The 72,089-nt window shown below is 34.1% G+C and overlaps 1 protein-coding gene and 1 non-coding gene across 7 annotated transcripts; both read right to left on the reverse strand.

Moving 5' to 3' along the window:
• Positions 1-11,916: 11,916 nt before the first annotated feature.
• On the reverse strand, positions 11,917-12,026 carry LOC121215759 (small nucleolar RNA R71). Its single transcript, XR_005911734.1, has one exon. It is a non-coding gene; the product is annotated as a small nucleolar RNA R71 (small nucleolar RNA).
• Positions 12,027-13,995: 1,969 nt separating this feature from the next.
• LOC107949527 (uncharacterized) lies at positions 13,996-19,447 on the reverse strand. Of its 6 annotated transcripts, none has more exons than XR_005911237.1 (7): positions 19,229-19,425; positions 17,633-17,662; positions 15,973-16,466; positions 15,694-15,834; positions 15,362-15,606; positions 15,129-15,280; positions 13,996-14,999 (listed from the first exon to the last, which is right to left on the reverse strand). XR_005911237.1 is itself a non-coding variant. In XM_041089843.1 (6 exons), the coding sequence occupies exons 3-5, from the start codon at positions 15,827-15,829 to the stop codon at positions 15,152-15,154; spliced, it is 510 nt and encodes a 169-aa protein (XP_040945777.1). In that variant the 5' UTR covers positions 15,830-15,834; positions 17,633-17,662; positions 19,229-19,447; the 3' UTR covers positions 13,996-14,999; positions 15,129-15,151. The 6 variants fall into 6 exon arrangements, 4 of the variants coding, with proteins under 4 accessions (XP_040945777.1, XP_016739684.1, XP_040945778.1 ...); XR_005911238.1 differs by having other exon boundaries at positions 17,633-17,659; positions 19,229-19,404; XM_041089843.1 differs by lacking the exon at positions 15,973-16,466 and having other exon boundaries at positions 19,229-19,447.
• Between the last annotated feature and the right edge of the window lie 52,642 nt (positions 19,448-72,089).

Genomic DNA, 72,089 nt, shown 5'->3' on the forward strand with positions numbered 1-72,089 from the left:
AAATCTATATCTTTAGTTGTGGTATTCACACCTTGGACGTTGATACGTCCGGAGGTGGTCAAGTTGTTGGTGCCATTGTTGGGGATTGCGACGGTGATAATTGTTATTTAATCGATTACCAGTAAATAATATTAGTCAAAAGAAGAATGAGCTAGATAGTGTGCTAATTTTTATATTCATTAATTGTGTTATTTGTATTCTCAAAATTTTTTCATTTACCTTGTTGACTAAACAATTTAATTTTGGAAAATTTTGATTTTAGGTGGTTTAATGATGAAAGGACCTCTTGGGATGATGAATGGAACTACATAATAGGTTGGTCAAACGGAGCCACGACGAACCAATGGAGCGATGATAACGGGTGATAGGATAATGAGTACTCACACGAACCACTTTATGAGTCATATAACAAATACAATGATAACCTAAACACTCAAATAAATCTCTTTGTGATCTACATAAGATCACTTCAAGTGAAACTGTTGAGCCATCCAATTCCAATGATTATCAAACTTGTCAGACATGATTGAATAGATGAGGAAAATGCTCCAACAGATATTTGAGGTGCTCCTTCTCAGGGAAGAGGTTGTGCATGATGTTCCCAAACTTGATCCTGAGGATCCCTGTATTATCGTTGATCACCTTGAATTAGACAATAACAATCAAAAAGAGTTTGGAATCGAAGATCATGGTGATGAATCGAATAAGACCGAAGTGGTCTCTGATCCAATTGCCATAGAATCAGATATAATACTAGATGTAGCCGCTGACGTAAAAGTAGAAGTAACCACTAACATGGAACTTAAACTGATTCTAAATGGAGGTGTAGAAGAGCCAATACACCTTCTAGCCATAGAGTTTGACTCATTCTCATCTGACAAGGGCAATAGAGCTTGAGTGAGCAAAACTTCACGCGACATGGAGATAAGGAAACTTGAGGCAATAATACCCCAAAAAATGATTTGGGGTTGGCTCGAATTTGATACTAAGTGGCTCGTAATGGGGATGTCGCATCGATCGAATATAAGGCAACATCATTAGAAGCGACCAAAGGTATATCAACAATAGAATAAACGTTGAATCAAAGTGTCGAGAACCAACTGGAAGTTTTGACACAAATTGTCCTGGTTTTTAAATAACTTTTATTTCCTATTTTAAGTTTTGTTTCATTTTCATTTTTATTTTTATTCGTTTATTCGTTTATTTTCTTAATCTTTGTTGTGTTTAGTTTTCCTAGAGCAGGTGTAGATACCATGGAGTGACAGAACTGAAAAACAAATTGAATAAGCCTGAAACTGGGCTCGATGTCATGACATCACACCCCAATGTCGTGACATCCTAGACAGAACGCACTTTGCAACATTTAATGCCCAAATTCATCTAAATAGTTTTAAATGTTTTGTCTTCCATTATCGACACTTCTCATTCTTATTTTTATTTTATGTATATCATATTTCTTGTGATAGTCTATTTTTAGGTACTCTTTTTGTCCGTCTGGAGCACAAGGATCCAACCTACTTAGGGAAGTTTTCTTGTTTGCACTTTCTTATTTTTTGTTAGGGGCAATGTATGTTCTAAAGTGTGGGAGGAAGAACATAAGAGTAATTTGTGTGTTTTTATTTTGTTTTTGTTAATTATTTATTTACTTTATAAAATTATTGTTGTTGTATGGTGGTTGGATTATATTAATACTATGAATAGCGGTTGAAGATAATAAAGCATGTAATGGTTCTAGTCAAGATGAAAGTTTTGATTGATATAAGATAATTTGATTATTTTTTAGGGAAATTGATTAGGTTACTTAGTCAAATTGCATAATAGAGTTGAAGTACCTAAGTAAGAATGTTTGATGATGCCATATAAGATAATTTGATTATTTTTTAGGGAAATTGATTAGGTTACTTTTAGATAGTCATAGAGACATGAATGCTTGAATCGATTATTATTCATTCGGTTTGATTCGAAATATGAAAGAAATTATGTACAGTGGGATGCTAAGGGATAACCTAAGGCATTATTTTAATAGCCAGTTCTCAAATGATTATACCTTAATGCTATGAATCCTTAGTCTCCTTATTTGAGCCTGATAACTCCTTGTAGATGAACCTACAAAAAATTAAAACCCAAAGACCACACATAAATTGAAAACATGAACTCTTCCCTATCCTTGGTCCTTTGATACATTATGAAATAGACGTCATTGCATAAATATTAAGGGCTTAGGTAGATACATTACGGTGGTTTCAAAAAAAAAGAGCGAAAAAGGAAGAAACAATGTGATATAGTGATTATAGGTTGGGCAAAAATACGCAGAAAAAAATTCTAGAAAAAGTCAAAAGTGAGAGAAAACTCAATTATTAATGCACCAAAACTCGTTAAGTCGACCATAGTTTCTAGTATTAGATTGTATCTTCCTACATGGAGAAATACGGTAGGTGAGAGAGGGAGACAAAAGGCGATGAGCTTGGATGGAACAATAAGGGGGAAGAGAGGGAGCAATGTCATATACCTAACTATTTCTAGTGTTTGAATCGTTTTGAGCCATATTTTTCTTTGAACTCATACTGTTCTAAACCTCAGAACATTACAAGCCTAGAAGACCAATGTGACTTAAGCATTCTATATGCATAATCTTCCAGAATTGTTTTATTTAATGAATGTTTTTTATTCACATGATTGTGTCTGCTGCATATTTGCTTAATTTATGTTAATGGTGATATTGTTAAACATTTGGTCATGAGAATTATTCCTAATTTGTTAGTAATGTAACTTTGTAAACTAATCCTAATATACTTTAAAAATTTTCAAGGCATTAAACTATCAAGATTAAGTTACATGTACGATAAGAATTGTTATACCTTTAGTATTTGACAATCATGTTTTTAGTAGTAATAAAATCCAAGGGATGTCTTCGTATTGCATGCTATGTGTCTAGACTTGGTTTGCTTGAGGACAAGCAAACAAGTTAAGTGTGGGAGAGTTTAGGTGTGAAGTTCTTAGTTATATCCATCTTCACTAGCTTTCTCTTGTTTAAAGAAAGAAATTAAGTCATTTTGGTTTTTATTTTTTTTATTTTTTTAGTTTTTCAATATATGTGCTTTGGTTGCTTGAGGACAAGCAACAAGTTATGTGTAGAGGAGTGATCTTCCATGAAATACTCAATTATTTACATACTTTTTACACATAACTTTAGCTTGTTTAATAGTTAAATTAAAACATCTTAGTATATATTTAGGTTTTCATACTTAAAGTAGTAATTTATGCTTTCTAGTAGTTTTTATTACATTTTATATATCTAAATAAGGTTACATGAGCTTGTAGGTCAAGTCGAGAGCTAAAGATGCTTATTCGGGCCAAAATTGATGCTTATGTCCTGACACTAGGGTACTAATGTCTCAACGTCTAAGACAAGCTAAAAGCAAGTTCTGGAGTAAAATTGCCCTCGATGTCGCGACACGACCCTCTTATGTCGTGACATACCCCTTGTGGTTGGTTGTAACATCGCAGGCCTGTGTTGCAACCAAGCCCTTGCGCAACCCCAAAATTTTTACATGTTCTAATCAAAAGATCCTATTCCGAAGTGAGACTCTCATGAGTGGAGATTGTTTCGAAGCCAGGCTTTCATCGATAAATCCATGAGCATCTCTTTTCTGTTATTCTATTTTTTATATCTCTTTCTTTAACATTGTTTAATTGAAGGTTTGTGTAAATATTATAACCAATTTATGCTTCATACTTACCTCGCATGGTTTTGACTATTCTAATATTATTAATTGATTGAAGGATAGAGTTTCTTAGTGGATCAACTATTTGGGAGATGAAGAACTTAAACCCTAGGCTTGACGACCATAGGAAGTTATTTAGGTGAGAATTAACCCAAAATTAGTATGGTCAATCCGTGAACATCTTAACCCTGAACCGGTCTAGATTGTGAGGTCAAAAGATAAGTAGTCCTTGCTGACCTTTTATTTTAGCGGAAGATCAGAAGATCCTACTAGGGTATCGACTAGTTAATTGATTAGAACCTTACATCAATAATTAATTAGGTAAAACAAATGGATCTAGGCTAAAGCAACTCATGTAGTCAAAACAAGGGATACAAGAAGCTGAAACATGAACTTAGGAGTAGGTTTAGATTTAATTCAATTTATTTAGTTTATTATTATAATCTTGCTTCTTGATTAACACTACTAATTCGTGACTCATGTAGATAGGTAATTATTTTTTGTAATTGGCTTAATATCAGTTTTCCCTAAATTGTAATCCCTTGGGTACGATTATTGGGTACAAGTATGTCCATGTGGTACAGACCCATGACATTATATGATAAGTAAAACATTCATGGTGACGCCTCTAGTGAAATGAAGACTGGACTGGTAGATCACGACATGAAGATATGAATAAGTCTATGAGGGAGAAACCCAAGATCCCTTCTGTGGTAGTCCGCTGAGACAGTAAACACGTGGTTCTGTGTGTTGCCTGTGTGGTGTGATCTGGTAAGCCTTAATGGTGTATTCTGTGTGCCTTTGTGGAAAATTATGAAATGCCTATATGGCATATTCGAGGATGCCTACGTGGTAGAATCTGGTTATCTGCCTTTATGACAAGATCTGGGTAAGTTATGATATTTCTTCGAAGGATAAATCTATGATATTGATTTGATACGCTTTTAGTGAACTTGGTTTGGTTAGTCTTGTGAGGAAATGCAATGAGTCATAAGGGATGGTTCTTGAAAGAAACAATGTATCTGTATTTCCAAATAAGGAATTCAACGTAGTAGTATATTAGTATAGGATATGGGTGTATCCCTAGTGATGAAAGGTTTAAGTGGTCATTGGTTTGAGTTTGTCTATGCTGTGTAGGGTTGAAGTCTGAGTTATCTGGAAACCGCCATATATGAGTAGTATCATGTCTCATTCTGAGGTTATTTGGAATCTGAATTATTTGTCAATCTAGGTGTTCTTGTGTTAGGTAACATGGACATATCAAATTCTTCTGAATTATCTGAAATGTTTCATCATTAGTATGAGGTGGTTATGGGTTTGATTGAGAATACAATATGATTGGTGGTCTAACAACTATTAAGACTAGTATGAGAGTTTGTCAAATGTAAGTTCAGTTAGTAACTATCCGCTAAAGAATAGTATCTATGGATAACCATTCTTGAAGAATGTGAAGCTTTTGTTTGAAGAGGAAATTTGTTGAACGTGGGTTCGGTACAAATATTCCTCTAAGAAGTATCTTGTGCTCTAAGAAGGATTAAGATCTATATCGATTGGTTTGATCTGGTTGGTCAATAAGTGAAGTGAAAGTGATACATTAAGTATAAAAGTTGGCGTATAGGCATATATTCATTATTTTGGAAGAGTCCACCAAAGATAGAGTGATAATCCAAACTTTTAAGATGAGGAATTCAACTAGAAAAACTCTAAGATATTCTGTATTAAAACTCACTAAGTTCGCAGGAACTTATAAATTATTTGGTCATGTTTCAAGACTTGTTGTGTGAATGAGCACGCCAGGAGGGACTAAGCCAGGAATGCACTAGAGAAAATCGGTAAGTTGGAATATTATGCATACAAAGGGCCTATTAGAAGTATGTCTATAGTTCTTTACACCAAAAAGAGTCTGTCTTTATCGAACTTATGTGTTGTAATACCTTATATTATTTTTTAAGAGTTTGCTAAATACTTGGATTTTTTCCTTATTTCTTTGTTCAGAAACATTTAAATAAATAATAAGGAATATGTTGAAAAGGATTACCTGCAGATTGTTTAAAAATTATACTAGGTGTTTGTATGTTGTAACATCTAATACCCAAACTCAGTGATTTGAGTCGGGTAGAGGGTGTTATAGCCCAATTTAGGTCAAATACAAGCCTTAATCACACTAAAAATGAGACGTGTGGATGAAAACACCCTTAACGAATTTTTACCCTCCATTAGACCTGTGTTGCAACACGTAACTTCGAATGTTAATTATGGAATTGGCTCGGTTGTGTTGCAACCTCGAAAGCTTGTGTTCCAACTCGGCTATCATTCTTGATGCTTTTGGGCCTAAAAATAGGTGTCCTGAACACCCAATGAAGCTCATTAAAACCACTTTAAGGTCGGTATTGGCCCAATGGGTCAACTAACTTGAAATATTGCGTAAAACACTTATTTTGCAATAATTTAACTCCCAGTTAAAAAACTAAATATGCAATAAAAAAATACTAAATTGCTAGAAAAAAAGCTCTTTAATTGCCGAAAAGTACCTAAACTGCCACTATAATTTGTGGTAAGTAAGGATGTCATGACGAGGAGGCTGATGTCGCGACATTCAGGTCATGAAGTGTAAAGTTTACCAGTACATGTTTACCCCGAACAGTTACACAACTAAGGTTATCACTCGGGAGGGTGATCATTTGGAAGTTTGCGAATTTTTTATCCTTTAGTGAAGTGTAAAGTTTGTAAACTATTTCGTCAACTACCTATTCGTTTAGGGTAGAGAAAAATTTACGCCAATGGTGGAAATCCACCAACTCCCTAATGGCGTCACAATCAATTAATGAGGGATTGAACCCTTGTTCTTGAATGAATGTTTGCCCACTCATTTGCAAGTAAAATCATTCGACTTTTAGGTTGTCAAAATAGTTGGCATTAAAATTCACTGACGCCTCTTGGGTACGTCTTGCTGTGTGAGGTGCCATGTAACCAAATTTAATCAAGAAAAGATGAAAGAAAAATGATCAAACACATAACAAAGAATGAGATTGGAACATCTAACCTTGATTTATGAAGTTGTTCGCATTGGGTTGTTTTCTGATGTGTTGTACTTGCCAAAAAAAATACAAAACAAAGTAAACAAACTGAAAAGTAAGGGGAAGAGAAGTGACCAAGAAAGAATAGAGACGTGGATGCAAAAACTCGAAGTACGATGATAGTAGGAGAGGTGCAGTGACTCTAGGGTTGTTGGGTGCTCTTTTGGATATTTCGTAAGTTATTGTTTAGGGTTGAAATCATCTGGTATATAAAGGAAATTTGACGGGCCGCACATAGAGGCGGGCCAGAAATTGCAAAAAATCAATGTTGTGTCATAACACAAGGGTGTGTGTGTCGCGACATGCAACCCTAATATCCCAGATTTTTTGTTCAAAGTTACGTGTTGCCACATAGGGGACCCTTTGTCGTAACACAACCTGGAATTTTCTTATTACAGGGTTTTGAAGTTCCTTGCACGACACATGGAGTCTTGTGTCACGAAACGTACAGGAGTTATAAAAAAATAGTCTTGAATTTTTGTGTCGCGACGTACTGGCCAGTGCAAAATCAGTATTTTTGGATGTGTCGAACTCATTTAGTCGTGCCTAATCACTTCGAAACAGTCCTATGGTCACCTTAGCTCTCAACTAACCTAATTCCTACCTTAGTTAAAATTAAATATCCACAATTACAATACTAAAAATCCAAAATACAGAAAGATACAATGTTTGTAGGAATAATGAATTTCGACGATAAAAATCTAAGCATGGGGACTAAACTCGTCTGGTAATTTGTTACTATCCATCATCCGTTTTCTTATTCTCTATCTATCATCGTAATTCGTCCAATAGGGGTCTATTAATTCCAGATCTTTCCACTTGTCTCGTTCTTTTGAACCATGGTTTCTGTACACATCAAACTAAAAAAAATACCTTCGATCAAGGATGTTAAGGGTTGTGTAGAATAATGCAAAAAATTCACTCCTTAATTGCTTTTCTAATCCCTCATATTGGGAATCATGACCTCATTTGAATACTTCTATTTCACCATCAATTTTCATGGTTAACTCATTTCTTTCAAGGTCGATGGTTGATCTAGACGTGACAAAAAATGACTTACTCAACAGTATGGGATCTCTTGACCTTCCTCGAAGTCAAGCACAACAAAATCAACCGGGACTATGAAAATCCTCATTTTAACTAACACGTCCTTAAGTACACCCTTTGGGCGTACCAAGAACCTATCGGCTAATGGTAGTGTTATCGACGTGTTTTTCAACTCCCCTAATCCGATTTTCACATAGATCGATAGGGGCATTAAATTGATGTTGGCCCCTAAATCACAAAGGGCCTTGCTAAACTATCTATCCCTTATCTCTAACATTTTACTAAGTTCACATGGGAAAAAATTTTACACATATTCATTACAATACTTGTAATCAATCTTATTTGCATATTCATACCCTATGTTAGGTCACATATGCATTTTCATACCCCGTACAGTACTCTATTGCATAACAATCATTTATCACATTTCATTTTGCAATTTAGTAAATGTATTATTTCTCGATCATATTCACAATCACAATCCCATTTCATCATCAAACACTTATATTTCATATTATATGAAATATTTCATTTCAATTTACATACCACATATCATAATTTAAGTTTTCATGTTATTTTCCATTTTATTCATTTTAGTCCTTTATCCCGATAATCCATACCAAAACTCAATCAAAAAAATTCATATTATCACCATATACTCACCTTAATGATCAATAATTCAATAAACATGCAAATACAAATAAATATTACTATCCCAAACCATAAAAGTACAAACTAGGATTCCCGAATTACTTGTCGATAACTTTCGCTTTTGCTTTCCCTCTTGTCAATTCCGCGTCGACTTTAGCTATGTACAACCACAAAACATATATCACTATCAGTTTCCAACCGATTCACAATCAATTACTAAATCATGCATATTTTGTAATTTATCCAATTTAATCTTTAAACCTGAGACAAACATAACTTTCAATTTAAAGCTTTGGATTAAAATCTGATTTCACATTTATTAATTAGGGGGCTTATATTTCCTATTCCTACCACAATTTCATAATAGGTTTAAATTTTATTCAATTTGGTCTCTAATATAACAAAGCTGACATTCAAGGTTACTAACCTTTACAATTTAGTCCTTTTTATAAGCTAAGCTTAGTTTCTATCAATTTCACACCTAATTCATTCAATTACCAACAATAGGAACTTATCAAAGTCTAATCAGTTGAATAAATTGGTACATGAGCTAGCTTAATCAAGCTCCCATGATTTAAAATCTATAAAAATCAAAGAAAAATAGCTAGGTACTTAATTGAAAATAATGGTTGATTTCTTTAAGCTTCAAAAATAGAGTTTTGGCTTCTCAACTTGGACAAACAATCGATAAGATGATGAAATTCATCCTTTTATCCACTAAAATCAGCTTATATGATAAGTAGTTTAATTTAATATAAGTTTAACTTAATTTAATCATCAATTAATTAAATCTAATGACGCCTTACATCAACGTCCACTGTCTATAACGATCTGATTTTCAATAGTGTCAAAAAATACGGTTTTGGAATCTTGTTTCCTAAACCGAGCCCATAAATATTAAATAGGGATATTTATGGAGTTACTATATTAATATATTAAAATCTATTAAGTAATTTAACCGAAAATATGATTAATTAAGGCCTAGGGACTAAATTGTAAAAGTTTAATCACTATAGAGTTTTAATTAGGAAAAGGCTTGGGGACTTAGGTAACAATTATCAAAAGGACTAAAATAGAAATAAAACAAATTAAAATATATGTTAGTCGGATTTGAAGGTGGATGTCATTAGCTGAAGTTAATTAAAGATTAATGTAAATCGAACATGATTAATGTGATTAATTAAGCTTAATTAAGGATTAATCTAGCTATATAAGTTAAATGTTAGTTTGAATGGATGACAGACGTCATCATATTCATCCTTCTTACCATCTACTATAGTCAAGTGGGCTGTCGTCAAATGTAGTAGTTAATTTGGTCTATTTTTGTACTTAAGGAGCTTGTTTTCTAGGCAATTTAATATTTTATATTATGTTTTTGGTATTTAGAATAGGATTAAATATTAGTAAAATAAGTGCTTTTAACACATTTTATCAGTGTTGTGACCCATTAGGCTGACATGGGCCTTAGGTTGTGCTAATATTTGTAACTGAGTGTGTAGGATGCAGGGTTATAGGTCCAATTGACGTGGAAGCAATGAATGAGTGAAGTACAAGCTTCCTAAGACGTCAAAGCACAAAAAGAATGACACAAGAACGAATTTGCATGTCGTGTCTTGCCATATGAGGGCTATGGCGTAACACAGGTCGATATGTTGCCCAAGGATGCCCGGGTTATTTTTGTCTGCACAATTAATCTTCCACGAAGACCTAGGACGTGTCGGAGACCTAATTTGGGCTTCCAACACTTCTATAAATAAGACATTAAAGGTTTGATGTAAATAAGTCGTCCTATATGCACTCAAAAGCCTTAGTAGTTTAAGAGTAGGATTAGATTAGTTTTCTTTTGGCTTTTCGTAACTTATTTATTTTTCATCTTGGAATCGGCTTCGATTTAAGAGCTACTTTATATTATTAAAGTATTTCACTTTATTTTCTCTTTACATTCAATCTATTTCTTTATTCCAATTAATCCATTTGCTACTCTTTTTCCATTCAATATCAAATCCACGATTATTCAAATCTCGTTTCTCTTCCGATTCAATTGTATTATTCACATGATTTACTCAATTGGAGTTGAGATTATAAATAACATGAGTGACTAAATCCCTTAGGGGAGATTAACGAGTGGATAGGGATGTGATTAACGGAGGATTTAAGGTTTTCCCGAGAGAGTTAGTTGGTATAGATTATGTGTTCTTAAACCCTAGGCTTGACAACCCTAGGAAGTTATCATAGGTTAGACGAGGTCGAGAGATAAGTCAAACCGAGTAAATCGTAATTTATTTTGGTTGAGAAAGTGAGTTCAGGAGATAAGTGAGTATTTACCAATTGATTTGTTAGTTAGAGGTTGGGAGGTAATAATTGGTTAATCGATAGCTAATCCATCCTAAACCCTAATTTAAAGTTAATTATAAACCTTGAAGTGAGTTAACCTTCCTGATTGGTTTATTGATTTAAGTCATTTGTTTATTTTTCTTATTTATTTATTTAGTCATTTAAATTCCCTTATTAATCTATTTTATGGTTTGTCGTAATATAAGAATTAATTAGTACTATTTAGACTTATTATGTAAAAAAGTTTTCATAGATCTATTCCATCCTCCCTTGGGTACGATCCTTAGAATACTTTCAAGTGTTTCGTTGTACTAACTATTTTATAATTTGACCTGTGCACTTGCAGACACATTTGTTCTAAATTCTTATATATTTTTGGTGTTATATTTTAGTATAAGCGATAACTCATTTATAGGCGGTCAAGTTCTTGGCACTATTTTCGGGGAGGTTTCAACAATAAATCTTGAAAATATTTTTTTAATAATAAGATAAGTAGGAAAGTTAAAACCTATAGATACAATATTTAATTTTTGTTTATTTATTATTATTTATTATTTTCATTTTTTTCAAGTCGTTTATGACCCGAAGCTTTAACACTCCAACCGAATTGTACCCAGATCTGGTGTAGTTACTTAGGCACAATTGTCAAGAGATGAATACTAATCCACACGTGGTAATTAACTTACCCTGGGGAAATATTTTATCTGAGGATCCAAAAGAGCAACAAGGAAATAATTGGGAAGAAATCCCAATGGCTCAGTAGATGTTGTGTGAGTACGCCGGCGATTAACACCAATAATTTTGAGATAAAGGCAGCCACGATTCAAATTATCCAAAACATGCTGCAATTCAAGGGAAACATGGTAGAAGACCCGAACTAGCACCTGAAGTGGTTCTTGCAATTATGCGACACCTTAAAAAATAACAGAGTATTCGATGATGTCGTCCATCTTCAGTTATTCTCGTTCTTATTATGTGATAATGTGGTTGATTGGTTAGACTTGTTAGAACATGGTTCCATGAAAACATAGAATGATCTAGAAGAAAAAATTCTCTATAAAATTCTCCCAATTAGTTTAACCATTCAGATAAGGTGAGAAATTTCCAATTTTAAAAAATACGAAGGTGAATCCTTGTACGAGGCGTGAGAGCATTTCAAGAAAATGCTAAGGAAGTGCCCACACCATGGACTATAGGTGTGGCTCTAGATCCAATTATTTTATAATGGTGTTGATAAACATATTAAATCTAGCTTAGAGAAAGAATCCAATGGATCTATCATGTTCCATACGTACGAACGAACCTTCAAAATCATAAAAGACATGGTCATGAACTCGTACATGGGGCCCACTGAGAGATTTATGTACAAACCTAAGCCTCCAACAATGAAAGCAATAAACGAAGAAAATGACGATGATAGATTTCAATGAATTTTATAGAAGCTTAATCATTTGGAGACCCCAGTCAAGCCAAAAAGAGTAAAGGCACATTATGAGAACCAACTAGAGGATGCAAGTTACATAAATAATAGGGGTTGAGATGCCTATTCAAATACTTACAATCTCAGTTGGAGAGATCATCCGAACTTCAAGTGGGGAGGTAACCAAGGAGGTGCAAATCAAGCCTAAACCCGAAAAAACCCTCATTACCAACCTCCACCATTGTAACAACGGTTCGCGGTGAATGACCATGTTGTATGTGGTCAAAAATTTGACCGATCAGAGGGGGAGATGCAAACTATGAAGACGGACATTCAACAAGTCCAAGCTATATGTGGATGACTCAAATCTCGAATGGATAGCCTCTGCGACCAAATGAACCAGTTAATGACTATGTTTCAAAAGTAAAATGGCCAGAGCCTCCCTAGTAACACGGAGAAAAATCGTTGGAGAGATGGAAAAGAGCACGTAAAGGTGATTGCATCGTGATTAGGCATGGAATTGAAGTCGCCAAGCCAAACAATCCATGAAGAGGAGGAAATTCTAGAAAATGTCGATGAACCCATGGAGGAGGAGGAAGAAACTATGCACCATGAGCTGATTAAGGAAGTAGTTGAATCGATGCCTGATCTGGTAATCTCAATTCTGAGCACAATGAACGTACCGTTCTTGACACGATTAGAGGACAAGAAAAAGAGGGACGAGGTAGATTTTATAAATTTTCTTAATTTATTTAAATCCCTCAATGTCAATTTGTCACTATTAGAATAATTTTACATACTGATTCTTGGCATTCTCTTGGAATATAAAAATATTTCCCACAAATAAAATGATCAAAAAAGTGATAAAAATAGAGAAATACGAAGAAGAAGGAAAAAATTAAAAAAATATATATTATTTGGGATGAATTTTGTGCCAAAACTTTCCAGATCAAATATAGTATATTTGAGGAGGTTCTAGTAGAAATTTCACGATTTTTAGAAATCAGAAACACCTCGAACCAAGTTGTCAAATTGTTTCGCATTTTTAAGGTTTTTGGGTTTCGACGATTTTTATTGACTCTTAGCTTTAGGTTGTCATATGTTTTTTTTTTTATTATTCTATTACATATTCTAACACTTTCTTGTTTCTTGTGTTAGTATGTTAAAGCATGTTGCACATACCTTTCTTCAGGCAACATAATTTTTTGGTGTCTAGCCGATTTTGGACTCCTAGTGCCCCTGGTTTTGCTTTGTTCAGTACAGCAGAACAGGCTTTTAGCGGCATTTTTTTAGGCCTATAGCGGCATTTTTAGCAACGCTTTTAACCCAAACGCCGCTATAGACCATGCCTCTATTTTTTGTGGCATTTTTCTCGCATAAACGCCGCTAAAGATCATGACCTTTAGCGGCGCCTTTATAAGATACACCGCTAAGGGTCATGTTGTTTAGCAGCGCTTTTATAGCAAACGTCACTAAAAGTCATGTTCTTTAGCGGCGTTTCTATAGCAAACGCTGCTAAAGGTCATGTTCATTAGTGGCACTTCTATAGCAAACCCCGCTAAAGGTCATGTTCATTAGCGACTCTTTTTATTAAAAATGCCGCTAAAAGTACCGTTCTTTAGCGGCGTTTTACAGTAAACGCCACTAACTTTGGTAGATTTCCAGCATCCAATTTTCATCCATATGCAACCCTTCTTGTAATATGGAAACCAACCAAAAACAACAAATTTGATACTTCAAATTCAACAAATGATATATGATATAAATTGATAAATGAAGTATAATTCGAATTATTCTTACAATAATGTTAAAACTTAAAATGTTAAAAATATTCATACAATAGTTTAAGATGGCGGATTTTGCGACTGTTGAAACATATTCATCATATTCTGAAGTTGTAGTTGAAGTGCGTCGTGCTTTCTGCTCTGCTTCCCTCGCTGCTGCCTTTGCTTCTCTCGCTATTGCCTCTACTTCCCTCGCTACTGCATCTGCTTTAAGTTGTAGCTGGAGATCTTCATATTTTCTTCGAACCTCAGCTTCTCTCGATACTACCTCCGCTTTAAGTTGAGTAATTTGCTCAACTGTGCTCACTTGCATCTGAGCTATCTGGTCTCTTAACCTCTGAACTTCAACTTGAGTCTGACTCCCCGAAGGCATGTATTGATACGAGCTGGATCCAAAATATTGGGTTGGATTAACAAAAGATCCTTGAAATCGAACCTGACCATGCCTTTCAGAACCCAAAACTTCAGTAATAATCCGATTATCAATGTCGTCAACATTAACAGAACTATCACTCGAAGCAATTGCTTCATAACTCTGCCTTTTTATCCTTTAGTTTCTCCTAAAGGAAATATATAATAATAACAAATGCAACATAACTTAACATTATTTGCATTACAAACGATGAATTAAAACATTACAATTAAACACTATAAATATTTAAAATAATTCAAATTTAATTAACTAAATATACCATAATTTCTACAGCTTCAGAAGTCATAGGAGATCCATCTTTCTTCCTATGTGTAATGTCAAAAAGCTGAAGGCGTCTAACTTTTTGACCAGACGACAGTTCCTACAATATAGTAGTAAAAATATTACTTAATGGAAAGTAATAAATATTTGACACTATTAATAAATTCAAAATACCTAAGCCTCAGCTACACAAGCAAAACTTTTCGACCCAGCTGTGTGAGTGAATTTCTATTTTTGCCTACTGCTTGTTCCAACTCGTTCACGATCCTACATTATGAAATTATTATTACGTATATAGTAAATACTATAAACCGAAATAATTATAAGATTTTGGAAGTACGTAATAACTCTCCTTTCTTTAAATTCTAAAATCTAATCGCATCTTCCCATTGGTACCTTAGCATTCCCGACGGGACATTTCACAATTTCTCTTCGAGGGTTGTTTTTGTCTTAAAATATTCGTTCTTTAAAGTACTTTTATGGTCTCTCCACCTTTTTCCCAATGCCTTCTTGACATAATTATCCGATACCTCCAAAGCAAACCTCGCCTACAAAAAACACAAGTTTAGAAAATAAATATAAATGAAACTTAAACCAAAGTATTATAAATCACATTAAGGTTTTCTTACCTTAATATTATTGAGAGCTTGATTTTTGTTACTATTAGACATTTGATGCCATGAATCGTAGTTGATAGGAAACATATTGGCATTTCGTGCTATAATGCCCAAAAATCCTGCTAAAAGTCGAGCTTCTGATCCAACAGGCTGACCAAAACTCTTTCTACATACTTTGACACGCTCGATAGGATCTAACTCGTATAAATCTTTAAGTAGCGCACGTCCTCGACCTCTGTGCGTCCCACCACTTTCAGCTGAAAAATGATATATTATAATATAAGAATTTGAAAAAGAAATCAATAATAAAAGTCAACACGCATGTAAATTAAATTTAAACATACTTTGAAATTCTACAGGTTCGTCAGGTGTATTCGGAACATTCGAAGATCCAATAGCAGTCTGTTGTTCACTATTTGTTTCTTCCGAGTTTGGAGTAATTTGAACAATACTTAGATCTCGCAATCTTCTTCTAGGCATTTTATCTGTAATACACATAAAATAGTTAAAATTTTAGTAACTAATTACAACAATAACAGCACATATAAAATAGTTAAAATATTTAATAAGACCAAGATTTGAATTATGATATTACATATAATTAAAAAATCATAAAATCTTACTACATCATATTTCGTAAATATCTTCATCAACATCCTGGCGAACCCATTGAAATTGTGTACTAGTACTAGGGATATTTTCATTTAAGTTTTGTTCTGGAAAAGGAAAAGTTTCTGATCTGTCGTCGATGTCATCTCTACTTCCATTGCCCATGTCAAACAAGTCTCTAGGGATGTTACGGAGTACAACGTACCAACCCTCATCAACACGAGGATAAGATACATCTATCGTTGAAGATGAAGTACTAGGTGTGCATTCTCCATGGAAAATCCATTTTTTATAACCGCGAATAAACCCATCAACAATTAGATGCTCGTAGACAACTTCACGATAATGCCAATTGATGTTGCCACACTTCTTACACGGGCAAAGAATCATATTCTCTTGGCTTGCATATTGAAATGCAAAATTTACAAAAGTTTTACTCCATTTTGATAGTCGTTGCTTACCCTTGACAAATTCATCCAATATCGGTCCATTTCGTAGTTCTTGAAGTCTAAAGTTAACAATAAATTACACGGGTTTAGGGTTTTGGGATAAGTATAATTAAGTTATGTAAGTTATGTAAGTTATGTGACTTACGTAAGTTATGATATGATATATATAAGTAATTTAAGATTTTTAAGTATGTATGTGAGTTATGTAAGTTATGATATGATATATATTTATGTATTATGTAAGCTATGTATTTGTTTTGTAAGTTATGGTATGATATATATAAGTTATTAAGTTATGTATGTGAGTTATGTAAATTATATATTCATTTAAAATAGAAGTTTTAATTTCCGAATAATTCAAAGATCATTTTGTAGCTTTTATTAATAATCTTGTGAAAAATATATTTTATCTTATTTTATATGATTGAGTAAACTCAATTTTGCTTTCCTTGTATTAGTCGGGGAAGAAATTGAAATATAATTAATTTGTCTATATTTATCAAAATAAGTAAAATATATATATAAAAAAAAAGACTTTGAGTTAGCATTACAAGATACAATAATTTGTCTATATTTATCAAAATAAGTTAAATTAAAAAAAAAAAGACTTGGAGTTGGCATTACAAAATAAATATATTTGGCAAAATAATACATATTTAATAGCCTATATATGATAAATCGATCATTTATTTGTATGTAAAAGATTCTTAATCATTAATATTTGATTAATTCAATCAATTAATCAAATATAAAATCGATAATTTATTAAATTACATAAAAAATTGATCATTTCTTGACATAAAATCAAATAAACTAATCAAACATAATTTATTCAATTTAATCGAAAATCGATAATTTATTCACATTAAACCGAATAAAGTAATCAAACATAATTTTTTTTCAATTAATCAAATATATAAATTAATTTAAGAATTTGAATACCAAATTTAATAATTTGTGCATTTATTTTTGCTTGGGTAAATAATACGTGGAAATTTATGTGCAAATTGAGCTAGAAACATATCAAGCTAAAATGATAATTAAAATATAAAGCTGAAGTTTTATGCCAAGATGATGTATAAAGCTAAAATGATAATTGAAACTCCCTTTTAAAACTCAAAAATAATAACTAAAATATAAAGCTAAAATATAACCATACAAAAATTTAAACAATTGGAGATGTTTTTTTTAAGAAAACTAGTTAGGGAAACATTGGAATAAATACCTTAAAGTTGCTCTAATTCGAAGCAAACTTCTGGAAAAAAAAACATAAGTAAATTAATACCGAAAATGAACAAAAGATAAAAATATAAAATCATGTTAAACATAGTTTCACTGTTAACAAACTTCTGGAAAAAAAACAGAAGTAAATTATGGTTCAAACCATCAAAGTGAAGAGAAAATGAAAATGCAATTAAAGTTCTCTAAAAAAAAACAGAAGTAAATAATGGTTCAAACCTCCATATTATTGTTCAACAAATAAAAGTTCTTTACAAGGGTTATATGGTTTAGTTATCAAATCATATCAGACAGTTGAACACAAATTCCTTGTTAATGGACAAATTGCTTCAATTTTAATACATGTACTAACACACAATTAATGATTACAAGAAAAACCCAAAAAACAAAAGGATTTTAAAGGCAAAATCTCCAAACCAGAACAAAATATATTGCTTTTGTTAACAACTCAAATCTATGCAGCACAGATTATCAAGAAAGAAAGAACAAAACTGATTGAAAAAAATCTGAATCAAGTTATCATGTCAAATGATTTCCTGAAGCTGTTCTAATGTATCAAATTGAACAAAATAATATTTTTCAAATGATTTCCTGAAGATTGGGCAAGATTCAAATAGCTCTAGCAAATTCAGCAAATATTTTTCAGATCGAAAACATGAAGATATATTCACAAACAGAAATACTCAGTGAACCATCCACATCCCATGAACTTGATAACATCAGTTACCATTTGATACAAAAATTGGCATAATATAAAATAATTGTATGTTTTTCCATTCAGTCAAATTATTCTTGTATTAATATCAACAACAATATCCATTAGGCTCACAAACCTTTTTCTTTATAGATTAAAACAAATAAGTATGAAGCATTAGTATTATAAGGTCTTAATACCAAACCAGAACAAAATATATTGCTTTTAATTACATTTTGAGATAAAGAACAATTCCTTCTAATAATTCTAAATTTGTTAAACTCTAGTTTCCATCCTAATTGTGAAGTACAAATAATTGATTAGACTGCTAACACTATTGATGAAGTAAGCTTAGCAAGCTTTTTCTCTAAAAGGGAAGTCATCCTACAATGCATTTCAGAATTCAAACTACAGAAACCTTAGTGATAAAATAATGTTTAACGTTTCTTTTGTTCCAGTTGACTCAAGCAATTAAATTTCATTAAGTTTTTGATACCTTCTAGAACAAAGGCGGATAATGCAAATAACATTGTAACAAAACAAATGTCTATGAACTTTCATAGAACTTTATTAATAGTATTCAGAAATTTCTGCCAGTTATAAGCATTTTCTATCATTATTATTATTCCTTGCCAAATTATATTTTTAAAACTCAAGGAATTTGTAAAACTGAATGAAAATCCTAGCTTTCTGTTAAATCAAATGCTAAAAAAGTATAGAAAATTACAGTTGCAGAGTGAAAAAAAAAACAACAAAGAAACTTATATAAAAAATCAAAGGAAATATGTGAAAAAAATGAAAATAATCACGAATCAAACTCTACAAAAGCCTTTCCAATTCGTTTTACTAGAAACTAAAAACCCTAGATTTCAAGCCACGAGAACAAACCTCTAAGATGGCGATTTCAAGGCTGTCGATTTGGGGAAAGGAGTTGGGTTGCTGATTTCGGGTGGAACTTAGGGATTTCGGGGGGAACTTTCTAAAAATCTAAAAGGTTTGGGAACTTAGGGCTGCTGGGGAAATAAATGACGAGCCTCTGTTAGGGAAAAAAGGGGAAAATAGATGAGAGCAAAACAACGACGTTTTGCCTAAAAGAAATCAACCTTTGCGGCGTTTATTAAAGAGCGCCGCTAAATCCGTACATATTGCGGCGTTTAACTAAAAATGCCACTAAAAAACCTACAGTGACGTTTTGATTAAAACAAAATAACATTTTGCGACGTTTTTCACCTAGCGCTGCTAAAGCCTGACCTTTTGTGGCATTTTACCAAAAACGCCAATAAAGAAGCAAATAAAAAGACACCGTTTTGATAAAAATAGAATAAATTTTTGTGGCATTTTTAGTATAGCACCGCTATAGCCCAACAAATTGCGGCATTTCGCCAAAAATGCCACTAACAAATCCTATAAAATGGTGTTGTTTTTATTAAAACAAAACTCCTTTAAATTAAATTTGTTTCTATATTTGAAAGGTTTAATTATTTCTTAAATTCCTTTAAATTAAGTTTGTTTTGTTCCACATTATATATTTAATTTGTAAAATTTTATAATTGTGTATGAAAATAATTTTAAATAATATGAAAACTCGAGCTGGATATGTCTTCCTGATGAAGAATACGTAGTTTTTCGTATTAAAGAAGACAAAGCTTATGATGTTACGATAGGATCTCTCAAATTAGAAGGATCAAAACAATCCAAAAGAAGTTCATGATTGGTTAATAAAAAGGATAATTCTAATCCTTTGACTCTTGATTTTACTTTACGTATTCGTGTCTGAAACTTATTTCAAACATGAGCACGAACATATGACATTCTAAGAACCCTACAAGTAAGGGTGAAAAAGGCTTGATTAAAAAACACTAATTAATCTAAACCCTAAACCCCTAATTCTCTAAACCCTAAACTCCTAACCCTTAACCCCTAAACCTTAAACCCCAACACCTAAACCTTAAACCCTAAACCGTAAACCAGAATCCCTAAACCCATAATCCATAAACCTTAAATAGTAACTCATAAACCTTAAACCATAAACCATAAACCATAATCCCTAAACCCTAAATCTTAAAACATAAACCATATACCCTAAACCATAAACCCTAAACTATAATGATAATTAATTAAATATTTTAAAATTAATACTATCTCTTTTACGATTATATAAGACATTATTTAATATATAAATTAAAAAACAACCAGTCGTGTACCTAAAAAACTTTAAAATTTAATATTTAAATAATAGTCTCTTAATTTTTTTTCATTTTTAACAAATATTTTTTTATGTTTTTACTTTCAAATTTTTTCTACGTGTCATTATTTTTTACTGAAGAATTTAAATATTCAATTAAAAATAAATTGTATTTTAATTAAAATAATTTATTTGCGGCGTTTTTTAAAAAGTGCCGCTAATGTCGACCTATAAAAAGCGCCGCTAATGCCACTAAAAGCTCAACATAAAACGACGGTGTTGTGGCTAATTTTTTGCGATATTTTTCAATGAGCGCCGCTAATGTTCGACCTATAGTGGCGTTTTTCAAAAAGCGCCGCTAATTCCACTAAAGCTCAACATAAAACAACGGAGTTGTGCTTAATTTTTTGCGCCGCTTTTCAAAGAGCGCCGATAATGCTTGAGCTATAGCGACGCTTTTCGAAAAGCGCCGCTAATGCTCAACCTATAGAGGCACTTTTCAACAAGCGCCGCTAATGCCACTAAAGCTCAACATAAAACGACAGCATTGTGCTTAATTTTTTGCTGCGCTTTTCAAAGAGCGCCGCTAATGCTCGACCTATAGCGGCGTTTTTCAACAAGCGCCACTAATGCCCGAGCTATAGCGGCATTTTTTGTCAAAACTCCGCTAAAAGTGCTGCTATAAAAGCCTGTTTTTTGTAGTGGTTAGATCGGTTCTAATACATTCTAATTAATTGATACTAAACACTTTTAAAAGACTCATAGGATTAATTTTTACCTCATTGAGAATTTGATTTTATTTCCGAGTGTATAACAGTGATGTTTGCTTAATGTTTTCTTTTTAAGTGTTGTATAGTTTTCAAGCTTTCGCAATGACTCGTGATACTCATAGTAGCAAAGGGAGTGATAATCCAAGTCAAAAGCCACTGGTTACCATGGAAAACCTTACTGGTTTTACGACGAAGCTGCAACAAGATCTCTTCAAGGTCAATAATACGTTCGAGAACATGATTGGCAAGTTGATGCACGAGAGAGGCAACAAAATACTATACTTCAAAAGATGAGCAATACTTTGGATCGTTTGAGTGCCCAAATCGAACACGATGGAGATAATGTTGAGGGTGAATAAATTTGCGATCCTGTTTCGTATGCGTTGTTATCATAACATTAATTAAATATTGATTATAGACTCATAATCAAACCTAAAACCATACATTATCGAGAAGAATGGTTTTAGTAATGGTCAAATCAACTTACTATCAAATGTATATAATTATATTCTAGACAAAAGGAATGCTTCAGAAAAGTATGGTAATTAATATATAATCCTCACTTGATATTTTTAAAAATAAAAATTACAACAGCCGTAGATGAGAAACAAAAATACTGAAGAAAAAGAATAGAATAGGCATGACGTGTTATCCAACACAATGGTGAAGTGAAGTAAAGTTTTTGTTTGTTGAAATAATTTTCTTGTTTTCCTACTCATTAAAACTAACTCCATTATTTTATTATGACTAAAATAATGGAAACTTTAATATCTGGTCCAAGGACAAATTACTAGTTTTCTTCATTTATCCTATTTTTTATTTGGAAAGTCTCATTTATTTTATTTTAAAAAGTAAATAATGACTTTTCGAATCTTTAACTTTGTGTGGCTAAACATGATATGATTGATAATGATAGCTTAGCTACTTTTATGGTTTTCTTGAAAGGGTCATCATCTTTACTAGAGCTTTGTTAATCTCCCTCAATTTCTTATCATATAATATAATTGAGTTACTTAAAAATGCTAATTATATTGTATCTGGAGAGTGTAATTTTTTAAGGCTTAAATGAAAAAAAAACTCGGGTAAATATTTTATTATTAAAATTAGTACCTAAACTTCTAATCTATTAATATTTTGAAAAGAATTTCTATCGGCCAATTAAGTTGTGACGTGTGGTAAAAATTTAGACTATTTTATCAATAGAGGTCCATTTCTAATTTTATTTATAGAAATGGGCCAATTTTTACATTATTTACAGGAAATGGTCGGAATCTACAAAACGCGTCTATGTAGGAGCGTTTTAGGGGGATATTTCAACAAATCGCGTCCCTGAGGGAGTGATTTTGCCATGTTAGCATAAAACGCACTGACGTGGATGTGCTTTGCTGACGTGGCAAAATCGCTCCATCAGGGACGCGATTTGCTCCGTGTTTTTCTAGGATTAGGGCTATTTGCATGTTTAGTCCTTAGGGTTTAGGATTTAGGGTTTTAAGGTTATAGTGCTAGGGTTTTGTTAAAATAATTTAGGGTTTTTATTTATTTAGGGTTTAAGAATTTTAAAAATAAATAAGAGTTTAGAGTTTTCTTTAAAAAATTAATTAAATTAAGTTTTAGGGGCTTTAAATAAATAAATTAAATTAGGGTTACGGTTAAGGCTATTTGCATGTTTAGCCCCTAGGGTTTGTGGGTTTAGGGTTTTAGGGTTGTGGTGCTAGAGTTTTGTTAAAATATTTTAGGGTTTAAGAATTTTAAAAAATAAATAAGGGTTTAAAGTTTTTAAGAAAATTAATTAAATTAGGGTTTAGTTTTTTTAAATAATTTTGTGTTTAGGTTAAGTGTTTAGAAAAAAATTATATTGACAATAAGAGTTTACTATTAAAATATTCAAAACAACTTTTATTTTATTAAATGAAACAATATAAAAATAGTTTGTACAAATATATTAAAAAAATGAATGTATGTGCCGGTCGGAATTAGTGTCACATAGGAGCGATCGACGGTTACGCGCTAGATTCCTCCTTGGTTCAGCTTCCAACGGGGGTTGTGGTTGCTCCGGCGGGGGTTGTGGCTGTTTTGGTTGTGGGTGTTGGGAGGATGAACCACCTTAATAGAATAAAGAATGCGAAGGTGTTTGCATCACCCACGGCGAAGGTGTTTGAATCCCATAAGGCGATAGGGATTGGTAATGAGATGAGCTCCTTGACAGTGCCTCGTGCGATCCCTTCTACGACGATGGCCTATATACCATCGATTGAGTCAGAGTCATCGAGAAAGGAGATGCATCGGGCCATGCATTCCAACGTGGCATAGGATTGGGAAAAGGAAACATATAAAGGTTAGGATACATATAAGGGCTAGGATATGCACCTGGCATAATCTGAAGGGGCTGTGGTGTAGGTGTCGTCGCTTGAGGCGTTGGGCCTGGTGATTGTGTGGGCGCTGTTGATGGGCCCGTGCCGTCATCCCTTCTTCTTTGATTTAAAGGGCCCTGTCATTTCCTTTTGACACGGAGTTGCTGACGCCTTTGCTCTTCTGATATCAAATATAGCTTGCCATGGATCCTAAACCATGACATGTAATCCGGCGCATATGCTAACTTTGGAACAATGATCGGTTCGCGAGTAGGTATATGATCATACTGATTTTCCCAAATTTTGATATATTCTGAGAAGAATACTGGCCAATTTGTATTCGATTGTCGTAAGTCGATTTTGTGCTCATCATCGAGCACATCAAGTGTCACAGGAATCGGTTGTCGAAATCCAAATTGCAGCAACAATCTATTCATTTGGTGCATCTCGATAGTAGCATAGTTGACCAATGGGACTCTAAGATGCCAAATGTTCAGATTTTGAAAGAATTCATTCGGAATTACAGCCCAAATTCTCGAATCCTTGTATGGTGTCCATTGAAACAATATGAACGTGATAAAATAATTAGTTATATACATAATACTAAATACTAAATATGAAATGACTATGTTCTCTATATATATTTTATTTAATACTTACATGCGCTTCTGACCGTTGGTCTAATAAAAGTCGTATATTTTGAAGAGCAGTAGGTATTTCAGCATAACTCGTCGAATGGTTCCACCTAATTAAATAAATTTTTAGCATAAAATTATATTTTAAATCTATGTAATAATTGTAAAATCTAATATAAATTTTACCTTGTTATGAGTGAGAATGTATATGGGTGGTTCACTCGAGGACGTAAAAATGAAAAGGAAAACCGAGCCCATGATTGTTGTAGTGATAGGCAACCTTCGATTTTTGCTTTATTTGGTGGCGTCACCCCGCACATTTCCCGGTACAATGTTGCCAACATGGTAAACCCCTAACTAAGTTCGTCAACTGCTCTAAAATCAATGAGTTTCAGCAGCCACCTCAGATGTACGAGGTTTCATGACAAGTTCGACATCAGATAACCTCTAATAATGTCAAGGATGTATGCCCGAGCATATCTTATTCTTTCTATTTCAGTCGAATCATTCCCCAGCTTCGGAAATGTGTCTAGTAACTAGCCCATCTCGATTCGACCTCCATAAATATTATCCGGAATTGCACCAAAAAGATCGTAGCATATGGCTCCCCAATCAGCAAATTGAACGGACCCGATGAGTGGGGACCTATCCACTGGAAATCCCAATTGTAACTGCATGTCCTCCAAAGTGATGATACACTCTCCGCATGAAAGATGGAATGTGTGAATCCCAAGTCTCCACCTCTTTATTAACGCGCTGATGAGTTTCAAGTCCTACTTGCACCCCGACCTATTTGGCCACGTGCCAAAAACCCGCTTCCCTCAAGTAATTTTCTATCAACGGTGATAGAGGACCAGACATATTACAAATATAACATTGTAACACCTGATCTATAGACTGTTATAAAAAATTATAAAACAAAAATTAATTAAAATTACATAAATGAAAAAAATATTAAATAATATTCAAAAATTAAAATTAACCCTTACCATTTTCATTTGTTCGACGGAGATATGTTTATAATCGAGACGAATTAATTCCTCGGCCATTGCTAAGACGATCAAATATTTTTGAAATTATAAAAAAATAATACTAATTTAAAAAATAATTAAAGGAAATAATTTAATTAAAGAGAGTTTTGAGAAATTTAGGGAAAAATTTGAGAGATTTTTTGAGAAATTTGGAAGAAATGTTGTGTGAAGAAAATAGGAGGGGGTTTTATAGTTTCTTTTTTGATCGTTGGACCCCCAATGGTCAAATTTTTAAATAACCATTGGGAAAAAAACACAGAGCAAATTGCATCCACGTCAACGCATTTTATGCTGACATGGCAAAATCGCTCCCTCAGGGATGCAATTTGCTGAAATATCCTCCTAAAACGCTCCTACGTAGACGTGTTTTACAGATTTCGGCCATTTCCGATAAATAATGTAAAAATTAACCCGTTTCTGTAAATAAAGTTGGAAATAAGCCTTTATTGGTAAAATGGTCAAAAATTTAATTAGAATTGCTTTTATTTCCTATTCTTCCGTCTCTCCTCTCCCTATCTCTTCTTCTTCTAAAAAGAAGAAAAATCAAGGAGCAGTTGAAAAGATTCCATGAAATTTTGTTACCAGATCATCAATCAAATTAAGTAGGGAATGAAAAGAAATAAAGAGAGACAAAAATGAACCCCACACCATTAACAACAGCCTACACTTTTAGCTACTTTCAAGTTTTATACATTTTTTTTCTCATTTTGATTATTTCTTGTAATGCGGGAACAAGGTTATTCCTAACTAGCAAGAGTTACCTAATGCCATACACGTTAATTAAATAACATTTTAGTTGTAACTATGTTTTTATGAGTTTATATATCTTGATACAAAGTAATTGAAAATAATAAAATGGTTATCTTTCATTTTACTGTGAAGATAAAATCGACCTTTTGCTTGAGCTAATCAAGACACTGAAAGCTTTACCTTAAAGACACTAAAAGCTTGTAATACCTAAATTTTGCCCGGCCTTTTAAATAATAGAAAATAATGTCCAGCATTTTTACAGTCCAAATTACAATGAGCTTATGTGGCCCAAAACCCAAAATGAACAGAGGCCCAAAAGCAAGGGCCCAACATGAAATCAGAAACCCTAGGGTTTCTGGGATGAGTCTCACGCCGCAACCATGCCTCCGGATCTCCGTGATCTTCACCTGCAAGGAAAAAAAACAACAAGGAAAGAAATAATCAGCAAAGATAGGAAAGAAAATCAAGGATTCCGAAATCAAATCAAACAGATCCAGCAGATTTATTTCTTTTTTATTTTTATTATTTCGGCTATAAAATAGCCATTGAAATACTGTAATCGGGGATGAAAAATCAATAAAAAGAGAGGACTATTATTTTCACAGCAAAGTCAAATATTCAAAATAGAGAGTAAAACTGATCAAAAGGTTGAGATTTACAGCTTTTTTTTATTTTTTATTTTTTACAAACAAATAATATAAGAGAGAAAAACGGAAAGAACGAGGGTAAAAAAGAGGTTTACCTTGCGACGCCTCCAGATCTGCGCGAAGAAAGCCAACAAGCCTCTTTGAGGTGCGGCTCCAACCACCATTCGCGGTGGTTTCGCGACAACGGCGCAAAGGCACAGAAGCTAGGGCCGAAACCCTAGCAGAGAAAGCAAAGAGATTTTTTTTCTGGTTACAAATGATCTTTTCATTTTTTTAAAGAATTTTTAGTTTAAATAAAAACATCGAAATGACACCGTATCGTTAAGGCAGGATCCGCGCGTTGACCCAACCCGCAGGTAGGATCCGCGCGTTCCTGCCCTAAAGGGGTAATTTGCGCATTTGGTCCTCCCTTCTTGCTATATTGTTTAATTAAGTTTTTCTCTTCTTTTAAAATTGGGCCCAGAAATTTTACCGTTAGGGCATTTTAGCCCACATTGCTGCACACCGTTTAGGGGAAATGGATTATTTCCATTTAGGACCCTCATATAATGCGCGTATCGCAATTCGGCCCTCCATTTTGTTTTAATTACGTTTTCTTTGCAATTCATTTGTTTTTTTTAAAGAAAATTGTTATTTATTATCATTATTATTATTTTTATTATTATTTTTATTTTTATATTCATGCGCATGCATCGTTTTTTATGTAATATATTATTTTATATATGGATGCTTATATATATTTTATACATATGTTTTTGTTTTTTTATTTTATTTTCTAACTTTTATATACATATATATACTTTTATATTTAGTTTCAATTTTTTTTTGTAAATATATATGTACATATATATATTTATAATTTTAGTACATCTTTTGTGACTTATATATATTTTTATATTTTTCTTATGTTCATAAGTGTATTTTTTTATATTCATATTAATGTATATATTATGTGCCTTTTATTCTTTATATTTTGTTTATTTTCTTCATTTGATTATTAATTCATGTTTTCGTTTATATGTTAAAAAAGAATGTTTTTTTATTTGTTTGATATTTTGCATGTGATTATTTTTATTATGTATATTAATTTCGGTTATTGATTTATTTATATTAGTGATATGTCATTGATGTATTTATTATTGTTGTATTTATTATTATAGCATTTGTACATATAATATAACGTTACATCATTTTTTTACTCAAATTTAAAAATATAAAATTTTTTAAAATTGAGATAATGTTCGTATTTAGGATTTTCAAGGAAATTGAGCCATAACGTATTGGGTTCTGATTTTCTTCATTAAATCTAACAATCGAGCATTTCTCTTTAATAAAAAAAATAAAAACTCATTATTGGGAATTCAACATGTTGTGTCCTAACGTATTGGATGTGACGCATTGATTTCTCGAAATGAAGATTTTTTAAAAATAATAAAGGAAATATTCCGAGTTTGGGATTCTAAAGGAATCGTGCCCTAACGTATTGGGTGTGATTTCCTAAATCTTGGATAAGTGGATGTTCTTTTAAAGTAAAGGAAATATTCCGAGTTTGGGATTCTAAAGGAATCGTGCCCTAACGTATTGGGTGTGATTTCTTAAATCTTGGATAAGTGGATGTTCTTTTAAAGTTTTATTGTACAAGTATTTTGGCCCAATTCATTTTTGGGGGAAAATTAGAATGCTGTGCCCTAACACATTGGGTGTAGTATCTTCTTTCTCTGAAATAATAAGGGTCTTAATACGTAGCCTTTTAAGTTTTGCTAAGGATTACGTTTTTCCAAATTCTCGACCTTAAGACACTAATTAATTAACTAGGTACCAATTTTTGGCGTTACGAGGGTGCTAATCCTTCCTCGTACGTAACTGACTCCCGGATCCGTTTTTCTAAAACTCGTAGACCAAAGCCGTTTTTTAGGTGATCCAATCACACCTCAATAAAAGATTGGTGGCGACTCCCAAATTTTCATTTTTTAGGTCGACAACCCAAAATTTTTTATTTTTCAAAAAGATGGTTTCGACAGCTTGGCGACTCCGCTGGGGACTTTTGAGAGTCGAGCCACAAAGTTGATTAACTCTTGTCCTATAGTCGAGAAAATATTTTTTATATAAAAAAAAACTCATGACATCCTTCATTATCTTCTTGTTTAAATATTGTTTGCATTATACATTTCATTAGCTGAACAATTTTACCCTTTTAAGTGGGAGTGAGAAGCTATGCCTTCGTGAGGTTTTTACCTCCGTGTAGGGTAGTGGATTGCTTCCGGGATACATCCGTACCTACGTCTTCGTGAGATTTTCATCTTCGTGCAGCCATAGGGAAATGTATTCCCCTGAACCGAACTCGATCCATATGAGCCTATAATGGGTGAGGGTTGAGGAATATGCTGGTTTGGGTACCTTTACTTTAGAACCGAACCGCATATAATAAGCCTTAGAAGCTTGTCTCAGGTAGAACTGCACTAAACCCTAGTAGATGTCCTAATAGACGTTTTATTCTTCCTTGATTATATGCTTGTATTGGATACTGACTTTTGTGTTTTATTTTGATTGCATAACATGGCATTTCATTTCATCATTAAAAAAGAGGTGTTGATTCACGTTCATTTGCTAAGTAGAGAGCTGGTCATAAGAAAATGGGTTTCTTGATAAAGTAGATGACATTATGGTTGTCCGAATATGGTCCAAGAACACATGATAAGAGAAGGAGGATGATTTAATGGAGGACTACACGACTATGGCTCCGTTGCCCAAGGATTCAAGATGACAAAGATTATTTGAGAGTTGCTGAACCTTCTTAAAGAGAAGCCAATGAGCATCACGAGGATGAACGAACAACATGTTACGGCTCGGATCAAGCAGAAAGGAGATAGAAGAGACGTCCTTTTTGAAAAACTCAGGAGATTTATCTTAACGCTCGAATGAAGAAAAGGATCGAGTGTCTTCGCCTATGAGGGCAAGGCCGTATAAATATTCATTTTATGTAAAGAGATTTGTTTTCTAGTAAAGTTCTCTAAATGGAATTGAATCAGAATCAACATCTCTTTATGCATTCATCACATGTATTCGCATTGCATGACATCATAAACATTAAAGTCTACTAAAGAGCCTAATCGATTAAAATCATTCCTAAGTTAATCTGGAAGCCAACCAGCCTACTAAACACTGCTGCGGTACTCGATCAAAAACTAAGTACATGGATCAAAGGATGGAAAGGCTAGAACAGTTCCAAAAGGAAATGCAGGAGCAACTTCAACAGCAAATGAATGAGCAGCAAAAAATGATAAACAAAATGATGGAATCTCAAGGGAATATGATGGCTCAGTTAACTCAATGGTTGAACAAGGGAATTGATAAAGGAAAAAGCTCTGTGCTCAATGTTGAAGAAGGAGACAATGAGGGACCTGTCTCTGCTTCGGACTCTACCCCTCAGCATGTTGTGGTATATCCATGCAAATCTTCTGTCACCATCAAGCCTCAACAGTTTCAGGCCGATGCTTCAATACCAATGAATTTTCAAGTTGGATCTGGCTCCAACCCTGAAGACAACCTTATTCATCATACTGTCCCTGACTTTAATGAAATGGCCGGAAGAGAGAAAATGAAGGATGAGTCGTCAAAACAGCTAGAAGCGAAGTATAAGTGGCTAGAAGAGAAATTTAGAGCAATGGAATTTGTTGATAGCTACTATGGGATTGATGCTAAAGAATTGAGCTTGGTTCCAGATTTAGTACTCCTTTATAAATTGAAAATGCCTGAGTTTGAGAAGTACAATGGAACTAGTAGCCCCGAAGCTCATGTTACTATGTTCTGCAGACGGATGACTGGGTATGTTAATAATGATCAACTACTGATACATTGTTTCCAGGATAGCCTCGCAGGGGCAACATCTAAGTGGTACAATCAATTGAGTCGTACCGAGATCAATTCATGGAGAGATCTAGCACAGGCGTTCTTAAAACAGTATAACCATGTGACTGACATGGTACCTGATAGGATCACTCTTCAGAATATGGAGAATAAGCCTGGTGAAAGTTTTAGGCAATATGCGCAGAGATGGAGGGAGGTTGCTGTCCAAGTTCAGCCATCTCTTCTAGAAAGAGAGATGACGATGCTTTTCATTAATACATTGAAGGCCCCATTCATCACACATATGTTAGGGAGTGCCACAAAAAGCTTTTCTGACATAATCATGAATGCTGAAATGATTGAAAGTGCCATAAGGAGCGGAAAGATTGATGCTGGAGGAAATAACAGAATGCAAGCCTCAAAAGAAAAGGGAAATGAGGTGAACAGTGTGAATACGTACGGCGAATTGATTGCTAACCAACAGGGTTCATCAAGACAAGAATTAGGTGTGAAGCCAGGTACTGAAAAGCTCCAGTTCACGCCAATTCCAATGTCGTACAAGGAGCTGTATCAAAGCTTATTCAATGCGCATGTTGTTGCTCCTTTACATGTGAAGCCTCCACAGCCCCCGTATCCCAAATGGTATGATGCAAGTGCACAATGTGATTATCATGCAGGAATTACAGGGCATTCTATAGAAAATTGCATTACCTTCAAAAAACTAGTTGAAAAATTCATCAACATGGGTATTGTCAAGATAGATGGTTCATCTAGTACCCAGTCATGATTGAATATGAAGGGATGTCGAGAAGTGTTCACGATGAAACAACTGAAGAAGAGACCTTATCAGATTTTTGCCCTTATAAACTTGGGAGTGTTTTAAATAATTAGACTGTAGAAGAAGCCCCTGTAGTATTTAGAGATTACTCAGAGTAATGTTCAAAACACACTTGTTGCCTTCAGCCTAGAGGCAATAAGAATTCCTTTATGAAATAGGCTCATGTCTGAATGTCGTTATTCTAATAAAATACATCTTTGCATTCATTTTTTTAAAGCCAATATTCTTTCATTCTTTTCGAATAATTATACTATCATTCTTTCGGATCTTCTTACATATTATTCTATTCATTCATAATTGTACAAATGATTATTCATACATTCTTTTGTATATTCTTTGGTATTTACTGTGGGTCCCCAGATATCAATGACATGAGTGATGCTGTTACGGACTCAGAAGTTCCTTTTAAGTGGGATTTGTGTTTAGAGGGATCTCATGACTTTAAAGATGACATAGATTGTAGCATATTTTCAGACTTGTTGAGGATGGTAGAACAGAAATGAAATCTTACTTCATGAGGGGACAATAGAGATTGTGACCTTAAGATAGCGTGCATAACCGAAGAAATGAAGCATGACCTTGTTGAGTTACTTCCAAGAGTTCAAAGATGTCTTCATATGGTCATATCAGGATATGCTTGAGTAAGCACCGACATTGTAATCGGAACAACAATACGATATCAAGTATGTTCAAGATTAACATCATGAATGATGCATTTAGAATTCTTTGTCAGGGCAATGCCTTCTCCTTTGGCTCATCATGGTTTAACCTGTCGAAGTCAAGTTGCCATTTCTCCATTGTTGGATTTCATCCTAATTGAAGAGGAAGATCCAAAGTTTTCGTCATAGTTAAATTTTTCCCCAAAAGGCTCTATGAAAGAAATCTGATCACAAAGAAGATCTTACATTGGTTCTGATCGAAAGGGATAACGAGGACTTGTCTAATCCTATGAGTTCAGATTCAAAAAAAAGAAACAAAAAATGAAAGTGAAAGAAAAAAGGAAAAAAATGGAGAGGCCAAAGTGAAAACCCGCAAAGGGCACTTTGAGACTAAAGGGGATTTGAGTTGAAAACCCGAAAAGGGCGGCTCAAATATTGATGGGGCACGAGGTGACTCAAATTTTAACCAGATTGGGGCATGTGGTGATCTTGTTTTACCTGAATTATCAGGAAAAGGTAGGCAACATCTTGGGGCATTGGTAGAGTACTGTGGATCTCCTAAACACATGTCAAATTCAGAAGGATCTCCAGAAAGTTTGTACAGAGAAGCTCAAGCTGCGATATCTGGGGCATCCAATTTTTTTTTGAATTTGTTATTTTTTGGAATACCTCATTCTTTTCCAAGATATACATTCCCAATCAATTTTTTATTTTTTGGAATACCTCATTCTTTTCCAAGATATACATTCCCAATCAATTTCTTTGTTATCCTTCTTTATTATTTTTGATAATTTATTTCTTTCGAGCTATGCTCAGAACTAACTTTATTCTTCTCCATTGTTATGGCCTTTTTTGCAAGCATGTTGCATTAGAAGAATGATTAATGGACTAATAAAACTTTCACAATGGAAGTTTTGCATATTACTCTGGAAGTTTCTAGATAATACAGGAACCTGAAACAGGACTATTGTTTAGAACGCACCATCTTTAAGGGTTGAAAATCTGAAAAAGTCTAAATTAGGACTTTCTCTTTGGATTTTGTTGTCAAAAACATTGAACAAAATGACAAGATGTCGTGTGGATAAATAAGCAAATAATGATCACCAGACAATAGGAAAATGTTTCCTCGAGGAAGAAAGCCTTCATTTGTGCATGAGCCTTTGGTACGATACCCTGAGAATGGTGTAAGAGACCAGAGAGATTTAGATCTTATATCCTTGAACTGTGATAGGAAAGAATTGAGGAAAAGCCATATATTTCTACCCTTGGGTTACATTGGGAGAAAATGTTATGAATTTTGGCGTCCCAGTGGATTGAACTTTAAGGTTCACAGTGGGGGGCAGCCTGGCTAAATGTTTCTTCAGAAAAGCCAGTCAAGCAAGAAGGCGTTGTAGCACGTCAGTCACAAAATCTTAATAAACTTCGAGTAATGACAACTTAAGCGAGATCGTTCTCGGAAAAATAAATTTTGCATTCATGCAAACACCATTCACACATGTCTAGTTAGGAGCATTTGATGCATTTTGATCTTGCCATACTAATCATTAGGCATAATTAGGTTCATTATACAGGTCATGTTCCCCAGAGAACAGATTAGTGAAAATAGCAGATCTTGTCTTCCTGCATCGAGCGGAGCAAATCGAAGATGGCAAATCTTATCTCCCTAAAGTTGCAGTGGAGCAAATTAAAGCCGATAATCCTATCCCCCTGAAGTTGCAGTGGAGCAGATCACAACATTGGATCTTATCTCTTTGAAGTTGCAGAGAGCAGATCCCATCCTCCTGAAGTTGTAGTGGGGCAGACTGAAGATAGCAAGTCTTATCCTCCTGAAGTTGCAGTGGGGCAGACTGAAGATGGCAAGTCTTATCTCCCTGAAGTTGCAGTGGAGCAGATTAAAGCCGATAATCCTATCTCCCTGAAGTTCCAGTGGAGCGGATTAAAACCTCAAATCTTATCTCTCAGAAGTTGCAGAGAGCAGATCGCATCTAGTCTTATCTCCCTGAAGTTGCAGTAGAGTAGACTAAGTAAGCAAGTCTTATCCTCCTGAAGTTGTAGTGGGGCAGACTGAAGATGGCAAGTCTTATCTCCCTGAAGTTGCAGTGGAGCAGATTAAAGCCGATAATCCTATCTCCCTGAAGTTGCAGTGGAGCGGATTAAAACCTCAGATCTTATCTCTCTGAAGTTGCAGAGAGAAGATCGCATCTAGTCTTATCTCCCTGAAGTTGCAGTGGAGCAGACTAAGTAAGCAAGTCTTATCCTCCTGAAGTTGCAGTGAGGCAGACTGAAGATTTCAGATCTTATCTCCCTAAGCAGTAGTGGAGCAGATCGAAGATGGTGGATTTTACCTCCCTGTAGTTATAGTGGAGTACATTGAAGCCAGTAATTCTACTTCCCTGGCCAACAGTGGAATAGATTGAAGATTGTAAGTCTTATCTCCCTACAGTTGCAGTGGAATGGATTGAAGCACCAAAGCTCATACCTCTAAAGACGCAGAAGGTCAGAATGAGGTTGAAGAAGAAGAGCGCCAAGGTTCAGCATGACCGGGCAAAATTGGGCATTTTTTAAAGTCTTTGCTCTGTTCTTATTACACGATAACGAGCAAAGAGGGGCAGCTGTAATACCTAAATTTTGCCCGGCCTTTTAAATAATAAAAAATAATGTCCAGCATTTTTACAGTCCAAATTACAATGGGCTTATGTGGCCCAAAACCCAAAATGAACAGAGGCCCAAAAGCAAGGGCCCAACATGAAATCAGAAACCCTAGGATTTCTGAGATGAGTCTCACGCCGCAACCATGCCTCCGGATCTCCGTGATCTTCACCTGCAAGGAAACAAAACAACAAGGAAAGAAATAATCAGCAAAGATAGGAAAGAAAATCAAGGATTTCGAAATCAAATCAAACAGATCCAGCAGATTTATTTCTTTTTTATTTTTATTATTTCGGCTATAAAATAGCCATTGAAATACTGTAATCGGGGATGAAAAATCAATAAAAAGAGAGGACTATTATTTTCACAGCAAAGTCGAATATTCAAAATAGAGAGTAAAACTGATCAAAAGGTTGAGATTTACAGCTTTTTTTTATTTTTTATTTTTTACAAACAAATAATATAAGAGAGAAAAACGAAAAGAACGAGGGTAAAAAAGAGGTTTACCTTGCGACGCCTCCAGATCTGCGCGAAGAAAGCCAACAAGCCTCTTTGGGGTGCGGCTCGAACCACCATTCGCGGTGGTTTCGCGACGACGGCGCAAAGGTACAGAAGCTAGGGCCTAAACCCTAGCAGAGAAAGCAAAGAGATTTTTTTTCTGGTTACAAATGATCTTTTTATTTTTTTAAAAATTTTTAGTTTAAATAAAAACACCGAAACGACACCGTATCGTTAAGGCAGTATCCGCGCGTTGACCCGACCCACAAGTAGGATCCGCGCGTTCCTGCCCTAAAGGGGTAATTTGCGCAGTTGATCCTCCCTTCTTGCTATATTGTTTAATTAAGTTTTTCTCTTCTTTTAAAATTGGGCCCAGAAATTTTACCGTTAGGGCATTTTAGCCCACATTGCTGCACACCGTTTAGGGGAAATGGATTATTTCCATTTCAGACCCTCATATAATGTGCGCATCGTAAATCGGCCCTCCATTTTGTTTTAATTACGTTTTCTTTGCAATTCATTTGTTTTTTTAAGAAAATTGTTATTATTATCATTATTATTATTTTTATTATTATTATTATTTTTATATTCATGCGCATGCATCATTTTTTTATGTAATATATTATTTTATATATGGATGCTTATATATATTTTATACATATGTTTTTGTTTTTTATTTTATTTTCTAACTTTTATATATATATATACTTTTATATTTAGTTTCAAAATTTTTTTTTGTAGATATATATGTACATATATATATTTATAATTTTAGTACATCTTTTGTGACTTATATATATTTTTATATTTTTCTTATGTTCATAAGTGTATTATTTTTTTTATATTCATATTAATGTATATATTATGTGCCTTTTATTCTTTATATTTTGTTTATTTTCTTCATTTGATTATTAATTCATGTTTTCGTTTATATGTTAAAAAAGAATGTTTTTTATTTGTTTGATATTTTGCATGTGATTATTTTTATTATGTATACTAATTTCGCTTATTGATTTATTTATATTAGTGATATGTCATTGATGTATTCATTATTGTTGTATTTATTATTATAGCATTTGTACATATAATAGAACGTTACATCATTTTTTTTACTCAAATTTAAAAATATAAAATTTTTAAAATTGAGATAATGTTCGTATTTAGGATTTTCAAGGAAATTGAGCCCTAATGTATTGGGTTCCGATTTTCTTCGTTAAATCTAACAATTGAGCATTTCTCTTTAATCAAAAAAATAAAAACTCATTATTGGGAATTCAACACGTTGTGTCCTAACGTATTGGATGTGACGCATTGATTTCTCGAAATGAAGATTTTTTAAAAATAATAAAGGAAATATTCCGAGTTTGGGATTCTAAAGGAATCGTGCCCTAACGTATTGGGTGTGATTTCTTAAATCTTGGATAAGTGGATGTTCTTTTAAAGTAAAGGAAATATTCCGAGTTTGGGATTCTAAAGGAATCGTGCCCTAACGTATTGGGTGTGATTTCTTAAATCTTGGATAAGTGGATGTTCTTTTAAAGTTATATTGTACAAGTATTTTGGCCCAATTCATTTTTGGGGGAAAATTAGAATGCTGTGCCCTAACGCATTGGGTGTTGTATCTTCTTTCTCTAAAATAATAAGGGTCTTAATATGTAGCCTTTTAAGTTTTGCTAAGGATTACGTTTTTCCAAATTCTCGACCTTAAGACACTAATTAATTAACTAGGTACCAATTTTGGGCGTTACGAGGGTGCTAATCCTTCCTCGTACGTAACTGACTCCCGGATCCGTTTTTCTAAAACTCGTAGACCAAAGCCGTTTTTTAGGTGATCCAATCACACCTCAATAAAGATTGGTGGCGACTCCCAAATTTTCATTTTTTAGGTCGACAACCCAAAATTTTTTATTTTTCAAAAAAGATGGTTTCGACAAAGCTGATATTACAACAGTTGGTAGGCAAGAAACAATGTTTTGTTTATTACCAGAGAGGAAGACTCGAATAGTAGCAGTGATGAGCATCAACAACAACTGCAGTTTTGCATTAATCCAATAAAAAAAGCATTGAAAACGACTACAAAGAAGACTTCCATGGACGAATCTGCTTCAAGGAATGTGAAGAGATAGAACCAACATAAGCATTCTTGAACATAGCTCTCTTTAACCTACAAAAGGGCTTGAATGCGTATTTTTTTTAAATTTACCAGCATTCATGTTGAGGGGTGTTCTCTTCTTTTCTTTTCTGAGAGTGTTCTTGAATTTGTATATTTCTGTCGATGGACAAAATATATAATGATGGTGTGGTTGGTTTGTATTGAAGTAGGTGATTAAATGAGAGGAGGAAAAAGAAGATGAAAGGAAAAACGAGGGAAGAGAGGGGAGATGGAAGAAAAAGAAAATTAATTTTTGTTAATTTGTTCCACCTATCCTAATTTAATTGGCTGGCAGAAATTCTTTTAACCAAAGTAGACGGTTGGATTAAAACTTTTGAAAAATAAATTAATATTTAAATAAAGAAATATTATAATTCAAGGGCTAATTTTTCGTTTAAGCTTTTTTTAATATTGCAAACAAGAATACTTATTTTCTTTTACATTATATAAATATAATTCAAACATATATTTGTGAAACAGTCGAAGAAACTTCTGAACCACATGTAACCTAGAAAAAGAAAACCAGTAGCTCACCATAATGGAAGGTAAACCACAAGTGATTTCTAAGAACAAAACTATGGTGGTACCTAAACCTGAGAAGAAAACGACAGCAGTAATAACTACTGATGGTGGTCCATCCAAGAGCAGATCAGGATATACTGAAGATATTAGAGTAATAGGAGAAGAACAAGGCAGCGGTAGTAACTACTGATGGTGGTCCATCCAAGAGAAGATCAGGATATAATGAAGATATTGGAGTAATAGGAGATGGGTCGAGGCCTAAGTGAGTTATCCAACCCTCAGATAGGGGCAAATGATTCGTTCTTGGAATGTTAGGGGTCTAAATCACCCTCGCAGACAATTAGATATTGAAGTTGTCTCTATGTGTTTGAGGAAGTTTTCACTTTTTCCCCATAGTGACAATACAACAGTTTGCTATATTTGGAATATTGGAAATTTATTGAAATATGTTTTGGGGCTTAATTGAGATTTTGGATTATATTAAGCCAATCAATGAAAATAAAATCTATTCTAGAAACTTATTTAGAAAATCGGATCGGATCGAACCAGATCAAATTTATCAAATCACTTTGATCAAGAAAGTTGGTGTTGGAAAAATCCAATTTAAAAAACGGTTTTTAGTCACAATGTAAATTAAAATTTTGAAAACTGAGTTGGTTTGTGATATTTATAGAAATAAACTTTTTCTTGAAGAATTATTATTCTTTTTGCGAGACATGTAACACCCCTTATCCAATCCAGTCACCGAACCTGAATAAAAGGATGCTACATGCAACAATCACAGTCATATAAGAAATTTATACAATATAATTCAAACACATTGTAACAAAATATATTGAAGTATACAAGGACTTAATGGTCAAATTCAAGTAATATGTAAGATTGATTTGCAAAATTTTCAAAGTTTTAAAGTTTAAAATTTTGTATCAATATTTAATTGATGGTATCGATACCATGTCTACATAGCAATACCAAAATTCAGTTTTGGTTATTAGGCAAAATAAGGGTATCGATATTTATTACATAGTGTAGATATTTTAAGAAAAGTATCGATACTCTCATAAAAAATCGATATCATTTTAGCATTTTGATTATTTTAAAAACTGTTCATATGATCAAGTATCAATACCAAATGTAAAAATATCGATACTTAAGTTTAGAAATGGTAAAATTCCATCTTTAAAATGTCTAATTCATGCCCAAACCATCTAAAACTCGAATGATACTCTTTAGAAACAAATAAGGACCTGAAATCATCATTCATAAACATACATACTAATAATCAAGATTTCATGTATTCAACTATTTGTCATTAAAGCATACTCAACTAATATACCAAAGTTTATCACATTCAACTATACCAACATGCCCTCAATGGCACCTTAAAGAATCAATAAAAAATGCATTCATTCAACCAATCAAACAATCTCCCAATAGACCTCATATCATCCATATAACTTATGCACTAAACCTGACCAAGATCAGACATTTAAACAGCTCAAAACACATCAAACATTTGCATATATAACACAAGTTCCTAGTTCTAGCCAATATGCCATAAGGCATCATCACATCCAATCTAATTCAACAATTCATATCATCAACTAAAGCATAAACCAAACATTACATTCCAATTTTAGACACATTACAATTCCAACTAGAACATCAAATTCATAAACTCAAAATGCCATATATACATGCCACAAAACTGAAATAACGAGTCAAAATCTACCGAGACAGAAGTTTGGTAGTGTAAGCTTTGAAGTTGATTCGTTCGACTAGTTCCGCGAAACGTTAACTACATAAAATAGAAAAATAAACAAAGTAAGCTTATATAACTTAGTAAGTCCATAGCTAAACTAAATCAACTTACCTCAATCAAGTAATTGAATTTAATAACTTAACTTAAAGCAACCTGACATTCAATTCCCAAAATAAGTGAGATTTGTATAAGATCAAATCATCATATTAATTATATTCACTGTAAATTCAATTAGTACCATGCCATTTATCTATTCTTATTTACATTTTGTCAAGATATATCATGTTTACACAATCAGGAAATCATTTATATATATATTAATTTAGTTCCATTCATCTTTTTTATATTTAATCTCATTTCTATCTAGCCCGATGAACAATAGTAACATAACTCGGATACTCGGGTAACTACACCACACTAGAGAGCATTGTAAAGCTATTCAGAGGCACCGTAGTGCAAATAGAGGCATCGAAGTGCAATACTATACAAGTGCGCATTCTAACCCTATTGACATGCCAATCGTATCCTAATCATTTACTACGTTCAAAAGGGTATGTAATAGATTTCATAACATTTATAATTCAAAGGCACTTCCAGAATGTCCATACATGTGCTGAAAATCAATTAGGTTCTTTTTGAAAACACAACTCATGTTTTGTATATATTCATTACTTTACGAATAAGTCTTACTCTCCTTTTACCTAATTGGAACAAATAATAATCTCAAGTCGATATTAACATTTCAACCACAATTCAATTAACAAAATCATGACAGTACCAAATATAAGTATATATATATCTATACTATGAACTTACCTATTAATTCGGCTAACGGTTGACCTGTAAAGACTAATATGCAATTTTCCCTTTCTCTCAATTATTTACTATACGGTTCAATTCTCGATCTATATAATATTTAAATTCAATTTATCAATTCCAAATACATTAATATGCTCATTTTTATGCATATGACCTATTATTTTCATTTTAAAAAATTTCCCTTAGCTTTTACACTTTGTTCAATTTAGTCCCTAAAATCGAAACTATTGTAATTTTCATATTTTAACCCCAATATACAAAACCAATTATAACCTCATCCAAAATCAGCCTTTTAATACTAAAAAATTATAGAATTTTCATGCTAAACTTGACATATTTTCATATTAGCCCCTAAAAACTAACTAATTTTTTTTACAAAATAGTCCCATTTAGCAATCAAGTTCATAGATTCATCAAATAACCCCATGAACTACTAAGATTCATTAATTTTAAGTTTCATAATCGACAAAATTTTCACGAAATAGTCTCTGAGTTTGCTAGATTAAGCTAAAACAATATCAAAAACATAAAATTTACGAGAAATGGACAAAGAAATCACTTACATGCAAATGCTTTTGTTTAGCCAAACTTCAAAACTCTTCAATGGTGTTTTTAAGTTTTATTTTTCGATGGAAACAAATAAAGAAGATGATAACTTAATTATTTTTTTACGTTTTACTTTATTATATTTTTTTTAACTTTAAATTAATGTATAAAATGCATAAAGTACATTTACTAATCATCCAACTTAACAAAAATAGTATATTTTCCTTTTAAAACCTCCCACATTTACTAAAAAATTCATTGAACCAATAAAATTTAATAGTGATTAAATTTTATATCTTTTACGATTTAGTTCTTTTTCTTTAATTAACTATTCAATTGCTAAAATTATCATACCGAAATTTAATTTAACTCTATATTAGACTCATAAATATTATAAATTTATAATATTTATTGACTTGATTATCGAAATTGGGGTTCCGAAACCACCGTTTCTGGTACCACTGAAAAGCGAGATGTTACAACTCTTCTATCCTTAAAAATTTCGTCCTCGAATTTCTTACCTGAAAATAGGTTCGAGTATTGTGATCTCATAGACTCTTCCATTTCCCATGTAGCTTCCCCAGCTCCGTGTCGATGCCACAATATTTTAACCAACTGTACACGTTTATTCCGTAATTCTTATACTTCTTGAGCCAAAATTGTAATTGGTTCTTCACTGTAGATCAGATCAGGCGGTAGCTTAATTTCATTTGAAGATAATACATGTGAAGGATTAGAACGATAGCGACGAAGAATCGAAACGTAAAAACCATTGTGAATTCTATCAAGTTCTGGAGGTAATGCTAAACAATACCTTTACAGTTTAGATCGGCATAAGATTTCTGATGATTGGATGCAACTTTTAGATTATCCCGACAATTCTAACTTTATCTTTAGTTTCTCAAACCAGATCAACACCAGCTAACTTTCTTTCACTTAATTCAGACCACTATAACAGACTTCTAAATTTATGCCTGTATGAAGCCTCATACGATGCCATTTTTATACTTGACTAATAGCTGTTATTGTAAGCAACAAATAATTTTCCAAACTACCTTCAAACTCAATAACATAACACCGTAACATATCTTTCAAAATCTGAATCACTCATTCATAATGGCCATTTGTTTGTGAATGAAAAGTGGTACTAAAAGTAAATTTGGAGCCCAAGGCCTCATGCAACATACCCCAAAATCTAGAGGTAAACCTCGGATCATGATCAAAGACAATCGACAGAGGCACATCGTGTAGTCCAACAATTTCTGAATCAAACAATTTAGCTAATTTCTCAAGTGAATAATCAGCTTTAACAGGTATAAAATAAGCAAATTTCATCAATTTGTCTACTATAAAGTAGATCGAGTCTTTTCTTTTCGGTGTCATCAGCAACCCTGAAACAAAATCAATGGTGACACACTCCCATTTCCACTCAGGAATCGTCACAGGTTGTAACAAACTTGATGGAACTTGATGTTCGACTTCCACTTGCTGGCATATCAAGCATCTAGATACGAACTCTGATATTTCACGTTTCATTCTTGGTCACAGTAACGTTGTTTCAGATTGTTATACATGTTATTGCTTCCAGGATGAATCGAATGAAAACTATTGTAAGCTTTATTTAACAATTCTCGTTTCATCCCTGAATCATTCGACACACACAATTGATCTTGGAAGTACAGAAAATCATTGATTCCGTTATAGAAATTAGTCGTCTGATCACTTTTCCCTAGATCCCGCTTCGCCAATAATTCTGGATCATTTTTTTGAAGTTCCTGAATTTTCGATAAGAACACCAACTTCACTTTCAACTCAGCTAGAATAGAACCATCAATTTCTATCATCAAGTTAGCATTCATAGCTATCAAAGAAAACATAGATTTATGACTCAAAGCATCGACTACCACATTAGCTTTCCTGCGATGGTAACCAAACACTAAGTCATCATCTTTTAGTAATTCAAGCCATTTACGCTGTCGCAAGTTCAAATCTTTCTGAGTCATCAGATATTTCAGGTTTTTGTGGTTAGTGAAACATGACATTTCTCACCGTATAAATAGTGTCGCCATATTTTCAAAGTAAGAACAACCGTGACCAACTCTAAACTATGTGTTAGGTAGTTTCTCTTATGAGACTTTAACTATCGTAAGACATAGGCAATTACTTTCCCATTCTGCATCAGAACACAATCCAGACCATAAAGCAACATATAACTAAAAATAATAAACTCTTTCCCCATTTTAGGTTGAGTTAGAACTGGAGCTTCAATTAACATGTTCTTCAATTGTTCGAAGCTTTTCAACACTTATCGGAGCAAACGAAGCTAACAACTTTCTGCAACAACTTCGTCATGAGAGATGCTATGATTAAAAAGTTTTTAATAAATCACCAGTAATACTTGGCTAAGCCCAGAAAGCTACATAACACAGAAACATTCTTTAGAACTTTCCAATCAACAATTGTCGATATTTTATTCATGTCCACTCAGATGCCATCAGCTGAAATTACATGACCCAGAAATCCAACTTTTCGAAGCCAGAACTCACATTTGCTAAATTTAGCATATAATTATTTTTTGCGCAAAGTATGCAATACAATTCTGAAATGCTCGACATGATCTGACTCGTTTAACGAGTATATCAAAATATCGTTTATAAACGCCACAACAAATTGATCCAAAAAAGGCTGAGATACCTGATTCATTAAATCCATAAATGCAATAGGGGCATTAGTCAAACCAAATGACATTACTAAAAAAATCATAATGGTCGTAACGAGTTCTAAATGCAGTTTTCAGTACGTCTAACTCTTTACCTCGCAATTGATAATAACCGGATCTTAGATCAATTTTTGAAAACACAGTACCTCCTTTCAACTGATTAAATCAATTGTCGATCTGAGGTAATGGGTATTTTTTATTTATCATAACTTAGTTTAATTACCGGTATTCTATACACAATCTAATCGACCCATCTTCTTTTTCACAAATAACACTAGTGCACCCCAAGGCGACAGACTCGGTTGAATAAAACCGTAATCTAACAATTCCTATAACTAAGCTTTCAACTCTTTTACTCAGTAGGATTCATTCTATATGGAGCTATCGTTATTTCAGATACAAGTTCTATTATGAATTCAACTTCTTTGACTGGCGTTAACCCTAGTAATTCTTTAACACATCAATAAATTCTTTAACTAATGGTACCTGATTGATTTTTTATTCTAACACCCATGGATCAAGAATGTATGCTAGATACGCTTCACAACCTCTTCTAATCAATTTCTGAGTTGACAACACTGAAATTATATTCGTTGCACAATCTGGTACACAAGTTTCAACACAAACAAGTTCACTACTCTGACATTTTAGGGTAATCTATTTCTGTCAATAGTTTATTATCGCATCATGCTCGATCAACCAATCCATACCTTGAATGAGATCAACTTCATAAAATGGTAATAGCATCAAATGAATAGGAAAATCATAACCCTAGACTTTTAATGGACACATGCTACAAATCTAATTAATTAAGACACATTGACCCAACAGATTTGTTACCCTGACAGTGTAATCGGTTGACTCAACAAGTATATTCTTTTTGTTGACTAATGTAGTGCATATATAGGAATTAGTTGACCCAGGGTCAATCAATGCATATACTTCAATATAAAAAGAGAGAATGTACTAGTACTAACATCTGGAACAAAAGCTTCCTCACGAGCTCTAATAGCGTAGGCATTGGCAGGTCTTATCGCCTTTGACAGTTCGGTCGTATCAATAGCTTTTCCTCGACTAGTTGTAACACTTGTACTATTTCTTAGCTTTCAACCTCTCTATGATGTAGTATCAAGTTTAAACATTTGATTCTCAAAGTCGTTGTATCGCTTCAGACAGTTTCTGAGGAAATGATTAGTGGAACTGCATTTGAAACAAGTTCCATTTTGAATCGGCTTTCACCAAAATGGTTTTTACCAAAATTCTAAAAAATGAGTTTCTCCACATTTTTTATACTACCCATACTAGCAGCTGGTGAATTTATAGATCTTAGATTGCTCAGTCTTGGTCTATCTCTACCAGTGAATCCTGAAGGAGAGATGAATCGACTAGCATCATTTCTAAATTTCTTTGCTAGAGAAGTCAGAATCGGTCTAGTTGGTCCTTGTTTACTGAAAAATCAAGATCTCATATTTGATTGCCTTTTATCTTTACAAATTTTTTTAATTTTCTGTGCACGCTTAAACAATTCCACAAACTCCCACAATTTTGAAGCTCCGACTAACATTTGAATTTCATCATTTTACCCATCTTCAAATTGAATACACATTTCTCTTTCAGTTGAAACAATATTTCAAGCATATTTACTTAAACAAACAAATTCCTGTTCGTACTCTGCTAGTGACCGGTTTCCTTCTTTCAACTTAAGAAACTCTTTCATTTTCTTCTCTAAATATAAGCGACTAACATATTTCTTCCTGAATTCTGTTTGACAGAAATCTCAATTAATTTGATCATTCGAAACCATAGCTATCAACGTCCACCACCACGAGTATGGTTCGTCTTTCAGTAACAGAATCACACATTTTAGACTATATTCAAGTGAACACACTAATTCTGCAAAAAAACTCTTTGTGTATTCTCAAGCCAGTATTCGGTTCTAAAAGGGTCGTCGTCAATTTTACCTTTAAATTCTTCAACCCTATATTTATGAATTATATCAACAAAAGGGAGATAAACTATTGTAGATACAGGGTTCTGAGGACACAAAGGTACCAATCGGAGGAGGCACAATCGTGGGTGGAAGTTGCGGAGCCGTAGAGTTGGCTCTCATAAAATCACTAAACCATTGATTCATCATTCTGTAGAAAAGATCTTTTATTTCACTATCAAATGATTGCATAACTAACATACTTTGACTTGTTTCCTGGTTAGAAGCTTGAGCATTACTTTCAGCTTCATTCACTATGACACGATTTGATTTGGCCAACATCTTGTATCTATAAGAAAAACAGAATCAGAACAGATCAAATGCATCACACTATCACAAGTATATGCATCATTTATATTCTAGACTCAATATATGCTATGTTACTCCTAAAATCGATTAAACTAAAGCTCTGATAATACTAAATGTAACACCCTTAACCCATCTCTGTCACCAAATTAGGGTTATGGAGTATTACAACACATATTAAATCAAATAACAACATAAAACCATTAAATTATTAAATTAAATACCACATATTCAAAACTAATCATCATTCACAACAAATATGTGGCTAAATGCTTTATACCGAGCTTACAAAACATAAAAGTCAATTTAGGAACAATTAGGAACTTATTTAAAACAAAATAGAAAAATGTAGAAAAACTTGAAAATAGCTATCACACGGTATGGCTCAAAGACATGGCCATGTGGCCAAATTGTGTACAGTTTAAAAATAAGGTCACACGGCCATGTCGCCAAACCTTGTGTCATTCAAAATAAGGTCACATGGTTGTGTCTCCAGGCTGTGTAACAACCTGAGTTCGTGTGGGACAAATTTGCACCACAATTAAATAGTCCACAAGGCTATGTGGTGTGCCCGTGTGTGGCACATAACTGTGTGATAGTTCGTTTCCCAGGCCATATGCACCTAAAATGACCCCCAAAACAAGGCAAAACAATACCAATTCTTTAGGTGCCAAGCCAAACCAAAAGCAACCATTAACATGCCTTAAGAACACATCCAAACAAGCTTAAAACATACGAAAACATTCAACTTAAGTGCCTAGCCAATATGCCCTTATTGGCACCACAATTTGTATGTATAAACAACAAGAAATTTAACTAAAAATGCAATCATCATATGAATCTTAATCTATCATAAAAAAGGTTTTAAATATCAATTACTAAAATCATTCGATTATGCTACTTAAAGGACAAATATATACAATTCTAAAACTATAAGATACCAATGTTGAATTAACTATCTCCATATATAATCACAAGTAAGATACCAAAACCAAAATATGCCTACCATTTGAATGGCGCAACATAATTTCATACCAAACAAGACCAACATGATAATTCAACTATTTACTCCACATCCATCACAAGATCAACAAGAAACATAAACTTAACATCATATACCAATATTCATTTAATTAAAAATTCAACTATAACTTTAAGTTTAACAAATTCTAAACCCTATATACATGCCACAAACCAAAATAACCAAATCAAAAACTACTGAACAATGCTAGATAGTGTGAGCTCTGAAGTTGACACAGTTGTGAGAGGTAGACCGCCGCGTAATCCCAAAATGTGAGTGGTAGTTATGGTGTAACAAAAGACTTTGCTGTGAGATCTAAAGCACGAGCTCCTGCTAGGGCTTAAGCTATTTGTACATGAGAGGATGCTATAATCGGTACTTTATCTATTTTTGATACTGATGTTACTGCTTTGATTGACCCGAGATCAACCTATTCTTATGTATGCACGAGTTTAGCATCTAGCAATATTTTACCTGTTGAGTCCACTGAATTCGTGGTTAAAGTATCAAACCCCCTATGTCAGTATGTGTTAGTTCATAAAGTTTGCAAGAATTGTCCTTTGATGACTCAGGGTTATAGTTTTCTGGCTGATTTGATGTTATTATCGTTTGATGAATTTGACGTGATTTTGGGTATGAATTTTCTAACTCTACATGACACTACAATAAATTTTAGATGAAAGCTTATTTTAGTAAGATGACAAAATGGTGAGACGTTTCAGATTGAATAAGATAGTTCGAGTGGGTTGCCTATTGTTATATCAGCTATGTTGGCGCAGAAATATGTGAGAAAAGGTTGCAATGCTTACCTTGCATATGTACTGGATTCTAAAGTATCTAAATTAAAGCTTGAATCAGTGCATGTAGTTTGTGAGTATCCTGATGTATTTCTAGAGGAGTTACCTAGATTACCGTCGATCAGAGAGGTTGAATTTGCTATTGAACTAGTACCAGGGACATCATTGATATCAATAGCACCTTACGTAATGGCTCCTACCAAGTTGAAAGAGTTGAAAGCACAACTGCAAGAATTGACAAATAGGGGTTTTGCTCGACCTAGTTTTTCACCTTGGGGTGCACCGGTTCTGTTTGTTAAGAACAAGGACAGATCAATGAGCTTATGTATTGATTACCGTCAACTTAACAAGGTTACAATCAATAATAAATATCCACTGCCTCGAATTGACGATCTATTCGATTAGTTGAAAGGTGCCATAGTTTTTTCAATGATTGATCTTCGTTCTGGATATTATCAACTACGAGTGAAAGATTCAGATGTGCCGAAAATTGCATTTAGAACCAGGTAGGGACACTATGAATTTCTTATGATGCCGTTTGGTTTAACTAATGCACCTACAATATTAATGGATTTGATGAACAGAATCCTTAGACCATACTTAAACAGATTTGTTGTAGTATTTATTAACAACATTCTGATATATTCACGAGACAAGTTCGATCATGTTGAACATTTGAGAATTGTGTTGCAAACCCTATAAGATAAACAACTTTTTGCCAAATTTAGCAAATATGAGTTTTGGCTCCGAGAAGTCGATTTTCTGAGACATATAGTATCGGCTGAAGGCATCATAGTAGATCCAAGTAAAATTTCAACAGTTCTTGACTAGAAACCACCAAGAAACGTATCCGAAGTTAGAGGTTTTTTGGGATTAGCTAGTTATTACCAAAGATTCATCAAAGGGTTCTCGATGATAGCTACACCGATGATGCGATTATTACAGAAAGATGTGAAATTTGAATGGTCTGAGAAATGTCAGCAAAGTTTCAATCTATTGAAAGCACTGTTGTGTAACACCTCTTACCCGAGACCATTGCCTGAGTCGAGCACGAGGCGTTAATTGACTTAACTTATTAATCCGAAGAGTAAAAATTTTCTTTTAAAATTAATTCGCAGCACGTTCAATCAATATGTCCCTAAAAAGGACCCTCAAGACCCTAAAACATGCAACAAAAATGGTTCAGGTTCAAACCGGGAACATTAAAAATTTTTCGAATACTTAAAGTAAATCAAAATAATTTATTCCACTGTTCACAATAAAACTGTCTACTTGCACGATAGTCACTAATTTAATTATAAATTCAGTTACAAAACTTGAAATTTAGATCCGTAAAGTTTCCCCAAAACTAGACTCATATATCTTCTTACTAGAAAATTTTTAGAATTTTTGGTTTAGCCAAATAGTACAGTTTATTCATTAAAGTCTCCCCTATTTCACTGCTCGATAGTTTTGATCCCTCTTCACTAAAAATTAATTATATCATTGTACAGAATCTATACATATAAATTATGACTCATAATTATTTCTGTACAATTTTTAATGATTTTCTAAAGTCAGAACAGGGGACTTCAAAGACCACTCTGACCCTATCTCACTAAAATGAAAATATCTCATAATATAAAATTCTTTTGTCTATGCCATTTTTTCATATGAAAATAGACTCGATAATCTTTAATTCTATATCTCATTCACTCTCTAATTCAATTTCTACTATCCTTGGTGATTTTTCAAAATCATGTCAATGTTGCTTTCCAAAAGCTATTCCACTGCAAATTTTTACTCTTTTATAACTTCTTTGTGTTAACTATCATTTAGGCATACATAACACCAAAACATGTTCTTAAATAGTCATTTCAATTGCTAATCATTATCGAGCATTTACATGCTATTCATTAGCCATATCATAAGGACACACACAAAATGATTAAGTCCCTATACATGCCTTAACTTAAAACGTTTCAAATCTCAAAATACCGAGATAGTCTGTTGATAGTGTGAAACGATCTCCGACGTCCTTACGATCCCCAAACTATACTATAAAAAAAGAAGGAAAATAAAGGGGGTAAGCATAAACCTTAGTAAGTTTATAGGCAAATAAATAACAACATTTATCATAAATAATTATACTCATAATTATCATCAAGTATGATGATCTTTACTTTCTTCTTTACTTCCTCCCTTACTTGTTTACTTACTTACTTACTTGAATAACTCATGATTATAAGTTACTCATTCCTTGCTAAAATTATTTTTCTCAACTGATAACTGAGATATTCATAACCCTTATAACTCACCTGAATCTATTACCTGAACTTTCATGTAACATAGTCTGTTTACTAACTCATTGAACCACTTGGAATACTAAGGATACTCGGTCTCCTGTCTGATAATAACATGCCAAAGTCATATCCCAGACATGGTCTTACATGGAATGTTTCTTGTACATACTGCCAATGTCATATCGCAGATATGGTCATACATGGGAGTTCTCATATCGGTGCCCATGCCATGTCCCAGACATGGTCTTACAGGGGACCTCTCATCTAGGTGCCAACGCCATGTCCTAGACATGGTCTTATGTGAGACCTCTCATAACCTCAATAATGCCAATGCCATGTCCCAGACATGGTCTTACATGGGATCTCATTCCTTAATGTCATGACATTTGTGTCTAATACATTATTAATGTTTCAACAGGACTTTTTAACACGGATTCTTTATCATCTCATACTTGAGTCAACATTAAATAATTTCATGAAATAAGTACACAATTGTTGGAAAATAACAAAATTAATATTAATTATTGAAATATTTCATTTACTTACCGTAAACTTACCTCGGTACAAAATACAATCAAATCTAGCAACTTAATTCTCAACCTTTTTCTCCCCGGTCTAACTCCAGATTTCATTCCTCTTGATCTATATAACAAATTTAGCTTATTTAATACTCACATTCATCAAAACATTCCTTGACTCAAACTTTGGAAAAATTATGATTTTGCCCTTAAACTTTTGCATATTTACACTTTAACCCCAAACCTCTGACATTAAACTTCATCTCTTATTCTTAGGTTTTATGATATGCTGAAAATCTTTCCCTTCTATGGAAACTTCAAATTCCCACTCTAACATTTACCTATGAACATTAGGTATTTTTACCGATTATGTCGTTTTATTCGTTTTCACTTAAAATCGTCTAGAAAAAGTTTTTTAACATAATTTCAAGTTTTATATTCTACCATAAAACATCAAAATAAACACATTTCACCTATGGGTATTTTTCCAAATATGAAGCCTAACATGAATTAATGGTAGAATAAGCTAAACCAAGCTACGAGGACTTCAAAAACATAAAAAAACATTAAAAACGGGGCTTGGATGCACTTACTATGAGGCTTGGAAGCTTAAAAAACCCTAGCCATGGGTTCCCCTTGTAAAATTAAGCCATATCTTGAAGATGAGCACATTTTGCCATCTTTTTACCTTTTAATTCTTTTTATTACCAAATCACTAAAATGCCCTTCATTAAAACTTTAGTTATTTTTATCTATGCATGCCCATTTTTGTCCATGAAAATATAATGTTCTAATTACCATTTAAGGACCTCTACTTCAATTATGCACTTCTATTAAATCATTTATCATCTAAAACTTATATTTACCCACTTTTGCAATTAAACCCTAATATGCAATTCAGGCATGAAATCGCTGAGATTTCTTATCAGTATTCTAACACATGCATCCAATAAATTGATAAATCATAAAAATTAATCACAATAAACTTTTCTATCTCGAATTCATGGTTTCACAACCACTATTCCATTTAGGCCCTATCTCAGGATGTTACATGTTGACCGAGACACCAGTTTTGGTTCAGCCTGAATTGGATAAAGAATTTGTAATTTTAAGTGATGTATCTTTAAATGGTTTAGTTTGTGTTCTAATGCAGGAAGGCCAAGTGATAGCTTATGCTTCTAGACAGTTAAAGCCTCACGAAAAGAATTATCTGACGAATGATTTAGAGTTGGCAGCTATTGTGTTTGCATTGAAAATTTGGCGACACCATTTGTTCGGTGAAAAATGTCACATAGTTACTGATCACAAGAGTTTTAAGTATTTAATGTCGCAGAAAGATTTGAACCTAAGACAACACTGGTGGCTCAAAATATTAAAAGATTATGAGTTGATAACTGATTATCATCCGGGAAAACCGAATGTAGTTGTTGATGCTCTGAGTAGAAAGTCTTTATTTGCTCTGCAAGTGATGAATACACATTGAAATTATTTGATGATGGTTCGATATTAGCTGTGTTGAAAGCGAGACTGATGTTTTTACAACAGATCTACGAAGCTTAGAAATGTGATGTTGAGTTGCTAGCTAAACGGGCACAGTGTGGGTCGACTACCAATTCAGAATTTCAGATAGGATCCAATGGTTGCTTATTGTTCAGAGGTAGAATTTATGTATTAAAGACTCCATAGCTCATTCAGAGAATCTTGCACGAAGCTCATAGTGGTAGCTTATCTGTTCATCCAGTAAGTAATAAAATGTATAGTGATTTGAAACAGATGTACTGGTGGCCGGGAATGAAACGTGAGATTTCTGACTTTGTATCAAGATGTTTAGTATGTTAATAAGTTAAAGATGAACATTAGGTTCCTTTTTTAATATTACAGCCAGTGATGATACCGGAGTGGAAATGGGATCATGTTACTATGGACTTCATATTGGGTTTACCTTATCTCTGAGAAAGAAAGATGTCATTTGGGTTATCGTTGATTGTTTAACGAAGTCAACACATTTTATTCCGATACATACAAATTTCTCTATTGTGAGATTAGTTGAATTATATGTTTCTGAGATTGTCAGATTACACGGGGTGCGAGTTTCCATCATCTCGGATAGAGATCCACGGTTTACATCATGATTCTAGAAAAATTACAAGAAGCCCTAGGTAAGCAATTGCATTTTAGAACGACATTTCATCCTCAGACATATAGTCAATCTGAGTGAGTAATTCAGATACTCGAGGATATGCTTCGTTGTTGCATATTAGTGTTTGAAGGCAACTGGGAAAAATATATGTCGGTGGTTGAATTTGCATACAACAACAGTTTTCAATCGAGCATAAAGATGACACCGTGTGAAGCATTGTATGGTCGTAAATGCCAAACTCTGCTATATTAGACTAAGCTCAGTGAGAGAAAGATATAAGGGGTTGATTTGATTCGCAAGACTGAAGAAAAAGTAAAAGTGATCAGAGATAGTTTGAAAACAACTTCAGATTGTCAGAAATCATATGCGACTCTTAAATATAAAGACATAGAATTTCAAGTTGGCGACAAAGTATTCTTAAAAGTATCACCCTAGAAGGAATTTCTTTGGTTTGACCGCAAAGAAAGCTAAGTTCACGATTTATCAGGTCGTGTGAGATTACCGAAAGAATTGGATCTGTTACATATCGATTAGCTTTACCGTCAGAATTAGAAAGGATTCAAAACATTTTTCATGTGTCTATGTTATGACAGTACGATCTGAACTTTCGCATGTTATCTCCCTAATAGATGTTGAGATCCAACCTAATATGCCGTACAGTGAGGAACAAATCAGAATTCTGGCACGAGAGGTGAAATAATTGAGAAACAAGAACATATCTTTAGTAAAAGTTCTCTGGCAATGACATGGAATAGAAGAAGCTACCTGGGAACTTGAAGAAGCTACGAGAAAGCATTACCTGAACCTATTTTTTGGAAAGATTTTCAGGGACAAAAATCCCTTTAGGGGAAGAGTTGTAACAACTCGTTTCCAGTGAAATCAAAATAGTGGTTTTAGGACAACAAATTTGAAGTTAAAAAATTTATTTTATTATTACTTTTATTTCCTACAACATGATAGTAATACCGTATAAAAATTTCATTAAAAAATTTACCGTTTACATGCTCAATTTGATAAAAAGGACTAAATCACGTAAAGTGCGAAAGTTGAGTTCTAGTAGCTAAAGGTATTAAATAGCTATAGAACCTTAAATTAAGAGTCCTTATGTTGTAATTAGGCCATAAATAGTGATAGTGGATGTACATGGCTTGGTATAAGTATAATTAGGTTAAATTAGTAAATAAGTAAATAAAGGTTAATAATTAAATAAAACCAATTTCCTTCATGCATTCTTCTTCTTTAACCGAATCTTAGTGCAACAAAAGCCATTAGAGAGCTTTTACATTTGAAAAAAAATTCCTAGCTTGTGTGGTATGTATTTTTGACCCGTTTTTAATGATTTCTATATTTTCAGAATCGTTGTAGCTTAATTTAGCTAGCCCAAGGACTAATTTGTAAAACTGTTAAAAGATTAGAGTTTTTCTATGAATGAATATAGGGTTTTTTATGTTTTATTCTAGAAAAGGGATAGTTGTTGATAGATAAACAACTTTTGTTAAGTGATTTTTAGTGAAATTTTCAAATAAGGATTAAATTGAAAAATAGAAAATTTCACATGGTGAAATTGTTAAATAAATGAAATATAGAGCTTTCTAGGGACCTAATTGATATTCGATCATAGTGGGTTGTGGTAAAATTGCATAAATTTCCATTTTTATGAGCTAAGGACTAAAATGTAAAGAAATTAAAAGTATAGGGGCAAAATGGTAATTTTGTCGAAATATGATTTTGGGCTAAATTGAATGAAATATATATTGAATTGAGTGAAATTTATCCGTATAGATGAAGACAGACCTCGTACGACTTTAGATCGGGGCAAAGCGAAAGTCTCGAATTAATCGCCACCGTATCTACGTATACTCATTGAGGTAAGTTCGTGTAATTAAATTGTGTATATACGCTTTTGATTGAAATATACTTGTGTTGTGAATTGTTATACATATATACTGATTGCATATCGAACGATGGACGACCACTACTGAGCCCCGTTTGAACCTTAGGAATTCATAGGATACAAATGACATGTCATTAGGGTTTACATGATTTGGGTGCTGGTCATGAATGTCTTACCAATGGCTGAGGTCCGGCATGTGTTGTGGATACTCCACAACTCGTGTGAGCAACATCATGTAGCTACATTCTGACCCACAGCTCATGTGAGCAGTCCTATTTTTACAACTCGTGTGAGCATACTGATTTACAGCTCGTGTGAGCATACTGATTTACAGCTCGTGTGAGCATACTGATTTACAGCTCGTGTGAGTATACATGTACAAGATTTGACAGATTACAGTTATATGACTTAGCACACTATGTGTGAGCTATCCCGGGTATCCAACGATATTCTACTAGTTCAACGGGAAATATTTTGATACGAAATGGTAAGGGTTCGATACGAATAATTACAGGGATACATATGAATTATATGGAAATGTTGTTACATGGTATATTGAAAATTGAATTGGATGATACATGTATAAGAAATTTAATCAATTATTGTACTCATCCATGATTATAGGTTTATATATGTATTTACATGGCTAACATGGTTGGTTTATATGTCCATAGGCTTTGGCCAAATTACGGTTGGAATATGCTATGTTACTTACCTGTTATATGATTAAATGGTAAGTTATGTTCTTTGATATACAAACTTACTAAGCTTAGATGCTTACTCTGTGTTATTTTTTCGTGTTTTATAGCGAATCAGAAGCTTGTTCAACTCTGTTTTATTTTTCATGTTTGATAGTGAATCAGAAGCTCGTTCGGGTTGGAAGCTTCTCGGAGCTATATCAAACTATCCATTGACTTTTTCGGTACTTTCAGATATTTAGTTTCAGTTATAATGGCATGTATAGGTATTTTGGCTAATGTTGGCCATGTATTTTGATTTGTTGAAATGGCCTTTTGGTTTGGCTTGAATTATGGTATTTTGGTGTTCTAAAGAAATTAGTTTTGGCTTGTAAATATTAGCCTTAATATAGTTGATGTGTTGGCTTGATATGTTTGAATTATGGAAGATAAAATTATGGTATGAATATGCATATTATATATATGGTTTGTAACTTGAAAGAAATGTTGTGCATTGGTACTTTGTGGTTGAATGGCATGTTTGGTACCATTTGATGAGTTTTGGTATGTTTTGGTACGTAGGCTAGATGGCATGTGTTGGTGCAAATATGCCTATAAGCTAGTTGGTTATTTTGGTCAAATTGAGTACATGGTTAGACATGTGTAATATATTGTCATTTGAGGTGCCTAAGGGCATATTGGTTGTATGAGATTATGTCATAGGTATATAGCTAGAATATGCATGATTTTGGTACCTTGTTATGGCTTGTATATATGTGCATTTTTGGTTGTAGGTACATGCCTAGTTGGGTGAGAAAATGGCTTGTAAAATGACCTATTTTGGTCCATACGGGTAGAGACACGGGCATGTGTCTCACCCGTGTGTGACACACGGCCAGGCAACATGGCCATGTGTGACACACAGCCAGGTAATACGGCTGTGTGTCCCCTATAGCTTTCAAAAGGGTGCAAGTCAAGCTCGTACACGGTTTGGCACATGGGCGTGTGGCTTGGCCGTGTAACCCAAGTCAGTGAGTTACATGGGCACAAACACTGGTTGGGACACGGTCATGTGTCCCTACTTTGAATGCCCAGACGGCCTGGCTACATGACCGTGTGACCGTTGCAGTTTTGAAAATTTTCACTATTTTTTAAAAAATTCTTTTGAGTTTTTGATTTAGTCCTAACTAGTTTCTAATGTCTTTTTTGGGTCTCGAAGGCTCATATAAGGGACAATATGCATGTTTTAGTTTGGTTTTAAAATGTTTATTGATATGAGTTCAAATGTTTAAAATTTATGTTTGTTTGATTTGAAAACTCTGGTAATGCTCTGAGACCTTGTTCTGACGACGGATACGGGTTTGGGGTGTTACACCACACCTTTTCTGCGGAAATTACTCCTCAGGGATCAGCCCCAGCAACAATATTTGTGGGCTTACAGCCATTTGGGCTCATATTCTCGAGACAGAAATGGAAAACATTCTTGACAGTGATGAGCATTTCCAACACTAAGGAGCAGCTCGATTTTAGACGATTAAATTGCTCCTCTATCGCCTCATTATCCAATGATTGTTTGTGAGTACAAATAGACTCGGGAGGAATGGATCACTACGTTGGGAACCTAAACCCATTCCTCAACCAACTCCTCACCCAAATGTATTTATTTCTATGAAGATGAAGTTTAGGGGCCCAATTCATGACTATGGGCTCGCGACCTTGGCAAGTATTGAAATGGGTCATCTTGGCATTTGTTCTTCGAGTAATAACCTACATTTCCTCGGATGCAGTCTATGAAATAATCAACTAAGGTCCACCAAGTTAAGCTAGCAAGTTTCCCCGACGTGATTTCATATTTATTGAGAATGGTACGAAAGAAAGAACGAAGCGATAGATGAAAACCAGCTTTGAACAAATAAAGGGGAATAATAATACCGTCGAAGTTGTCACTCAGTCGACACTCGCCTTGAACCAGGTTGAATTCATTAGTGCAATTGGATAGGTGGACCTCTCTGACCCTTAGATACCGGTCCATCTCCCATTGGGCTGTCAAGCATTAAAAGAATGTGGTCTTTACTGTGGTGCTTATTGGGTCCGGCCTTGTCACCCTCTGAATCGTCCTTATGTGTAATGCCCTCGACCTAACCTGATCTACTGAATCTGAATTTTGGGTGTTACATCCTTACATATGTAACTTGAACTTCTTCTCTCTTTTCTTATTCATTTATGTAAAAGTTTGTCTTATGGGCATAACAGAATCTCTTATGGCATACATGGTATGGTTACATTTATTTTTTCCTATCTACAAATTACTATCTATGGCTACTATAGGGTTTCTTGTGAAAATAAAATGTATGGTTATTGTTTCGACTCAATAAAGTTTTAGGCTTTTCTACTTTATCTCTTAGTCAACTGGATATACATTGGGACACTACATAATGAACTTTAGCACAAACTCAAACACGCCATTTGACCTCCTATGTATGCATAACAACTCAACACGCCGCTCCCTTGGCGTAGCCCTGGCATCGTCCCTTAGCATGAAATCCTTTATAACCTAAAACATAAAATAATGCTTGTAAGTTTGTAAGAACTTAGTGAGTTAAACCTTAGAACACATTTTCCATTTATTCTACGTCGCATCTGCTATTTTGCACATCCTTGGGTATTTCTTGACCTTTCTTTCTTCTTTGGCAGGTATAATACTGAGGCTACCATTTTTCCTTCTTCAAAATCTTTTCCCCCCTCTCTTGAACATATTATACTTAACATCTTTTTACTTTCTATATCCTTTCTTAAATTGTACCTTATTATCAAACTTAATATCTTCTTTCATACTTACTGGTCTTATCATTTTCTTTGGGCGGGGTAGATTACGCCCAATACTTAACTTAGAATTCGTCTAGATCTTCCTTGCTTTAAAGTACCTTCTATACTTATCTTTAATAGATGTCCTTACCTCGCCACATACTCTAGGACACACTAGCCTTACTATTTAGTCCTTATAACTATACAGAGTTCACAATTTACTTACATACAGAGCCTTTTTTCAACGTTCCTTAGATACTTAGTTCTTTGTACATGTCCATTCATCATCTCATATACTTACCTTCAATTTAGAGTCTTACCTTCATTTTTCCCTTTAGGGACCCAGTCGTAGCTTTCTTTCCTGATTTGTTACACGTCATTCATTTGATGTTCGCCCAAAGGCATTGTCTTCAAATGGTCATCAAGAGAACTGTTCTTCATATTATGCCACGTAAGTGTTCCTTCCCAAAGATAGCCACAGAGGCCTTCCTTTTAGAGTCTCGCCACAAAGGCATCCTTTTAACAAAGACAACCACAAGGAATCCATGTAATAGAGATAGCTATAAAGGCTCATTTTTATGGAAACTGGTGTTTTTGACGATAGGGATTTGTCTATACTCATTGGCGTAAGGTTTAACCCTCATCGCTGGTGCTTACCTAACCTTCCTTTACATATTTTATATGATGTCATAGCCCAACCAAGGTCTTACACTATATGGTCTTCAAAGTGCCATGGACTTTTCCTTTCAGAGATCTATGTTTTTAATCCAGACGAACCCCTTTAAATGACTCTGGAGACGGACACAGACACTTCATGCACACACATACTTGATAGACTCATTGACATCTGACTTACTCATAACAAACTCCTTCACAACAAGTTTTTCATGTCATAAAAACACATATAGACACACTTTACTCATTAACCATTGTCCTCAAATATCATACCCTTATACCATATGAGTCATTCATGCAAGTTCATCAGACATACATTTATCATAGAATCATCACATCATGCATTCTTAGCTTATTTTCACAGAAGATTTTAATATGCATAGTACATTTGCAAGAGTCAGCATAGGGACTCACCTCATAACATAGAAGGTTTTCAAACTTTAGATCTAGTCCTTTCTTCTTTAAATCAACCACTTGAGCTCCAGATTCTTCAATCATCCAGATGCTATGACTTCCTTGCCTTAACAAATAGAGCCTCAGAACGTACCTTAATGGGAGGAAAATCACTAGCGGAAATTAAGGTTTTAGACTCATCTTTTTAGGAGGCAACCTTCATCTTCTCATGGCCCTAATCCTTAAGAAGGAAGATAACCCCATTAACTTAACCTGGGGGCCCTTTTAACTTAACCCAAGTTTTCATAGGAACTTGGTGAATGTCACGCCAAGAATAAGTGACTTATCAAAATTTTCCACATTAAATAACATACCTGATACTCCTTTAGCCTTTAATTCTTCTGGTTCATGTTTGGTTAGCTCTCAACTAGCTTTTCTTACTAATCAACTAGTACGGGACCACATTGGTCACTGGAGGTATTATTCCTTCTAGTGTGGCCTCATACTTCATAATCATCCTTTTTGTAACCATCACTTTTGTTTCACTTATCATCTTAATCTAACTAGGAATCCTTGTCTACTTATTTCCATCTCAGAGTTCATCTATTCTAGATGCCAAAAATGCATTTGGGCTACTACTACTACTTAGTCCATTATTCATTCCAATGATTCCTTAACCATTCCTATTACATAGGGTCGTATAAATAAAACATTCTTGGTTCACCTATTCCATACGCCAAGATAGGCCTTTTTGGGCAAACACTACTTCACTTGTCATTTTTCTATATAACTATACGCCTAATTCAGAGACTTATACACTCTTCTCATTATTCTTTGAATCGTCGTACTTAACTTAGCCATAAGTTTCAATCCTTCAGAATATGCCAGACTAAGGGGCATACTTGGAAAGTAAGTTATACTTAATCCAATCCTAATGTTATACACTTAAAACTATCCTCTTAAGCCTTATTCCTATGGGCTATATTTCAAAATTTTAGGACTTCGACAAGGGGCATACTAGAAAACCTCAATTTCTAAAGTTAATCCATACTTATTCAGACCTTTACTCAGGAAATTCTTTACTTCCTATAAAAAACCCAAACACTAGGACTTTATAGGCAGGGATGTTACACCCCGACTCCTACTACTACCACTGTACTTACTTCTACCCTCGAGATGATTGTGTTTAACCTTAACCATTTGGAGTAAATGAAAAGACAAGAGGGAAGATTCAAAAATTTACCTGGATAATGTAGAGAAGTGGTCGAAGGAAGAAGGAGGTAATGACTAGATAAGGAAATTGGAGAAAGCAAAAGGGAAAGAATTTAGGGATTCGGAAGAAAACTTGGTCTACAAGGAGTTGGAGAGTGATTTCTGATGAAAGGCCTCTTTTCCTTATATATCGATTTAAATAACCAAGCGTCCAAGGGAAGTTTGTGATTTAATTTGAAATAGATGATTCAAATTCTCAAATCTGTATTTGACACCTGCTAAAGACGAAGAGGGTTTCTTTTAAACCCCTCAACAACCAAGAATGCTGGAAGGTCTGCCTAAAATAGTCGCTTATAGTGTACTCACCAAGTAATATACATCAGTCAAAAGTTGTTTGCCAGCATCACGCTGAGCAGATGCCTAGTTCAAGGTATAGGAAAAGGCTCGACCAAGATAGACATGAGGTTATCCTTGTACAGCTATCCATTGTAAATGAATGTAAACAGACCCATTGTTTGAGTCGAATAAGTTCAGAATGAATTTGTAGATGATAGGACAACTTTATGACAATTTGGAAGAGTAGAGGTGTCTACCTCTTGGTACGCAAGGAATTATCAAAGGAAACAGGAAATTAGTTCGAAGTTCGTCTCTAAATTAAGGTAAGAGAGGAAATTTCAAGGATAAAATTTTCTTTAAGGGTGAGGGAGTTGTCACACCTGGATCTCTATAAAAACTCTAATTTAGAGGAATTTTGGAACTTAATTGAACTTATAGTAAGTTGGCAGACTCTAACAGAAATTTTGAAAAAAATTTGTAGTTGTCGAGGAAATAGTTGAATTCCAATTCGAGTTTGGTTAAGATGGAACCGATTGGTTCCATAGTTTGGAGCATAATGATTGTCAATTATTGGTTAAGAGGGTTTGGGGGACTATGTATAAAAGTTATACATATAGATGAAAATGGATATTCTTGTAAAGGAAAAATCCTCATCATTTCCATCTGTAAATTTCTTCTTGTTTGCATTGTCTTCTTCGATTATTTCAAAGAAGAGGAGAACCTAGGCAGGCTTTGCATGGAACAAAAGTCGTAAGAATCGGAGTCTAGAAGTAGAGAGATTAGGGAACTGATAAGCTTTCTTAACCTTTTGTACTCGATGATTCAATGAATGATGATGTAAGAAATTCCTAATAAGTTTTTGGAAGGTGGGTTTTGGGTTTTAAGGTTTAAATGCCTTCGATTTAACTAACATGTGGTTTTTATGCTTAGTTTTCAGGATGAAGGAGACTCTGGCGTTTGGAAATGCTAAGCTGTCAAGGATGAAAGAGCTTAAGTGAGGCTCTACACACCACCTTAGGTGTTTGTTGTTGAGCTAAAATGTGTTTTTCGTATACCTATTCTGATTTCGATTCTAAAATTCATAATGTGATTACAATGAATGAGTAGGCTAAGCATGCATTATACTATGAAAAATGTGAATGCTTGCAAGTGTGCACTTAGCATGCAAGATGTGCTTTATACTGTCGTGATTGGTATGTGTCGTGCTATTTGTCATTGAAGTATGTGCATTGCTATGTGCTTAAGGTATGTTTTTATTTGATGCAGAGTATAGAGGGAATTTACCTTGACGGGGTAGATGGAGATAGGAATAATTGAGGGAGTTAGATGGCATCGAGGAATGGTTAGCTAATGGTTCACTAGAATGGTTATCGACTGGTCTGTCAGGGTGACACCCTGACGATGATAATTATGTTCCATAGAGCAACACAAAAACAATAATCTGCAAGCTCTATGGGGTAACACCATGAGAACGGTATACAGGCTCTATGGAGTGACACCTCGAAGAAGGTTTAAAGACTCTTGAATTCAGTAAACAACAGATAGTCCTCTGGGACAATAAACACAGGATAGTTCATCGGGACAATAAACACAAGAGAGCCCACCGGGACAGTAAACACGAGAGAGTTCGCCAATACAATAAACATGGGGACACACTGTGTAAGACCATAGCGTGGTTATGGTGACAAGTCAAGCTTTTCAGAATGATAAATCAGGGAAAAGATAGGGAAAGAAAAGGAAAGTCACCTTAAGACTCGCGTGGCGAGTAGCATGAAAGGATAAGGCAGTGCGCCCAAGAACGCGAGTAAACATGTTGGTAAGAGAGTCCACCCAAGTATTACGAAAAAGGAGAAATTATTCTATGTGACCTTTTTAAGGCTGGTGAGTCCTTGAAGAAGATTCTAATCTGAATGCTTGGTTCGGCAAAGTCTGCTAGAGATATACAGAGAAAAAGCATGACAGTATATGATTATGTAGCCTGGGAAAATTCACGGGTATCTATCAAAAGAGGAAATTCGCTTAGGACTACGTTGGCAGGAAATTTCGTCAAAAATTAGCGAAAGACCAGGTGAGAATACCCTGGGTAGAAATGGTTAAGTGGTACCTGAGATTGGGATACTCCGCCAGAAACTAATTATTGTGGTGTTTGTTCAATCGGCCAAACTTCATCTTTAAGCCTACAAGGGAGGATACTAGAAAGTGACCTTAATAAGGAAAGGGGATCAGACATTGGCTACGTAAAAAGGTAAGTTATCGCTGGAATGGTACAATAGATCCATACGGTGTACAGTGTAAATTAAAGGGACCAAGGTAAGAGACCACAGTTATGGTGAATATTTAGTCAAACGTCAATAGTGGGCATCTATTTGAAATAGTAAACATGGGTATCAGTGAAGAGGTCTATTAGGAAGAGCATATGTAGGGTCTAGAACAATGATATCAAGGTCAAGACCCACATGAGGGCATTTTTAGATGGACCCTTGTTGTAATTAGTCCGGTGGTTATATCTGCAAAAAGTTGGCTCAGAGAGAGCAGGACATGGGCTACGACAGCAAAATTTGTGAATTCTACTACGAAATTCAAAGAGTTTTAACTCTGTGCATAGGATCTCACCTTCTTAAAATTTAAGTAGTCATTTATGAATAATTGTGTGTAGATCTTACTAAGTTCTCCTAAACTTATAAAATTTTATTGCTTGTATACAGGTCAGAAGTTGGCTCAGGATTTGAGCAAGGGGATCAAGCTAGACACTGTCAGATTCTAGTAATAAACATAGTAGCTATTCATCTATATAGAGGGGCATCCTTAAAGGCCACACCTCAGGGTTTAAGATGATTTTCTCTGTATTCGAGTTTAAATATAAAGGTTATAAATAAGAATCAAAGTTGTAAGAGTTTTTAACGAATATGATGAGTTTTAATAGTAGTTAAAATTTGAAAGTTAGTTCGTCTAAGTATGAAATTAAATTAGATTTGAAATATGGTTAATTTATTTAGGTTGTTGTAACATTCGGTGTTGTGTTTGCTGCAAATCCGGTTTAGGTAAGTTTGTATATTGATTAAAATAATTAATTATTTTTCGTTTGATTTAATAACTATCTATTTATGTTTGTGATTGTATTTATTTGCTTAGTAAATGTTAAGTGATGAAATGGACTAAGTTGCAGTGATATTATAATTAAAGGTTATGATTGAAAATGGAAGACTATGTAGATGAATTCAAGTGATGAAGTAATGTATAAATAATTAAATTATATGGATATGAATCATGACCCGTATGAACCTTGTGAATGCTTAGGATACAAATGACATGTCATTAGGGTTATTACTATTTCAGGTGCTAGTCTTTGATGTCCTACCGATGGCTAAGACCCTGCAATTGTTATAGATTCTTCACAACTTTGTGAGTAGTCTCGTGTAGCCTAACATCCCGACCTATAGCTCATGTGAGCAAACCTATTTTACAGCTTGCGTGAGCATTTACAGTTACAGCTCATGTGAGCTTTTACCCTCACAGCTTGTGTGAGAATTGTTCCTGTGTATCCAACGTTATTTCACTGTGGTTCATCAGGTGGAAATGGATATATATGAAATGGTTATACGAAATGGATATATGAAATGGACATTTGAAATGGATACTTGAAATGAAAATGTGAAAAGTTAAATGGATATATGAAGGTTGAGTTGTGTACCAAGTGTGTTTTCTTGTATATATTTTATGAACATGATAAAGTTACATGTTTCAAATATAAAATCGCTAACCTTGTGAGATTTGTAATGTGTATAGGCAATTAATGAACTCATGATCTTGATTATGAAATTGATTGTGAAATCTTTAAGTTACATTATATACGATAAGTTGAAGTTTAAGTTTAGTACGAACTTACTAAGCAATGATTTGCTTATGTCTATTATGTTTTTTTTGTAGATTATCAAAAGTTTTGGTCGATTGGAAGTCAAGTCAAAGCTCACACTATCCGTTCAATGGCTCGGTAGAATTTTTTATAATTTTGGTTTAGGTTATAAATGGCATGTAGTAGGAGGTTTAAATTTCATATGTATTTATTCAAGTTGTGATATGTTTTTGGCTATGTAAATATGGTTGTGAATTTTGGTTTAGTTGGTACATTTGGTATATAAATATGTACATAAATATATGAATGGTTTTGATCATGTTTTGTAGTTTAGTTTTGGTATGTGATAAGATGAAATGACTTAAAGGATAGGTGTAAGTTTTGTGAAATGATGATTGATGAATGTGAAAGTGATTAAGGTATAAAAATGGTGACATGAATGGTATAAACTGGTATGTTTTGACAATGTTGTATTTTAAGACAATATGCTTTGTAAATGTTTTAGTTAATTTGGTTCATTTTGTATAAGCTTGTGTGGTAATTAGCTAATTTTACACCAATTGCATATGGATATTGAATGGTATTGTATGTTAGCTTGAAGCTGTTTGAATTGATGTGTCTTTTATGGCATATTGGTTAGACACTTAGGATGCTTGAATATATGTTGATTTTTGGCATGTTTTGATGAGTTTGTTAGTAGGTTTGAACATTGGAAACTTGTTGCTTAAGGAAAATTAGTTTGGTTAACTTGTTGGAAAAGTGACATTTAGGTGCACACGGGCTGATACACGACCGTGTGCCATACACGGGTTTATGGCACAACCATGTGGTCTGTGTGATTTAAGTATCAATTTGCACATACAGTCACAATTTGTTACACAGTCTGGAGACACGACCGTGTGCCTCCTTACGCACGGCTTAAGTCCCTACACACAGTCTACCAACACGGCCATGTCCTATGGTTTCACATGGCTTTGGGCTATCACACGGCATGGTCACATGGTCGTGTGACCCCTATTTAGCATTTTTATCCCATTTTTCTCAAATGTTTTAATTAAGTCCCTACTTTATTTTAAATTGTTTTATAGCTTTAATTTGTTCAATTTAACACCAAAAAATTATGAATGACATGATTTTAATTGAGTTTAATTTAATTAATCAATGTATGAAATGTTTGATCTGATATAGCATGTATTGTTCTATTTTGTTTTGTAGCATCCCGTAACCCTAATCCAATGATGAAGATGGGTGAGGGGTGTTACATTATTATAAGAGTGTTGGCAGCCCAAATTAGGTCTTTGACATGTCCTAGGTCTTCATAAAAAGTTAATTGTGTAGACAAAAATCACCCTAGAATGCTTGGGTACGACATCGAGGCTATGTTGCGCCATAGGTCTTGCATGGCACGATACAATAAGTGATTTGTTCCTTCTTTGGTTCGTTTCATGCTTTTATAGCTTGGGAAGCTTGTGTATCACTCGTCCCAAGTTCCTACATCCATTAGGCTTATAAATCATCATCTTACACACTCAATTACACCAATTAGTACTACCTAAGACCCGTGTCGGCCTAATATGTCACAAACACTCACAAATGTGTTAAAAAACATTTATTTTACTAATATCTGCTACTAACTAAAAAATACCGAAAATGCAAGTTTAAATACTAAAAATGCTAGACAACAAGCTCCTTAAGTGTGAAAATATACCAAAATAACTACTACATTTGACATCAAGTCAAACGCCCCCACACTTAAGTTTTTGCTTGCCCTCAAGCAAACTAAATAGAACAAATGAAAAATGAAAAACAATAATACAAAAGAAAAACAAGCTCTTGAGCTAGCATGATACATGAGATTGGATCGAAGCACTATAAATAGGAAGATTTGGTAAACATATAATTCTAGCTAGAGGTTTAAGTAATCTGTAATCATTTATATTCAAACATACTAGTTCAAGATGTTCGAATTTTATGTACCTAGTATTTTTAATCCATGCTTTGAACTCTAATACAATATTTATAAGTACTAGCACTTTACGAGCTTTTGTGCCAATATGAGTGAGATTTTCTCCATTCTCATGTTTTTATTTCACTGTTAACACATACACACACTCTTCGCTTTTATCCGTTCTATGCTTTTATCACACTCGCAATGCTTTTAACCCTCACCAATGCTTTTATACACATATCCATTTTAATTAAGTACATACAAGTAAAGATTTGATTCTTATTATATTGTTCAATAACAATGGATTTATTTACTAGTATTTTAATTCAAACTTTCTAACATTCAACAGATGTAATTACCCTATTCATATTTACCTTTATCCCTTACTTTTCTACCGATACTCCGCATGGGGTGGTTTGGGGAGGATGCCTATGCTTTTCACCTGACTAAGGATGTAAGTACGCATGGCATTCAGCGGGGTATCGGCTTTGAACCTCCCTTTGGGGGGATAACGTCTTACAGGGCCTCTAAGAGTTTCTGAATGTGTCGCCTTAGGTGAAGGTTCATTGCAGTCTGTCAATCCTAACCCATAAGGACTAGTTGAAGGGAGCCTGTCTACTGTGGGGTCCCTCTTTACTTCTGGGTGGTCAGTCTTCTCTATAAAAATTAGCTCATGATGTTAATCACTTCTACCTCTGCAAACTTATGGACTCGCTCATATAGGTCAACTAGGTCCTACGACTTTTTGTCTGTGAATAAGTACTGCACATGGTCATTTTACACTCTTACGATGAAGGCATCTATTGCCCACTGGTCTTCTAAGAACTTCGTGTTGAGGGTCACCACATGGGCGTGTTTCACTGACATTAGCCCTATGGGCGTGTTCATGATCGCTTGATAGGCTCTGAACCTACCCAGAAACATTTTCCCCGGCTGTGAAAAGTTGCAGACTGAGTCTTGTGGGATAGAAAGATACCAGTCCTTAGCGCTTCCTTTCAGCATTATTGAGAAGGCTTTACAATTGGCTTCATCCAGTGCCCCTAGCACATTCATACAATCGTTGTACTACATCATGCGGGCCCTCGAGTCCCTCCTTCCCTCGAACATATCTTTAGGTACCTTGAAATCATATGGAAAACCTATTGTTACGATCTCGAAAGCCAGTAGGCTGTTGGAACAAAACAACCAGTCCATATCTTTCGACTCGGGGTGCAATGCTAGTACGTCGCAACGCAACTCATCCATTTCGTTTAACCATTCTTTCATTTGCATACTTGGGGCCTCATCTTGGGTGTTGATGTTTCCTTAGGACCCCGAGTTGTTTGCACGTGCTTTTCTTTGCAATTCATCATTCTATCTTAGGCTTGTGATAAACCACATTGTTAAGGTTCTCGGGTCTATCGGTGAACCATGCGATGAACAAATCAACCTCATCATTGTGGGCACCGGAATGCAACACTCTGACTTGTCCGGAGGAGGACTTGAAGGGAAAGCTTCATTTGTGAAACTGAATCAAACTAGAATAGATCTGTCGATCGGAAGTAGGTCCATCCTCACCGCACCAATTGTTGAAGTGTTTTTCTCATATCCTCTTGAGAGGAATGTTGGGGGTATTTATACATGCTCCTATTGTTACTATTATAGCTCGTAACTGGGCCCACCATTTTTTCTCAATCTTAGGACCTCTACTACTGACATTCTCTACCTTTGGTGCTGACATTCTCTGCGCGCCCCTAACTTGCTTGACGCATGTTTGCATAGCATGCAGTCCTTTCTGATCCTAGGGCTAACATCCTCAGCAAGCTCCGTACCCATTGGTCTCGAGTTTAGATTACCTCTAGGGCTCATAATCCTTCCTGTGAACACCATTCACAACCCCATCTTACGAGGTGTACGCGCGAACTCTTCTTAAGAGCTGTCTTGGTGAATATGCCTTTTCCGAATCAGGTCCATCCGGGTTAAGGGTCAGAGACCCGAATCTTTTTAGGACATTTGGGTTGGTGGTTATAGATATAAATATAACAAAGTTCATTACAGCAAATTATACTATACACACTAATTGTGGTAAAGCATAAGGCCCTAGATTCGATATACGGTTAATCAAAAAAATTTGTGAGAAAATTGTACATTAACTCTCATTTAAGGCAGTTTTGTGGATAATCAATATATAACACCTTATATTATAACAAGGTATAAAAGCATAATCTTGTAAGAAGTAATGCATCTCTATTTTTTATTTAAAATTTATAATGTTTAATTATTCATCAAATTTATTTTTTCTGATACTAAAATTATATTATAGATTTCATCAAGATTTTAAATAAAAATAATTTAACGAAATTTATCCTTAAAAAGCTCTTTAAATTTTTAAACTATTTTTATTATCACTTCTAAATATTATTATCTAAAACAAACATGATTAATTTACTTAATAGGGAAATTTAAAAAAAACTAAAATTACCCATTAAAATTTATTTTGAAATTTTAAATTCTCAACTAGCATATAAATTATAAATTATTTACTGCAATTTATCCTATTTTAAAAATTTATGCTTTTAAAAATTCTCTAAAAATCTAAACTAATCTTATTATCCCTTATAAATACTATCATCTAAAACATACAAGATTAACGCAACCTAGGAGATAAAAGAAATTGTACGTTAAAGTTCATATTAGTGTTGAGCATACAACTCAAAGAGTTTTCAAGAGGCTCCTAATGTTAGGCAAATCATATTTGTTAGAGAAGTTGAATCACTCAAAGATAGTAGATTCATTTCATTGAGCTAGGCTCGGCAAACATAGGGAAATCGAATTGTGTAAATAATTTTGATGTTCCATGTCAACAATTGGTATCAGAGTTTCCCACTTAATATGGCTAGTGAAGATTCCTAGTATTGTGACTTGAAGTCAAATGTAGTAGTTATTTTGGTATATTTTTTCATTTAAAAAGCTTGTTTTCTTGCATTTTTAGTATTTAACATTGCATTTTAGGTATTTAGTAGTTAGTAGTAAATATTAGTAAAATAAATATTTTTTAACACATTTTTGAGTGTTTGTGACCTATTAGGGCAACAAGGGCCTTAGGTAATTTTAATTGGTGTAACTGAGTGAATAGGATGGTAATTTATAGGTTCAATAGATGTAGGAACTTGGGACGGGACGTGTGATGCACAAGCTTCCCGAGCCGTGAAAGCCCGACACAAACTAAAGAGGGCACAAATCACTTGTGGTGTCACGCTATGCAAGGCCTATGGCACGACATAGCCTCGACGTGGTGCCCAAGCATTTCGGGGTTTTTTTCCACACAATCAATTTTTTCTGAAGACCTAGGACATCTCGAAGACCTAATTCAGGCTGCTAACACTCCTATAAATAAAACCTTAGGGGTTTGATGTAACTAAGTCGTCTTAAATGTATCAAAAAATCATCATAGTTTAGAAGTAGAATTTAGGTTAGGTTTTATTTTCTTTTCATAAACTATTTGTTCTTCTCTCTTAGAATTGGTTTCAATCCAAGATTTCTTTTATTCAATCGAAGTATTTCAATTTATTTCCCTTTGCAAACGATGATTTGTGTTATCCCAATTGAGAGATTTTCTACTCTGTGCTTCAATTGACATCCACAAGATTACTTTTATGTCTCTTTTCTCTTTTAATTTAATCGTTTTTATTTAAATGTTTATTTCAATTGAGATTGAGATTGTGAATGCTATGAGTGGTTAAATCCCTCAAGAAAGATTAACGAATGGATAGGGACATGATTAATGAAGGATTGAGGGTTTCTTGATTGGATTAGTTGGTATAGATTACGCGTTCTTAAACCCTAGGCTTGACAACCCTAGGAAGTAATCAAGGTTAAACAAGGTCAAGAGATAAGTTTGTCGAGTAAATCGTAATCTATCCTGGTTGAGAAAGTGAGGTCAGGAGATAAGTGAGTATCAATCAATTAATTAATCAATTAAAGACCGAAAGGTAATAATTAGATACCTAATCCACCCTAAAACCCTAATCCAAAATTAATTATAAACCTTGAAACGAGTTAATCTTCCTGATTGGTTTTATCGTTTGTGTTTTATTTATTGTTATTTATTTTAGTAATTAGTTCTTCATATTAATCTCTTGTATGATCTATCATAGTATAGGATTTAATTATTACTATTTAGACTTATTATTGTAAAGATATTTATCATAGATTTAGTCCAGCCTTTGAGATGTGTCGAAGTCCTCCGGTCGTCCGTTCTTGTACCCGATTAGCTTCTACTTGTCTCATTGCGTCTAGAAACCTGTTTTCTTCTAATTCTAACATGCAATTACAATACTTATCCTAAAATCTAACAACAAATAAGAAATTAAAACTAATTTACAATATTTATAAACTAATTAAAGTTCAATTGTTTTAAAAATTATGCCGTGCTACCAGACTTGTCCAGTAATTCCTTGAATTTCACCATAGACTTTATCTCGACATTCTCAAAAATCTTGGTTTTCCCAACAACTCGAAAAATACCATTGATCATGGTCGTTAGGGATTAAATCGAATAAGACATAGCATTCTCCCTAACTAGTCCCACAATTTGGGAATCGTGACCACACTTGAACACTTCTATCTCTCCATTTATTTTCATAATTAGCTTGTTTTGTTCAAGATCGATGGTCGATTTAAAAGTATCTAGAAATGGCCTACCAAATAGAATGAGGATTTCTCGATATTCTTTGAAATCAAGGACTACAAAGTCAAAAAGGATTATAAATTCTCGTACCTTGACCAATACATCCTCGAGTACACCTTTCAGATGTACCAAAGATCTATAGACTAATTGAAGTGTTATAGATATATTTTTAAGATCCTCGAGTTCGAGTTTCCTATAGATTGATAGAGGCATTAAATTTATGTTGGCCCCTAAATTGCAAAGGGTTTTGCTGAAATGTCAATCCCTTATCTCTTTTGAAATCATAAAACTACCAAGATCTTTTAACTTTGGGGGTATTTTTTTAACAATTAGCGTGCTACATGAGGCATCAAAATCAATTTGCTTACCCTACCAAAGGCTAGTGAATAGGATATTCAGGGACCAGATAGGCCACGGTCTGGAGGTTTATGTAGACGACATGCTGGTAAAGAGTGAATCCATGGGGGAATACGTGCGGAACTTGTCTGAGACGTTCGTAGTACTGAAAGCTCACAGCTTGAAGCTTAATCCAAAAAATGTGCCTCTGGTGTGCGAGCCGGTAAATTTTTAGGCTTTATGATCTCAAAAAGGGGGATAAAGGTGAACCTAGAGAAGATTCAAGCCATCGTGGAGATGCCTCCCCCACGAACCATAAAAAAAATTCAACTCCTCACGAGTAGGGTGGTGGCACTAAACATAATCATCTCTAGGATGGTGGACAAGTACCTCCCATCTTTCAAGGCTCTAAGGACATCTTTTTCATGGGCTGAAGAATGCCAAACAACCTTCGAATAGCTGAAGTAATATCTCACCTCCCCTCTGCTGCTAAATTCACCTCAAATGGGAGAAATGCTCTA

Source organism: Gossypium hirsutum, chromosome D03, assembly GCF_007990345.1.
Source record: "Gossypium hirsutum isolate 1008001.06 chromosome D03, Gossypium_hirsutum_v2.1, whole genome shotgun sequence".
In the NCBI taxonomy this organism is placed as follows: Eukaryota; Viridiplantae; Streptophyta; class Magnoliopsida; order Malvales; family Malvaceae; genus Gossypium; species Gossypium hirsutum.

Coding starts and splice junctions, on each gene's coding strand:
- LOC107949527 (XM_041089843.1), bottom strand. CDS start 15,829: ATGCCTAGAAGAAGATTGCGAGATCTAAGTATTGTTCAAATTACTCCA. Junction 15,607..15,693: donor CGAACCTGTAGAATTTCAAA/GTATGTTTAAAT, acceptor ATCATTTTTCAG/CTGAAAGTGGTGGGACGCAC. Junction 15,281..15,361: donor AAGCTCTCAATAATATTAAG/GTAAGAAAACCT, acceptor TGTTTTTTGTAG/GCGAGGTTTGCTTTGGAGGT.